This window comes from Hyalella azteca, unplaced genomic scaffold (genome assembly GCF_000764305.2).
Source record: "Hyalella azteca isolate HAZT.00-mixed unplaced genomic scaffold, Hazt_2.0.2 contig4664, whole genome shotgun sequence".
Taxonomy (NCBI): Eukaryota; Metazoa; Arthropoda; class Malacostraca; order Amphipoda; family Hyalellidae; genus Hyalella; species Hyalella azteca.
This window is the reverse complement of record NW_025934876.1, coordinates 364,478-425,425: the sequence shown is the minus strand read 5'-3', so window position 1 is coordinate 425,425 and position 60,948 is coordinate 364,478. Positions and strand designations below refer to the sequence as shown.

The window sequence follows — 60,948 nt, the reverse complement described above, 5'->3', positions numbered from 1 at the left end:
CTCTATGCTTAAGTAATTAATCCAATTTCCGAAAGGATCAAGCTTTACACCAAGTTCCTTGAAGCTCATTGTAAAGTTCCCTAGTCTAATTCAAAAGGTCTCTAGCCTCTTGTTGAAGTTACATAGCTTTGTGCATAAGTTACAACTAGTCCAGTGCCAGTGACAAGCTTGGTCAATGTTGTCTAGCCTCTTTCGAAGTTCTCTAGCCTCATGCTGATGTTTTCTAGCCTGGTTCAAAGTTCTCTAGCCTTGTGCCAAAGTTTACTAGCCGCTTTTAAAGTTCTCGATTCTCGTTTGGTGTTTTCTAGCCTCGTTTAACGCTTTCTAGCCTTGTTAGAAGTTTTATAGCGTTATTCGGTGTTCTCTAGCCTCGTTAATAGTACGTAGGTACTCTAGGCTTGTTCAGAATTCTCTAGCCCCACGCCGAAGTTCTCTAGCCTCATGTCAATGTTACCAAGCCTCATGGTCGAGCATCATGTCAAGTTTTCTAGCCATATTCCCTAGTTTCTAGCCTCAACCAAAGTTTTCTAGCTCCATACCCAAGTTTTACAACCACATACTGAAGTTTTCAAACCACATAGCGAAATTTTCAAGCCCTCTTACGAATTTGTGCAGCAAGTTGACAAAATTATCTAACCACCGGCCCGAAAGGTCAGCTCAATTCCGAAGTGTAAAAGCCCCTCGCCGAAATCATCAATAACTCCAGTCAAATTTTCAAAGCACCTTACCAAATTTCTTAATTCCCACACTGAAGTTATAGAGCCCGTGCCAAAGGTGAGGATTCCATGCTAAATTCGCCGAGCCCTGTGTCGATGTTGTCAAGCCCTGTGCCAAAGTTGTCTAGCCCAATACCCAAGTTTGCCAAACCCATTGCAGCAGTCCAAGTTGTCTGGTCAGGTATCGAAATTTTACAGCCCAGTGCCGAAGTTGTCAAGCCTTATGCCCAATTTGTCGAGCCTAGTGCCAAAGTTGTCAAGCCTCATGTCAAAGTTGTCAAGCCTCGTGCCGAAGTTGTCGAGCCTTATGCCGACGTTGGCAAGCCTTATGCCAAAGTTATCAAGCCTCGTGCCGAAGTTGTGAAGCCTCATGCCGAAGTTTTCAAGCATTATGCAAAAGTTGTCAAGCCTTATGCCGAAGTTGTCAAGCCTTATGCCGAAGTTGTCAAGCCTTATGCAAAAGTTGTCAAGCCTTATGCCGAAGCTGTCAAGCCTCTTGCCGAAGTTGTCGAGTATAGTGCCAAAGCTGTCAAGTCTCATTCCGAAGATCTCAAACCCCGTATAGAAATCATATCGTTTCATGGCAAAGCTGCCAAGCCTCATGCCGAAGTTGTCAAGCCCCGTACTGAAATCAGTTTCTTATGCAGAAGTTTTCGTGCCACATGGCGTTGTGATAGGCTTTAAGCCTTGTTCTAAAGTTACTTTAGCGAATATAATTTTCCTTCAAGTGACAAGTTGTGTCACTCCGAAATTGTGGGCATTAGCAAATGCTGTTATTTATTGTTGGTGCAATAAAATGTACGTTAAGTATGAATTGGTCCATCTCCGGTAGAAAACAAGTGCAAGTATTTACTATTAGGGAAATTTGTTTGTTCGTGAATGAGTGAATTGTGCATTATCGTGTTCTGAATTTTTTCATATTAAATGCAAAGTCTTAAGACTATGGAACAAATCTTCAATAGTAATGATACATTAATCCTAAATAATGTGTTATAAAATTTAATAGATTTTTCACATGACAGAGCTAATATTTTGAAGGTAAATTTTTCTTTCAACAACTGAATTCCTGTTTATGATTAATGTGGGATATTCCACTGCTCATTTTTACATTCGTGTCGTACGAAGTTTGGGTGCATTAGTATATCTATACATATATTAGTATAAGATAGCAGAATAAGCTTGTTTAAACACGAGTGGTTAATGACCAGAGAAATCATCGATTTAAATTTTCAGGATCGAACAATATTCTTCAGCTGACGTTGGTTGATAAAAATTCAGGTTCAAGGAAGTAAATTAATTTATTAACGACGTTTCGAATGTGACATCATTCATTTTCAAGTTATAGGAAGCATTGAATACTGAAATTTAGGTGGAAATAAGTACATGATACACGTAAATATGATACAACACGAAAATTTGGAACCGTATTTAAATCGATGATTTCTCTGGTCATTAACCACTCGTGTTTAAACTATACATATATATGCATATAGTATAGGTAAGTATATTTACAAAATAGGTATTTGAAGTGAACTACCACTGAACCACTTAAATAGGTAGGTATATTTACAAAGTATTTCAAGTGGACTACCAATGAACCACGTGTAACATTCAGCTTTTATATCTATTAATCATAATCAATAATCCAGTAGAGTGAGGTTTCTTAATTGGCTTTATAATGTTCTTCTATTTGATGCTGTGCCCAACAGTATCGGTGAGGCTGGCAGTGATGAGGTTGACCACAGTCTGCCGCCTCCAGACTCATCCTGCGCTCCCACACAACCAACACCCACAGCTCCGGTCTCTCTGCAGCATTTCTCTTTAAACTCTCAACTTCTGGCTGCTCTCTTGGCTAAGACGGATGGTTAGTTTGGCTTAGGAGTAATGATATACCATCTAACTTTCCCTCCGATATGATGTGTGTATGGGATAGATTGAAAATTTTGGTAATAAATTTTCGCCTAATGAACAATGTACACATGAAATCCATTTTTTGGCTTAAATTCATGTTCATGTATTCGTGTTTAGAAGAATTCTTTTAAAAGTGTTATCCTTGAAAGTATCGACTTGTTCGATGTTATTGAAGAATAGGTAAATGTATGCTGCATTTTCTTTTTACATATTCGAATTTTGTGGCTTCAACCTCCATGAAATTGTCATGATCTAATCATATGATTGTTCTCATAACGACAACCTACATGAAATTATCATGATCTAATAATAAGATTGTTCTCATAACGACAACCTCCATGAAATTGTCATGATCTAATAATAAGATTGTTCTCATAACGACAACCTACATGAAATTGTCATGATCTAATAATAAGACATATCTTGATCTTGTTCTCATATCGACGCATCGGCTTACTCAGGTGACGTTGCAGGGGACAAACTCATAGCCTTGCCTGCAGGATCAAGTGCAGGCAACCTCACGACCGCAGACTGCCCCTCTGCCGACCTCGAGCAAGACGGTAATGCAGGTCACGTTATGTGAGGGCACTTTGATCTGTACGTGACATTCTCAATATGAAGTATTTTGACTTGGATGGTAGAGGTCGATATTTCCCTGAGAGATAGATAACGTTATCGGAAGTTACAATAAGCATTTTTTGCGACAAAGTAGAGAATAGTGAATTTTCCGTGCTTCATTTTCTCCTGTTTTGACGTGTAGTTTTCGTCGTCTAGGAAACCAACAAATGTCACTGTAACAATAAATTGAATACATGCTGTAGGATGAAAACAACTTGCAATACGATCTAGTTAAAAAATGGCTAGAATTTACATTGTAATTAGCATTCAAACTGTCTAAATATTGTTAGAATTGAAAGTTTACCGGACGAGAGTGACATTCATTGAAAGGTTATTTAGCTTAAGAGGTTTAAATTATAAAGTAAAAGTGCGATAGTTGTGTGTTTTCGTGTTAAATCATGATGTGTGTTTCCATAATAAAACTCCGTCAAAGATCAAGCCTGCTGATATTCGCTCAAAAATCTTCAAACTTTTCAGATGCACCAGACGATGTTGCTCGAACGCAGCCGGACATCTCCACGACTACTGACTCCACAGACTTCCCGGCCCTGAGCAGTTCATGCCTCACACACTCTAGCAATGTTAATAGTACATGCGATGATGGTAAACGTAATGATATTAATACTTCGACAAGTGCGACTGATGATTCAGTCCCGTCAGTAACCTCCAACACCCAGACTTCGCGCCCGTCATCTTACGATCTGATACGCGATTTACAGCGCGAAAATGAGTCTCTGCGTCACAAGGTTTTCACTCAAGAGCTTCTTTTGCTCGAACAAATCCGTAAGAATGCGAGGCAAGATCATGAATTTCGCATGAGAAGAGACCGCGAGGAGCATGAGGCTCGCATCACGGCGCTGAGGCAGGATGCCGCGCTGCGCAAAATTATGTTCCGCGTACAGCTGTGTCAGTGGCAGGCCGATGCTTGATGTGGTCACCTCCATGCCAGCTACGCTTGATGTGATCACCTCCATGCCAGCGATGCTTGATGTGATCACCTCCATGCCAGCTCATGCCAGCAATGCTTGATGTGATCACCTCCATGCCAGCGATGCTTGATGTGATCACCCTCATGCCAGCAATGCTTGATGTGATCACCTCCATGACGCCAACACTTGATGTGATCGTCGTCAGCTTGGCAGTCGCGAGTTCGCAATATGCAGAGGACCGCGCGCTGTTCAGGCGTGACTCGCGTTATAATTATTGCCAGCTCTTCGATGATCTAGTGACCAGTACCAAAGTATTATGTTTTTGTTAAACGATAGAATTTTAACGCAGGAATGTTTGTATTCAGAATATTATTGTTGCTGAGATGTGCCAAAATCACAGCTATTCCCCGCAGCTATAGATTTTTTTGTTATAATTGATGTAGTGAAGAGCACGCAGTGTTTAGCTAGTCAGTTTGGAAGTCGTGGCAATAAAGCGTATACAGTAATTAGCTTATATCTGTGTGCATTATGTTACGTAGTCATAGCACGGAAGAATGTGTCTTGGGTTAATTTATAGAGTTTACTGCGATCAATGTTCCATTTGGTTAAGAATCTAGCAAAACAGTTTTTACTTGTGTATGTTCAATATATATTTCTCCTAGAATAGAGCATTTGTTTAGAATTAAATGAATTTTCAGTGGTTCCGTGGATCGATTCAGTTTATGCCTATGTCATGAAATCGTGAATTACGCAAGATATTTGGAAATTTACATTGAAGAATTTGTTGAATCTGATTATTACCCATTTCAGCCACAGATTATGGCATCAATTGAAATGAGATCAATTAAAAATGAGAATTTATTTATAAACTAAAAGTAACTCAGCTCTATTAATCTTAAGTTCTTAACTAAATTCAATCGCACTAACGCTGAAGAAGCGCGTGTAGGTACCACTAAAATCTTAACGTTTCCTGCGTCTCTTCTTGCCTTCTTCATGTGCTTTCTTGCTTATGTGCAACTCCTTGCCCGCAGGACGGGTAACATAATCAATGATTTGTTCCGACACTCATTTTGATTTGCTTACGATATCATCGGTTGGCGTCAGGCGAAGCCGCCTCTACGAAAATTCACGTAAGCGATTTCAGATGGTATGAAAAGTACTCTTTCCTATTTCTTGGGCAATTACGCAGATATTTCAAATATCCTTCAGAGGCCGCCGATTTTTATTGATAGATTTTCTCTGAAGGAGGTGACCGCTACCAACATATATCAGTTTATCTCGAACACAGACTGCTAGTCTTTGCTGTGATATATCATTTTAATCCGTTCATTTAACTGTTCTCCTATTATTATTGTGAGTAATGCATTATAATCCAATATGCTAACTTATATCAATCATTGAGGGTAAGGGATGCATTTGACTGGACAATATTCAAGCGATACACGCAAATGCGTAAGTCAACGGAAAACCACATCTTTTCATCTCTGTGGGAGATCCCTTCCTAAGCAGACGTGTTTTCCATCGGTGATCAATTCTGCAGTGTAGAGTTCCTTATTACCTAGTCTTATTATATATATATCTTATTATATATTAGAGTTCCTTTTAACCTAGTCGTTAGCTTAGTTTGGGCTACATTTTTAACCAAATCTTTATTCACATAACTTTGGAATTTGGATAAAAAATATTATAGTAAACCTGAATTTATTTATATATTCAGATATCTTTTTGTCTAGAATTAATTTTATTTCATTAAATTATGGCAGGTGAGTATTTTACGAGTATTGGTGGTATTGTACATTTTATTTCATGCTGATCCTCGAACTTGATGAAATTTAGATTTCTGGCGTGAATTATTGTATATAATTATTAATTCATGACCTGTCCATTTCTATAGGGAATGTAACGTAAAACATTCAATGTTTGTTGATGTTCTTATTTGTAATTAACGTAACTGTATATTGCTAAGACATTCAAGCATTGCTAAATGTTAAGCAAAGTTTCGATGCATGTCACAATGGCGTGGATGCCAAGACATCAGGGTTGGCAATGATTAAATCAAAATGATTAAATCACGTGATTAAATCACTTGATTTTTTTATAAAAAAATCATGATTTTTTTTATTTTTTCGATATCTTTAAATATGTGAATTTAAAACTAGAAACAAAACAATTACAATTATAAGACTATATATAAAATAAATAAATGCAGTGAATGGATATAAAATGTTTGAATTATGCACATGTTTATTTCAAACAGTATTAGATTTTCTCATAACTTGAGTCTTGCTTCAAGTCGTATGAGGTTTGTTTGGTTATCGTTCAGTTTACGTTTAGTATTGGTTTATTGGTCTGAATTAAATGGGAACAGTGCAGTCAGTCACTCAGTCACTACTAGTTGGAGTGTATAGAGGGTAGATTCTGGTAGATTTATAGGACATAAAACTAGTACGTAGATCTATTGATAGTGCTGTGCACTGTGCTACCATCTACAGTCACTACTAGTCGGTGTGTATAGAGGGTAGAGTCTGGTAGATTTTTAGGACATAAAAATAGTGGATCTATTGATAGCGCTGTGCACTGTGCTATCAGCTACCTATCTGTTACGTACTGTTATGTAACTCTTCAATGTTTAGAAGATCTGCATTCCTGGAGTGTTTTTGTATATTGAAGCCAGTTAAATGGTCAATATTTAGCTTATTACCTTGCTCCATACAAACTTTACAATGCTAATGAATAGACTTACCAATAATTGTTTACCCAAAAATCCCTAAGTGGTAAACACAACCTTGGCCTGTTGGCCATTATTGAAGGCAATAAGTGCCCTTTTTAGCCATCCATTATGATCAATATACTGTTATTGTTAGTAGGCTAATTGCAACATAAAAAATAACACATCAAAAAGACAAAAAAGTTGAAAAAATCAAAAAAATCAAATAAATCAAAAAAATCATGAAAAAATCAAAAAAATCATTGATTTTTGATTTTTTTGATTTTTTTAAAAAAATCAAAAAAATCACCAACCCTGCAAGACATGACTACAAATAAGATGGATTTGAGATGTCAAATGGATATTAACGCATGAAGAATGCAGCAATACCTTACGTTCCGGCCACAAGTTTATCAATAATAAACTACAGATTTCGGGACTTATGTATAAACCCACGGTCGACAGGGTTCGTCTTGGCTGACTTTTTCTGCTACAAAATCTCATTAATTTGTTGTATTCTGAGCACAATTTTTGTTGTATAGGATTTGAATTAAAATTCATTGCTTTTTCTTGCCATAGGTTTGGTAATTGAGAACTTTCATGAAAAGAATGGATATTTTTCAGCTTTTATTGCTCATGCCCACTCGAGATTTTTCATGGACTCGCTTCATGTGAAAAGTTGTTTCATTCGTTTGCATTCGTTCATTAATTGTTAGGATTTAGCTTCTGAATTAAGACTCTTTTGCTAAGCGATTTTCAATTATAAAAATAATTTTATTCGTGAATTTAGCCTGGAATTTCAGATCAAGAGGTGACCCTGCCGCTCTATACATTGAGACCAGCGAGCCTCATTCTCTGTTATTTTGTTTGCGCTACTGTAAGCGTCATGAATGTTTGGTGTGCATCGCTGTGATATTTGTGCTGCAGCAGGTCTTTTCGTCCATGTATTCCATTTCAACCTGGTCACGGTATCGTATTTATATTTATTACTTGATCTTAATTTTCCTCATTTGAAATTTATCACGTTTTGCTTATTAATTAAGATAGATATTTATTTCCAATTACTGTTAAAGCTTCTTATTACAAATATTTTGTACAAGTCAATTTCTAGTCTTAGAACTAAACCAGATTTAGGAAGCAGATTTTATTGTACAGGCAGCATATGGTCTGAAATGTCTCGATCTCAGCCGTCTTACATTTGATGTATTTGCAGGCTAGTAAATAACTATTCGTGGTTATAATTTTTTATTGTTTTAAGCCCATGTTGCCCATAACCTTGCGCGAGAGATCGTGTGCCTGAGGTTATGTTTATCGCGCACACACCTGATCACCTGGAAAATTTCTAGTTTATTTTTTATCTAGCTTATTTGTTATCTAATTTATATTCGTTGACCGAAGGTCAGCTTGTGTTGCGTCAACGCTCGTGCAAGTGCCAACAAATATCGCACGTCAAGTCTACGGTAAGTGCTCTGCTTATGAATACATTTTACTGCATTATTCGTCATAGAAATTTGCTGAACAAGGCAGTGTAAACGATGCATGAACTGTTTGCCGCAGGGTACACTGACAGCCATTATCTGGAGTTCATTTTGTAGTTTGTTTTCCTTGCCCAGATAAGTAATGAAAGTCGTGAACTTTTCTTGCCAAGGAAAATTACTTTCATTCAAGCAATGCTGACAATTTGTGAATTTCGATTCACTCATTTATTGTCAGTGTTAGGGGCATTAATGAGCCCCCGGTCCCTGAATTATTTCATGTCTGCGTGCTCTCCTATGTTATGAATTATACCGACCCTGTTTATAGATCTGAGCTTCTCAGCTCTGACAACGCGAGGCAAGCCTCGACGGCTAAGCGCCCAGCGCTGTGGAGTTGTCTTATTCTTTTTTTACTCTCTTATCCGTGGTTTGCTTACCTAACAAGATTCAGGTGCCGCCAATACTTCTGCCCAAAAGGCGCTACACTCGGCCTAAAGTTATTCTGGGTCTGCCTGGCCCAGCGAAATCAGCTTCTGGTTAGAATCTCATTACCTACGTAGTAGTCACTTGAGAGTTAGAGAAAAGTTGGTCGGGCCGAGTCATACCGAGCGTACAAGCTGCCTATAGGCTGCCCTTTAAACCTTGAGCCGAAGCGGACAAAGAGCGGCTGATTTGATTGCCCAAAGGGCCAGTTCTCAGGCCTCAAGGAGACAAGGTAAAGAAAATTGTAAGAATCTGTGACGGGCCAAACTTTGCCTATTCTTCAACGTCGATACTACTATAATCTACTGTACTGTATAGTATAGTATAGAAATTTATTAAAAACCACCCGTTAGTAGACGTTCTTCACGGCCTATCTAATATCGTTCGGCCTTTCTCCCACCATTTAATTGCAATTTTCTAACCCGTTGTCTACCAACAGAACTTTTATTAACAGGGCTTAATGCACGAATAGCATTGGCAACTGTTAATTAATATATAATATAAACTAAGGAATAATTTTTAGGGCGCTGCAGCGTCGAGTAAAGGATGCACCTAGAGGTGTCACTCCGCGTACTGCGCTGCCTGCTGCGGGCACCGCCCACGGCCACGCCTTCACACGTGACGTCACGAAGCCTCACCACCACATTCACCGGCCCCTGGAATTACGTCCGCGGTCAACGATGCAATCCAGCCACAGTCGACGGAAGAGTAATCAAGGTGAGCCTTGTTTTCGGTTAATTTAATACAGGATTTATTTTCGTTCTGTAATGGTTTCCAGAATTTCCCTTCCGGTGAATTCTCTGAACCGATGTCATTGAAAGTACTAGTCAAAATTCATTGTAATCATAAAGATTTAATAACTTGATAACATCATCCAATAGTATTATATCCAATTCAAGTTATAGTTCAAAATTACTTTAGTTACCAAAAACTTTTGTTTGGCTGAAAATAAGAATAAACTATTATCCAGATTCACTATAACTAATCCTAAATGTTATCGTTGGTAATTTATTAATATTTGAAGAAAAAAAACTATTGTCTCAAATTGGAAAAAAATGAACGTAAAATTATAGTGAATCCAATTTGTATCAAAATATAACATTTTTTTGTGCCACTGCCAATTCATGTCTCGCTCCATTCATGTCACGGCAATTTCAATATGCATCGATTACTGTTTTAGAGATGTATATTTGTATCCTCATAACCACGAAGAGAAACTGAAGTATGCAGTGGTGTTTTACAAGGCAATATTTTTATTAATATAGTTGGGTTTTACGTAGCCTAAACACGGTATATTTCAGACAGAGAATCGGTTCACTTCTTTCCAAGTATCCGACGATGTTGATAGTGTTACCACGAGATTATTATTATTCTACGAAGCAGTTGTCGTGGTGTTTGGTTCAAGTGAACTTAGAGGGCACGTTACATATAAGTTTAATAGCAAGCGAAAAATAAATAGACACGAGAAAGGATGAGAACAGATAAAAATGATGTAAGCACTAGATTCATGGGCTCTACGAAATAGTTCCGTCATTAGGTGTCGACGAAACACCTGCAACGAATGAGCCGATGTTACGGAAAGAGCATAAATTTATGTGTTGCCGGCCAACATATGTGGATTCCAACAATGTGAATCGATTATGTGCAATACGTCGACAGTATATAACAGCAAGAGGATCGGGCCGAGAACTGATCCATGTGGTACGCCGCAAGTGACCAACGATGGCGTAGAAGAAGGGTTTCCGCATCGAACGCATTGGAATCTATTGCTGAGATAGGACTCGAACCACAGCAGCATTGTGCCGCGCAGGCCTAAAAATACGTCAAGTCGACGCAATAAAGTGGCGTAGTCGACCGTGTCAAACGCGGACGACAGGTCGAGTAAAGCTTGTGCCGCAATGTCGCCGCGATCTACTGAACGCAGTATGTCTGAAAGCATCTTCAGCACAGCGGTTTCCGTCGAGTGGAGATGACGATATGCAGACTGCAGGCGAGGCATGAGACCGGACTTCTGAAGATGGTTGTTCAGCTGTCGGGCCACAACGCGTTCCAGGAGTTTCGACAAAATCGAAAGGTGTGAGATGGGTCGATATGATTTGGGATCCGATCGTCCAGGTCTGATTTTTTTCAATAGAGGCGTAATTTGAGCAGATTTAAATTTCATTGGAATATCGCCAGTGATGAAGCAGTTGAAAAGTTTGACCAGAAAAGTTGCTAGGGTTACAACATTCTCCAAAAGTAACGACGTCGGCAGCGGATCAGTGGCACACTGCTTGTTAGGGAGCGCACGCACTGTAGGCAACGTCAGCTGCGACGCGATTAAAGCCTCGCACAGCAGAAATTTTGTTTAAAAATACATGTAATATCTCCACGCTTACGACACCCGAAGCCCCTGTATGATCTCTTCATATGAGTTTATCTGTCGAACGCCAGAGCGCTCGTTGGTCGCTGTGTTGCCGCCGTAGCAACGGCCTATTGTCAGTGATGACGAACACACAGTTGTCGCGCACTGCTCGATAGGTGGCAGCAGGATGCCTATTTCGGCCAGCACGGCATTCGCAAGATCTCTCATCACGTCGCTAAACTAATTTGAGGAAACTCAAATAACACTTTCTGTGTTATTTGAGAAAAATGCAGAACTTTATAATGTCTCAAGGAATAATTTTTATAATTTGATTGCTTCCTCTATTAGCCTGACAGCAGTGTCTGCTGGACGTAGTTACAACCTAGTCGTGCCAATGGGACATTCGTGAGTTTTGACTAGTATATGATAAATGAATCGTAACTAAAACATAACAATAACTCGTAGATCGGTTTGGCTGCTAGCGCTATAAAGAATTTTAAATTGATCGATGGACACGGGAGGAGCAAGTGGGCACTGTTCTGTATGAAGTCTGACTGATGAATGAGGCGGCTGAGCCAGTGGACGCCCAGTACGGAAACTTCTTCCAGCATGTTCGGCAACTCTGGTGAAAGCAAGTTCTGGTAGTTGTGCACAATGTGCATCTAGCTACGTCGGTATGACCGCACGAGCACTTTTCACCAGAGTTGCCGAACATGCTGGAAGAAGTTTCCGTACTGGGCGTCCACTTGCTCAGCCGCCTCATTCATCAGTCAGACTTCATATAGAACAGTGCTCACTTGCTCCTCCCATAACAATAACTAAAGTGAATAGCTTTCCATGGCCATTCGCCCGCAGGTGCTGGAGCCAGCGACGGGCGGTGTGCTGTGCGAGGTGCCCACGTCTGACGCGGCCGCCGTGGACGACGCCGTGACGTGTGCGCACGCTGCCCTGCCCGCCTGGCGACAGGTGCGTACAGCACACCTGCACTGCGTACAGCACACACCTGCACTGCGTACAGCACACCTGCACTGCGTACAGCACACCTGCACTGCGTACAGCACACCTGTACTGCGTACAGCACATCTGTACTGCGTTCATTTCACCTACTGTCAGCAGACATTAACCTACGTAACAACTGTTCTCAGGGGAGGCTCAACGATTCCTTTGAAAGCGTTTCCATTCATTACTCTTGTGTATGATGCATTGCTAGCACGTGAATTCATTCAGAGAATAATTTAGCAAGATTAAGAGAGGGTTATGTGTGCTCTTGTGTCACATCAAATGTGCGATGCAATCTTACATGAAAAAAAATTTGTAAACAGTATTAATGAATTTCTCCTGAGACAGCTAAGTAAACTTGTCATTTGTAACGCTTTGGCTGTTCAATCAAACAAACTTTGTGTGCCCGAATCGCTCGATAGCGCTCACTCTTCCTCGTAGGTATATAGAGCGATCGAGATGATCAATTGCATTAGCCTTCATAATAATTAGCCCTATAACTTCTTTATCTTCAAATAATTACTTTTTACGGGCCCTTCATTTATCTTATTTTTCAATTATTTGCCGCTGATAAAGCCTGCGCAGCTTGGAAAGGCGCTATAAGGCTCTTACATTACGTAGAAATATTTTGGCATCAACCATGCACACGTTACAGGAACAAATTGCTGTCCGCGAAACGATTGCTAGTTTTACGTCTGACATGTGGTCATAGCAGAACTGCAATCAAAATTAAATTATTGGCTGCTACAATACCTCGTTATTTTATAAATACAAATTAAAAATGAGTGCCGAAAACTAACAAAATTTACCTCATATTCAATTATTTGTATTGAAAACCCTGACGTGAGATGCAGTGGAAATAAGTGGCGAACTAAGATGAGGTGATGTGAAGAGAAAACCTTTAGAGGGCTTTGGCCACACCAGGTTACCTTTGGGTAGCGAATTTTAGTTGCGAGTGTGGCGTGTAAAGCAAGCTTATGCTGCCGCTGTAAACTTATATAGTAGCCAGCTAGCGTTATGATGTCTCGAGGGATAGCATACTATTTCTTTTCACAAAATCTAAAATTATAAATGCTTGATTGAATCAAATTTTTCCAAAAATAACTTTGATACTATGAGTTGAGAATCATTAGTTCTCAAGTTAGTTAATATTAGTTCAATATGGATAATGAAAGTTGCATGCGTGTGTCAGTTGTCGCTGCGGGAGCGAGGCAGGCTGTTGATGCGGGCTGCCGCCGTCATCAGGGAGAACTTGCATGACATCGTCAACCTCGAGGTATGTTTTTCAACTAAATTTATCGTGATGTATTTTCAATTATGTAAATGCAATACTAAACTTTCAAATTGCGCTGCCAAATGTTATTTTTTTTTTTTACTGTCACTAAATGAATAAAGATTGAACTGCAAGGAATGGCTGTATAATTAGGACTTGACTGAAAAGAATGGTTATAATTAGGAGTAATGTGAAGGTATTGGTTATTATAATTTTGTGGATTACGAGTTCATTTCGATTATGGAATCTCATCTCCTTTATTTTGATGTTTATTTTATTTGAAGTTAATACTCGTATTTGCTACTGATGGTTATTTATCTTCTTCCAGTGACCATTTCAAAATCAGAGGGTAATGACATGAAATGTTCTATTTTATCTGTGCGCTTCTGACCTGACCTCAGGCTTAGCGAGCGTGTAATATAAAATATATCATAGGCAATATATAAACAATATTTTCATTCTTTATCATTGCAGGTTCGTGACACCGGCAAGAGCGAGCCTGTCATACTACACATATCATAATTAATATCTAAACATTAACTTCATTCTTTACCATCAGGTTCGCGACACCGGTAAGCCCATCTGGGAAGCTCGGCTCGACATCGAGTCTTGCGCTGACGCCTTCGAGTTCTACGGTGGCATAGCGCCCTCGGTGGCGGGTAAACAAATGTCAAGAAATACCTTTACTTTTGTTCCTATTTTAGGATTTATTTCAATTTGTTAATTTGGATCTCATGATGGTATGTGAATGCTTTTCTCTTTAATTGTAATGCATGAGTTTTATCAATTAATTAGTAATTTTTGATTACATGAATTCAGCTTCAATGCTGAAGAATGCAGAGGCCTAACCTGAGGTATCTGCCACTTGCAGCCATGGCAGTAATGGCGTGGTAATTTTAACTTCATCAGATCCATGCATTCTTCATGTGGGTATCATTTCCTGTGCAAATGTTTAGCAATTTCGTCTGCCAACTCCTTCTAGAATTTATTTCATAATGTTTATATATTCTCCGGTATGAGATGCAGCACTCCTCCGAAATATAGCACAGTAGTCAGTAAACTCATCATCATTTCTTTTGGATATTGTTTCATATGTTCGCGTCTATTCCTATTGCCATTTTTAATTGTTTGGGGTCCAGAAATCATAAGAAATATTTTATTAAAATTTTATATGATACGTATATAGGTCTTTGAATGGGTGGATTGTAGTTGTTCATATTCTAGACTCGAAAATAAGTCTATAGTAATAAATGAAGATAAATTACTCACGAAATTATTTCTATCTCATCAAAACTAAAAGAAAAAATATTTTTATTGGGCAAATTTTTTTTGATGTGTCTCATATTCCAAACCTTCCATGATTCTTTAGCTACAGTATATCTCTGTGACAGGAATTTATCTTGAATAGACACAATAGCGGGTATACCGAAAGCGATTATTAAGTAGGTATTAAAGAAAGGCGAGCCTGAGTTTACCACGAACTTATGTATTTTGTGTCTTGTTGTTGATATAGAGCTCTCTTCTCCTCTGAAGACTACCTCTTCAGAAATCCCTTCTGACTTATTTATCGAGTGTACTAAATAAATACTGTTTGCTTCAATAAATAATTGTTGCATGAGTGCTGTTCTGTGGATATCAATAAGAGCTTACGTGGAGAAGATCCGCATAACGAAGTTTTTACACACTAAATGTTGATATTAATGGAAAATAATTGACTATTTCATTCCAGCTAAACTTGTTAAGTTCTAATTATGGTCCGCTGCTTGAAACAAAAAAAGTCTCCTATGACTTTACGATCTTTGCTGTTAACAATTCAGCGTTTTGCGTGGAATGTTGTTTGTAATCCACTACAAGTAAACTTATAGCGTGAGAGTCGAGAGGTTGTCATGAGCATGACATATTGGGGGACATAAACTTATAGCGTGAGAGTCGAGAGGTTGTCATGAGCATTACGTATTGGGGACATAAACTTATAGCGTGAGAGTCGGGAGGTTGTCATGAGCATTACGTATTGTGGACATAAACTTATAGCGTGAGAGTCGGCAGGTTGTCATGAGCATTACGTATTGGGGACGTAAACTTATAGCGTGAGAGTCGGGAGGTTGTCATGAGCATTACGTATTGGGGACGTAAACTTATAGCGTGAGAGTCGGGAGGTTGTCATGAGTATTACGTATTGTGGACATAAACTTATTTCACGGGAGTCTGAAGGTTGTATAAGTAACACGTACTGCGCAGGGCAACACGTGCCGCTGGCTAACGGGAGCTTCGCGCTGGTGGTGCGCGAGCCGCTGGGGGTCGTGGCCGGCATTGGGGCCTGGAACTTCCCCATGCAGACCGCCGTCTGGAAGGTGGTCCTTGTCCTCCACGTGTGATCACAAGCCTTGCAGTGGCATTATCAGTTATTCAGACAGGGGTTTATCAGTGATCATTGAAATGAATATTGCCAGATATTGGTGTGAGGTCCCAACAAAATCGATCTATCTGAATTGTGAAACTTTTTCTATAAGCATTGAAGAAGGTATTACAGTGACGTATGTGACTTGCATAAGGCCTGTGACGTGAAGGATGCGTGTGACGTGAAGAACGCATGTGACGTGAAGAACTCGTGTGACGTGAAGAACTCGTGTGACGTGAAGGATGCATGCGACTTTTACAACGCACTTGCCATGCAGGACGAGTGTGGCGTGAAGAACGCGTCTGGCGTGTAAGCCGCGTAAAATTTCTAGGTCCCATGTGGCGTGTAAGTGTCATCGGCTAGAGTTACCACAAGCCGAACTGAATATTTTAGAAACTGCCATTCACTTAATTGTCAGGGGGTGAACCTTTGAAGCTCGGGACCGAGATCATGAATAAGTTGACTGTGGATTTTGTAAGCATACCGTCAAACGGTGTAAAAAGGGACGGGCGGGGTAAATCGGGACGCGCGTCCCATATTTCGTAGAAATGTTGAAGCAGCTAAACTAATCAAAATATTGCAAGACTAAAAATAGTGGCGTAAACTTCAACATTTTTACTATCTATTATGTATAAAGCTAGTCAAGAAATCAAATATTTACTATCTCTAAAAATCGCTGAAAAAAAGTGTGAAAAGAGCGATTTTGGAAAAGTACCTCTGCTAAGGTCTGGAGCAAAAAAATATTTGCCGTATTAAAAAAATTTTACTTACATAAAAGTTGCACCCAGGTGTCGGCTTGAAAACGTAATTGACGGTATTGTCCTATCTCATTCCAAGAAAAATATGGCAGCCATTTCCTCACGGCGGGGCTACTCGGGACATCCCCCCGGGGGTAATTAGGGACACCCTTAAAAATGTATTTACAGTAGAACCTCAGTTAGCAAAGGTTCCAGTTAACAAAAAAATTGATTAACAACAAAGAATTTTGATTACATTTACCTCGCTCAGCGAAAAAAATTCACTTATCAAAAAATTAGTGCATCATCGGTCGTCACAAAATTGTACATAGAATGCTATATGTAGAATTGTGCACCGGGCATCATAGAACGAAAAGTAATTGACCTAAACTATGATTTATTTCTCCAAAACATATGATGGTTGTCACTAAAACATTTTCTGTTTCAGGTATGTTTTTCACGATCTTTTTTGTTATAGTGAAATCACTAGACTCTATTAAAATTGTGCGAAATTACAAACCATCTTGTAAGCTTACAGATACAGAAGAAACGCTACATGGCTGCTGATGTGAAGCTTGCAGTGGACAAGGTTGTTGTCAATGCTCAATGGCATGTCCATGGATACAGTAATATCACATTAATAATATGGTAATTAGTGAATATGGTAATATCATATCAATAAAGGAAAAACAAGTAAAAATCACAGAAAATGTCATTTATTTTACATCTACATCATCTACAATGAAAGAGGAGGACTTCAAAGTACTGCTAGTAATGGATGAGTACACTCTGCATGCTTCTGACGTATTAAAAATCAACTTTTATTGCAAGTATATCAATAAAGAAAAAACAAGTAAAAATCACAGAAAATGTCATTTATTTTACATCTACATCATCTACAATGAAAGAGGAGGACTTCAGAGTACTGTTAGTAATGGATGAGTACACTGCATGTTTCAAACGTTTTAAAATTAACTTTTATTGCAAGTGTCCTGGATTACCCCATTCCCAGGGGTAAATCGGGACGGTATTATTTTGCGTCTGGCATCTTACGAATAGCATATGGAATTTTATAAAGATGCCATTGGATAGCCCTCTCAAAGAGCTATAAAATGAGCCTAAACTTGTTTCTGAAATGTTTCATGGTAAGAAGTTATTAACAAAAAACGCTCAAAACCGTCCATTTTTACCCCGTTTGACGGTGCAGGTTCAATAGAGCCTGTATGCCTATAAAATACTAATTATAAAATAAAATACTCAAATTCTTGATAAAATCACTTCAGAACCACCAAAAAAATACGAGAATCACAACTGTCGTATTGCAGAGCAATAAAGTTCGTAAATAATAAAAAAAGACGCGATATTTTATCTGCACTTAACATCAGCAGGGTGACGGCAGAAGAAACAGTTATACCCTGCACTCTTAGTAGATACGGCAAACCGAAGCGGTTAGCAACATCACTAGACAGAGGCAATCAGCTACCAGTTAGCACTCAATTGATTGCTCAGGTTCACTATCAACAGAGCGGCGGTCAGATTTCAATCTCTGCTGGAAGGATCCTTTTTCCGTGGCATGAGCTTGGTTATTTAACTTCCTGCCTATGAAGCTAGGAGGGAGGGAATTCATCCTTGAGACCTTCATGTTCTCCTGGGCACAATTTCTGATCGTCCGCCCTCGCACGCTGCTGAAGAAGCACTCAGCACACTTGTGACGTGAAGAACGCGCCACAGTATCATGCATAAGCTGGCCCAAAGCTGGCCCCAACATAAGCTGGCCCAACTGAGGGCAGCTACTCGGCAGTCTAGGACTGGCCCATGAGAGTAGGCAGCGAGGACGACTTGCTTGCCGGGACTGAAGGCAGCGCTCTAGCGTGATCTGGGACTGCTACGTCTGAATCATATACTACTAAGGATGCTAAGGAACGGATTGACAGCACTGCAGTGACTGCTGATCGCGGGTATTGTGTATAAAAAAATAGTACCTGTAGCGTGCCGTCTCGTACATATTTGTGAACGAAGAATTTCTCCTAAAATCCTAGAACATCATGATAATAGCATGAAAAATGCGTGTCTCCTGAAGTGTGCACATGACGTGAAGGGAGCGTTTGGACTTGTGGACGCGCCTGCGACGTTGAGGGCGCTTGTGAAATGAAGGGCGCGTATGGCATGAAGAACGTGTGTGAAGTGAAGAACGTGTGTGAAGTGAAGAACGTGTGTGAAGTGAAGAACGTGTGTGAAGTGAAGAACGTGTGTGAAGTGATGGGCGCGTGTGAAGTGATGGGCGCGTGTGAAGTGAGGGCGCGTGTGAAGTGAGGGCGCGTGTGAAGTTGGCGCATGCGTCATAAGACAGCCGTGACATGGCATGTGGCGCATGTTGACGCGTGTGTCATAAGACTGCCATGACATGGCATGTGGCGCAGGCCATGACATGGCATGTGGCGCAGGCCATGACATGGCATGTGGCGCGGGCCATGACATGACATGTTGCGCAGGTGGCGCCGGCGCTGGTGTGCGGCAACACGTTCGTGTACAAGCCTTCGCAGTTCACGCCCGTCACCGCCGTCACGCTCGCCGAGGTGCTGCGTGATGCCGGCGTCCCCGACGGCGTCTACAACGTCGTGCAGGTGACACTCGTCCCTTGCCTTGTGTTGCCTTGTCTCGAGGTATGTTGCCTTGTCTCGAGGTGTGTTGCCTTGTCTCGAGGTATGTTGCCTTGTCTCGAGGTGTGTTGCCTTGTCTCGAGGTGTGTTGCATCGTCTCGAGGTTTTTTGCCATCACTCAGCCATTTGCTGAGCACTCATGACAATATCAAGTTGGGGGTTGTAATCCAATTTTTTTTTGTAAATTATTCACTACGATTAATTTTTTAAATATCTTATTTTTTGTTCCATGCGAAAGTTTAAGTACAAAATCTATGCAATAAAAGCCAGCACATATCATCCTATAACTTATATCGCATCGTAGTCACATATGGCAGTGTAATTCCCCCGGGTATATTAGCCATAGTGGAGTGCTGATGTCGTGACGTGCGCAGGGCGAGGGCGAGACCGGGGGCCTCCTCGCCCGCCACCCGCTCGTTGCTAAGGTCTCCTTCACGGGGTCTGTGCCTACAGGCGTACAGGTATTACGGGATGTTAACTTAGTTACTTACAGTATTTACCTTCATTATTACGTGATGTCCTTAACTTAATTGCTTATAGTATTTACCGTCATTATTACGTGATGTCCTTAACTTAATTGCTTATAGTATTTACCGTCATTTTTACGTGATGTCTTTAAATTAATTGCTTACATTATTTACCGTCATTATTATGTGATATCCTTAACTTGATTGCTTACACTATTTACCCCCATAATTACTTATTATCTTTAATCCAGGTTTTGTGGTATTTGCACGAAAAATGACTAGTTAATAGTTATCTTCCTCTTAGTTTCTTGTTACGTGGCTGTGTTGGCATGCTCCAATGAGTAACATATTTATATGCATGCATCACGCATGCTTCCTCTTGCTGCAATTATTGCTGAGTGAGAACGTCCGAGGCTTATGGAATAAATATACATGGATGTATACCGGGGCTACCCATGAGCTGAGGTGTTGTGTGTTCCGGGCACTCACGGCGGCGGGGGTGAGGGTAGGGCGGCTGATGAGGGCCTATAGCGCCAGGCATCCCGCAGGTTATGAGGGATGCGGCGGCGGGGGTGAGGGTAGGACGGCGGATGAGGGCCTATAGCGCCAAGCATCCCGCAGGTTATGAGGGATGCGGCGGCGGGGGTGAAGGCCGTGACGCTGGAGCTGGGAGGGAAGGGTCCCCTCATCGTCTTCCCCGACGCCTGCCTCGTCAACGCCGTCAAGGCTGCGTTGATGGCCAACTTTCTGTCACAAGGACAAGTGAGTTATCGCTGGACTAGATGTGGCCATCATGTCTTGCATTGGAGGTATTTAATAAAATCGGCTAATTTATCGTAATTCATCTATTATGTCGGAAAAAAATGTACGTTAGGGTTTCAGTCCATGGAAGCTCAGAATATTCATTTCGACACATGTGTATTCCTAGTGTGAAATTTCTTATCATGGAGCAAGAAGATCTCATGACTAATTTATTTGATTCTGGAATCGAACTGAGAAAGGTAGCCCAAAAATAATATTAGAGTTCTGATTGCTAGCTTGATACGTATACATCATCGTTTACTATTTGCTCGAAAGAAAATCTAGTTTTCCTGACGTAAATGTCTTGCTCTAGGTTTGTTCTAACGGCACTCGCGTGTTCGTCCACCGCTCCATCCTCGGCGAGTTTACAGACAAGTTGGTGACCGCGACACGGAAGCTAAAGATCGGTAACCCTTTCGACGACGACACCACTGCAAGTACACTACTTATGATCTATTAAGACTAAGTACTTACGTGATATTCTATCTAACTATACTTATTCCTTCTACTTTGCTATTCTTATAGAGCCGTTGGCTGACATGGATCCGTCGGCATTCCCTTACCTATTTTCCTGCTTTAGGCATCACAAAATTTCCAATATAGTTGCGATAACAATTGGAGGGCAAGTTATCTATTTTCAGGATCTTTTGCCTATATTCTATTTAAAATTTTTGGTGTAATGTGGAGAAGTTCTCAGGTTTGGCCAATGCTCTCACCCGCGTTGTGAGAACTTATTGGCTGGAAACTGTGTGCTCATGCTATTTGCTGTGAATGTCTCAATTATTAATTGTCACTAAATATTTCATGCTACTTTTACTTGCTCATTGCATTATTTCTTTGTTCAGGTTGGTGCCACAATTCACGAAGAACACGCTAGGAAAGTACTCTCCTACATTGACTCTGCCAAGAGAGAGGTGCTTATTACCTTTGATTTTTTGCTTCATTCTTCATCAATGTGTTACATGGTTCTACTCTGTTCATTATGATACCTTTCGCGAGTGCAGTGTAGTTGGAATATATGTTAATGTCAGTTATTTAGTATTGGACTCGTATGAATCGATTCATATGAATAGTTTGAAGGCGAGACTTGAGAGTTACCCAAAGTTTGCGCCCGCCATTAAACAACAGAGCTGAAATGTTCTTTGTGTTTTGAGATTGAAATTCCCCCTGTGTTATGAAACGCCTGAAGGCTAAACATTGCTAACCTTTAGTCAAGTTATTCGTTTTTCAAGATTTTAAATAAAGAGATAATCAGAGAGACCCTAATTTTATGTATTTCAATGGGCGTTTGAATCTCAAATAAAATAACATTAAACAGGCAACCTGAAAAGCCGGCCACATGCTGTTAATCCCTGTCTTTTGGTCTGATTTTCCTCGTATGTACGATGGATTTATTGTAGAAATTAAGGACCTTTCATGCATTTCCGTCTGTTTCACTATCTCTATTTAGTCTTATATTTTGTATCAGCTTATAATCCTTATCGCGAGTACGCAAATACGTTGCCTTGCAGGGCTGCCGCGTGCTGTGTGGCGGCGAGCGTGAACTGCTGACCGGTCCTCTGGCAGGAGGCTGGTACCTGCAGCCTACCGTCCTGGCAGACTGCACTGACAGCATGAAGGTCTGGCACACACACTCTGGCCACGTACCACTGCTTATACAGCATGAAGGCCTGGCTTACACACACTGACCACGTACCACTGCTTATACAGCATGAAGGTCTGGCACACACACACACTGACCACGTACCACTGCTTATACAGCATGAAGGTCTGGCACACACACACTGACCACGTACCACTGCTTATATCAGGTTACCTGCAGTCATTTTGAGGTTTTTCAAATGTTCAAGTTGCATCACCAGACTGAGGCTCTCGCCGTTAAATAGGACTATTGAGTCGCACCGTAAGAGGTGTTGGGGTGAAAGTATTGTGGGTAGCTTTCTTATAACCGACGAAGAAGAGAAACTGCAATGGGGTTAAAGGTAGATTCATGGGCTGCATTTTAATATCCGACAAAAGTCCACGTCAATTGAGGACTAAATTCATTGCGTACGCATCTGAAGAGCGTGAATAATTTATTTTCAATTTTACCTAATAAATTACCTTGTGTTCCTATCACTGACGAAACTTATTTTGCATTCGTAGTCCTAGCAAATTAGTGATTTTTGACATTATTAGATGTAATTATCCCTGCATAACATAATATAATTTTAGAAATAAATAAAAAGGAAACATTTCCTGCATCAATTTTCAGTAACACCTTTGGCTCCAAATTACGTCAAGTGTTACAATGCCGCAGAGGTTGCAGAAGAGAACTTGTTCAGGTGTTGGGAGTTCAGCGTTTGAAATGTGCAGGTTTCCTGCCTCACGTGGCACAGAATACTGGTAATTTTGAATTAATCAACTTTGTTTTCACCTTAAACTTTAAATTTTTGAATCCTCGGTTTGCAGGTGGTGCAGGAAGAAGTGTTCGGGTCAGTCGTGGCGCTGCTGGTATTCGACGATGAAGAAGAAGTCGTCGCGCGCGCCAACAACACCGACTACGGCTTGGCCGGTGCCGTCTTCACCAAGTAAAACTCATATTCCTTTGCAATATATTGTGTATGAAATTTATATCTACATTTACATGGTCCTTTACTTGTATTTGTTCATTACTCAGCTTAAATCGCTATTTCAGGTAGAATTTTGAAGTAAGAAATACTCCGAATGCGTTCACCATATCTTCGTTTAAAACGTAGTAAAAATGTCATCTCAACACAGCTCCACTCACATAACACATATCACGCGTCACTCTGAGTTACATGTAACATATCACGCGTAACTCTGAGTTACATGTAACATATCACGCGTCACCCTGAGTTACATGTAACATATCACGCGTAACTCTGAGTTACATGTAACATATCACGCGTCACCCTGAGTTACATGTAACATATCACACCCCGTGCTGTGCAGAGACCTGCAGCGAGGTCACCGTGTGTCGGCAGCGCTGCAGTGCGGTACTGTGTGGGTGAACACGTACAACCTGTACCCGACTGAGGTGCCCTTTGGGGGGTACAAGCACAGCGGTGTGGGACGCGAGTGTGGGACCGCAGTTATAGACGCCTACACCCACACCAAGACCACATATGTGGAGATGGGCGATGTGGACTGTGGCCCTTTGTATCAGGACTGAGACTTGAAGAGGTCTTAGCTTGTAGGCTGTGAGATGGCGCTCTGTAGAAGATGAAGACTAGACTGTCTCTTCTGCCCAGACTGTGAAGCGTGAACGAAGTGCCTTTGAACGAAGTGCCATTTGGAGCCTTTTCTTACCTTGTGTTTCTTGAATAATTTCCGTGTGAATAATTTCTGTGTATTTTGCCTGCGGGAATTTTATTTAATCAAGAGATTTAGAAAATATTTTGCTTCGTTGGTTCTTATGTTCCCATTTAAAGATGAAGGGACTGCGAGGCCCAACATAACGAGTAACTTTATATTTGCGAGAATCTTGGACCCCAACTTTCTACAACTCGCGATTAAAATCAAAGTCGATAGGTAAGTGAAAGTTCCCTTCGTATTACGGAGGACTTAACTAAATTTGAATGAAGTTTCGTCAGGCCTTTAATATTTTTTTCAAAGTGTTATTTTCAAATCATGTTTTAGGTTTATATTGAATCGATTGCCTACCGACATTCTATTGCAATCACAAGCAAATCCTTCGTGCTCTCCTTGCAAAAGCCTGCCTTTTACTCGTTAAAATGAAGTTGAAGGCTACTCATCTTTATTCTTAACCAAACCTCCGGGAAGTATCTATGTGTCACAAATCATAATTATCGATTTATTAATCGGTATTTGTGGGGTATTGTTAACGTGTCTCCGTTTTTACGTGCCGTCATGTATACGACCGGCTTCTTTAAGGAGTTCATTTCGTTTAGGGTTTTCTCCATTTGGTGATTTGAGTCTTTGGGAAATGTTTTAATGTCTGTTGCCGACCAACGGACCTGTAATTTTGGAATTGATTTAATAATTTCATGGAATTCATTTCTCCAATTATGAACTGTTTGACATAAGGTACGATGAGATGAATCAAAATATTTGTTTACATATCTTGGCAAGTTGGCAATTTGTTTCCAATTCAGAATGTTCGATAGATTTCTCCGTCTTTACTGTATGAATGTTTTGTTACACATATTTACATATATATTTTTATTCATAGTTGTTTCGGTTATGATGCCTACGGCGTTGAAGTGCATGCTAGCGTGGGCTGACTCATGGTTGAAATAATACAACCATGGGCTGACTACTCTACTGTTGCGTCGGCTTACTCTATAAACTTATTCCAGTTGTGAGGTATTATCGTCGTGTTTTGCCTGTGGGAACTTTAGTATTTTCTCAAATTCTAATTTTCTTTATAAATTCTTTATTTCTAAACTTGTTTTCATTGCAGCAGGGATCAAAAAATAAGCTTCTGTGCAAAATAACAACTTCGTTGAGTTCTACTTGCATTGTTATCTATACTCGGTTCATTAGATAAAAGCTGTGTTTGAGGCGTTCGGTTACTGCATGTTGGAAGAACCCGGTGGAAGTATAGGTAGTAGCTATTTCAAACTATCGTCAGTCCTGAAAAGATCCGGTCAAATGACAAGATTTTAGATCTTTTGTGAACAAGGCACGAAAAGTTCAAGAATCGTTGACAGGCCACATCAGGCCTACGCTCTAGCGCCGACATCACTATGTTATGTTATGTTATGCATACGCTTCTTATGTCGCAGCCCTGGCATGCCGTGTGCAGGGAGGCTAGGGCTTCACACCTCACCTTCTGTACTCCAGAACAATTGAGAAAGCAGACAAAGACGAGATAAAACTATGTTATTATATAATTACTCGCGTCAGATGAAATTTAAAACTCAAATTCTAGGTCATCTTTAAGCATATGAACTTTGGTCTCTTCTCCGAGTTTCTCAAAATTTAGCTCATCGTCGTTAGCTTTACGGTGATGGCCATTCAGGATCGCCCTACTCTTTGAAAAGTCGCTCACAGATGAGAAAAATGACTGGCAAAGGAAAGTAGGATGAAAAACGGATACAAAAGGAAGGAATTAAGTCATTCGATCGATATCTCAGGTCATGACTCGCCGCAAAGGAGCTTTGTGTGTGGAGCGCATAAGGCTTGGGGATAACTGACTGCCCTCCGGACCTTGAGTCGTAAATTGTTCAAATTTTACCCAAACTGTCGTTTAAGTACTGGACCAATTCATAATATACAGCTTCTCGATCGCGTCAAAACTACACGATTTCGACCAAGGCAATGACTCAACAAAGGCTAATTCGTTGGCACCGTGAAAAATCGCTCATTGCTATTGTAAAATAAATTTAAGCGGAATTTTACTATGAAATTGCCTAAACTATGCTATACTACTACTCAACCAAGCCATAATTTCAACTATGGCAAAATTGGAATTATCGTTGTAAGAATTCTCAAGAGGTCAAGTTCTTGACATATCTGAAGGCAAATTCCTGAAATGAATGACCAATTTAAAATTTTGCCACGATTGGCGGTTAAATAACTTCCCCCATCCAGTCTAAGTTTATAATTTCGTCAGCTGCTTCTGAGGAAATAAGAATCTAGAACGACGCACAAATTAAACACCGAGTCTTATGACCTGAGCACGTTGACCTAAGAACAGCAGTTTATTTATTCGTACCGTCATCACTGAACACATGGCGGGCGCTGGGAGAGCGGTAACATTTAGCGCGGCGTGTCGCAACGCGGCGCCCATAGCACAAGTTCTGGAAGCTGTCATCAAAGATTACCTTACGGACACCCCATCGCCGGTGAAGGTAAGGCGCCTGCCACGGATACTTGAGCTCTTTGGAAGGGCGCTATTCGATTTGTTGATGTTATATTTCTTCAAAAAACTCTTAGATATAGATGAAATATTCTGAGAATCCGGACATACACAGATCACACAGATGACGGAATGAATCGTTAGCTAAATGATTGAAACGTTGCTAGAATGCGAGAAGGAACCTTAATTCGCACCTTGACTATCATGTTTCAGTAACCTTGATAATGAAATTAACTGTTGATGTTCCTGCTAGCAACTGAATGCTCGATTCCTTTATTTTAATCAGGAGCTTATCGAGACTTTAAATACATTCTCGAAATAAGAACTAGTTAATATCGAATGTATTTTAATAATTCAATCACTATTGGCTATTATTTATAACAATTGTTTAAGGGTCTTTGAGCTTCAGCAACTTTTTTACTTAATAATATAAGAGTATCTCCATCATTAAATATGTGGAAAAACAATCATATTCATGGAACACTCCCGAAAAATTTTCCGCAACGAATTTTTGTGCTAGGATCTTTAATATTGACAGTCATTATTTCTGACAGATTTTAGAAATCGCATCGGGCACGGGGCAGCACGCCGCACATTTTGCTAATCAAATGCAAAACGTCGTCATTCAACCGACGGAGTTTGATAAGCGATATTTGCCCAGCATCGCGACCTATGCCAGCGACCACACGACGTTCAATAACGTCCTCCCACCCCTGCACGTCGACATCACCAAGGTTTTAATTCGAATATCTTAAGTTTCGGGACCTATACATTAGTGCGTTTACCTTGGAAGTTTATTTGTGGTTCTACTTGGTCAGTGATTACTAGAAATTTATCAAACAGTGAGAGTTTCTTTTTTTAAAGATTCGCCATCTGCTTTTTCAAAAATTAATTTTTTAATATAGGATCCCGATGAGTGGCCTCGCGGTCCACTGAGCGGCAGCTCATACGACCTGCTGCTGTGTGTGAACATGATCCACATCTCGCCCTATAGCTGCACTGAAGGCCTCTTCAGAGCTGCTGGGAAGGTGCTCAGGCCTGGAGGCCTTCTTGTCACTTATGGCCCATACTCCGTAGACGGCGTCATCGAGCCTGAGAGCAACGTTCGCTTCGACCAGAACCTTAGGGTAAGTCGTCAACCAGTGCTTGAATAATGCCTTCAGTAATATTTGCTGACAGAAGGAGTTTAGTTTATCATTTTCTAAAAATTTGAAAGACCGTATCCTTATTATTTTAGTTACACCTATACAAATTGCTGTTGTGTAACAGCAAGAGAGCATCTACTCTATTAGTGATACCTACCTGGTAAAGTGCAGGTAATTTCTTTTCAAAATTTTTTTTTTCAGCCGTAAAATTTCTCTTCGAAACAAACAAATCGATTGAATTAGTGTCCTATTCAGTGAAATTTTACAAGTGTTTTGGTCATTTCCTTTAAATTTTTACGCATAACGTTGATGATTCGTCATTTGTCAATTGCTTTTAATTTTCAAGAGCACTTAGTTCTGATTGTAGTTCTTTTTGTCAGTCCCAAGACCCAAGCTGGGGACTGAGAGACACGCAGGTGCTGAAGCAAGAGGCCCTCAAGAACGGCCTCCTGTACTGCAGGATGTTCGACATGCCCGCTAACAACAAGACGCTCGTCTTCCGCAAGCAATAGTCTTGGTGGTCAAAACTCGTGTACTACAACGGATCAACATTGATGCAGGAAATTCTCCTTAGATTTTCGACAAACACTTGATCGGACTTGCGTTCCTTGTATAACATAACATATTATAGTGATGTCGGCGCTGAAGGCTAGGCCTGATGTGGCCTGTCGCCTATTCTTTTCCTTTTCGTGCCTTGTTCACAGAAGATCTAAAATCGCGTCATTTGACCGGAACTTTTAATATATAATAATAATAATTTAATATATAATATAATAAGCTTTTTGTTCGAAAAATTCTATTATATCAACTGTTATTTTTGGGGAAACTTGAGAGCTTGCAATATTAATTTTCAATCAAAATCCTATTTATCATAACGTAATAGTAACCGCGAAATGCCGAGTTGTCTTCACAACTACGTCTATGAGGCGTGACAGAGGGAAATAATTTCAAAGTTTATTGACTGCAGTGAAAAATTTCTTGCTTATCATATGCTTTTGTCTTCAGCAGCCATGGGCTCAATTGAGGCTACCTATAAACAACGACAATTAGCGGTCTGGCACTCGGCGAACATGTAGTAGAAGCGCAAGTTGCCAGATGGGCCTTTTCCTGGACACATTCAGAGATTAGGGCAGTTTTTAATTTGAGTTGTATGGCCAAAATGCACGTGACAAGTTGGCAATTTCGTGCGTCTATGTAAAGAATAAACATTTTAGCTATTCTGTAGAAATTTGTGATTCAGGACTCCAAATTTTAGCTTTTTCTCAATATTTAGTTGTAATTCCAGCGGCGACAGGCCACACCAGGCATATTAATTGTAGACATATTCTAGGCATATTCTAGTGCTGAGTTCCAGCGAAAGTCACAAATTTCACCTACGGTTTCATATTTTAAACTGTTTTTTGGCTCAAGATGCATACAATTCCCGGTGACTATTCCTTCTATTAGTGGTCAATTCAATTTGCATTACGGATTTGTAAAGTAAACAATGTATTCATGTTTAATACTTACAAACATGGTTTCATTATATTATTTCTAGTATATTCTGTGTTCTGTTGTCGTTTCTAATACACATTGAGTTTATTTTTGATAAGCTCAGCCATTCTGGTCATAAGTGAACCATTTGTGGTATTTGAAAGATATTTTCATGGTGCCCGGTCAAGTGGCTTACCAATGTTTCCTTGTTTCCTCTGTCATTGGGATAACCGTAAAAGTAAACAACACTATGTAGAGCAGACGAGGCTAATTACAAAGGCTCCTATTCCAAGGGTCGAAAATTTTTAAAAACAAAGTTTAGTCGGTCCAAAAAAAATCTTACTTCTACCACAACTCCATATAAAATTGGGGTTTCTGAAACAGTTTGTGAAAGCAATAAGCAAAGAAAGCGAGTTTAAAGTATCTTTGTGAAAAGTTTTCTTGTCTATCTGATGCTAATCTGAATATTGGGCCTGACATTAGAAAAATTTTTGAAGATGAAACCTTCGTCGTAAAAATGGAAATGGAAGAAATAAATGCCTGCAATGCATTTAATTAAGTTGTAACAGGCTTATTTGCAAACAAAAAAGACCAAAACCCTGGTTGTTTAATTGTTACACAACTACTAAATTTTGTTATGCAACTTGAGTGTCAAAGTCCATTTCCTTCACTCACATGTGAACTACTTCCAGAAAATCTTGAAGCCGTAAGTGAGGAACATAACATGGAAAACGTTCCCGTAAAATTATTAAAGAAATGGAGCGCATATAACAAGGTCGATGGAATTTCAACATGATGGCAGACAACTACTGAATGTTAAAAATGGAAAAACAGAAAATGGCCCAAAAAACGCCAAATGTAGCTTTTATGGAAATAGAAAGCGTTTCTGTAAAGGCTTAAAATAACTTGGGAATATAGATGTATCTCAACTGTCCATATTTTAGTTAAATATTGTTTGTGTGTTTTGCTTTAACTTAATGTGAAAATAATAAAAACCAATCCAAAATCGTGATATTCAATATTATTTTGCAGGTAATTCTTACCTGTAAGAAATGGAAACAAGTGTTGGTCACAGCTAAAGAAGTGGGTTCCACAGCTAATATAAAGGATCACGCGCGTACCAAGAAGTTGAAGTTTAAATTATTAATAATTTGAGGTAATGAAGTAATTGATCAATTAATTTGTATGGTGTATCCCACAATAATTAATTACATTGCGTGAATAAGTTAAGGAATAATTAGCAAAATTTACACAAACCAAAGAGAAGTGAAATAGCGAACAGGAGACCAGAAAGAAGTATCGGGACTTGAGAAACTCCTGCAGCCCAGTTGATTGAAGATGAAAATTAAGCTGATAAAGTTGCCAGTGTTGCTCGTATTAAGGCAGAATATTTATTGATTGCGAATTAAGAGAGAAGACTGGCAATGCGACGCGATTTAATTCTACTTGAAAAATGATCAAACCCTGGCTGTAAAAGGATCGAATCCTGGCTATAACCAGAATACAAGATGAACGACACGGCCATGCAAACCCATTCAAGTTACAATAGAACAAAAAAAAATCGTGATGATATGAAAAATTTCCCACACCACTTGACTACCTGATGTTAGCATATATAAAGCAAAGTTGTGTTACCACGAGTTCACTATTTCATCATTGATATTAACATCGTAGCTTTAGAACATCCTGCCTTTCTTTTGGCTGAGCTCTGCTCGGCAAGCTGCACATATTGTACTTCTTGCAACGCGTCGGGCACCAGTGAAGTATGCAGTCGGGGAACCGGATTGCTGATCAGTTACCAAGAGCCCCATAAAACAGGTTTACTTGCACAGCTTCAATCGTTCTACTTACTATGCACTTATTCTGTACTTGTGAATTGCGTTGTTTTCGAACATTCGAAAAACAATTAGACTTCGAAGTCAATACGGTTTCCGAGGAATGGCTTCAGAGAAATCTCATTGATTTAATTGACTAAGGCTACCTACGCGATCTTTTCTTGTACGCATAACTAATTAAATCATAAATGGTTTTATAATAATCGCTATTTTGGTAGGGAAAGTAACCTGAACAACTAAATTTAAATTGACCTAACCTAACCAAACTTAACCTTACCTTCCTTCTTTGAGGACTTGTTCGTGCCTTGAACCTAAACCCAGACCAGCAGTCCGCATGAGTTACTTGATGCATGTATGTTGATAAGCTCGGTCACTAGTTTAGTACCCGGCCCTGTCAATTGGTGGCAATAATTGAAGCATGCAACCTGGAAAATTCCCGAAAAATTTTCAATTTGAAAAAATTAAGTGGTATATAAATTATTCCCAGAGAGTGTGATCTAAATTTCGACCTTTTGCGAAAAATTCGGAGAATTTTCGGTCTGGAGTCGAAATTTCTTACAAATTTATTAGATGCCAAACTGATCAGCCGAATGTGAAAAGTTCGATGGTATAGTCGACACTTTACAAAATTTGTACAATCATTTGGACTACACTGATGAATAATTTCGTAGTGTAGCAATTATGAGTGCATATTATATCAGTTCGTATTGGAAGAGTTGATAATTACACAGACGTATGATTAGGGAAAGTTTTATCAACTTTTCATGTGCAACTAGTAGTGAAATCAACGGATGTCTTCCCTACATAGTTATTACCCCAATTTAACCAGGTGGCCCCTGGCAAACCTTGGAAAAAATCGAAAAAGTCAATTTATTCATCTGAAATCTCCTTATAAAATGTAATATATATAATTCGTTAACTCTTTATCCTCCGCATTAAAAAGCTGCCAACATTTGCACTGTTGATTTTTAATTGTGATGACTCCACTCTAATATCAAAAGATTATGGTGCTTTTAATTTCAAATGGAAGTATTGTAATCAAACTATGAATGCCATGGTGGTGATAATACTCTATATACTGCCTGTTGCAAAATAGAATCTGTTTAGATAAAAGTCTCATCGTTCCCGTGGAGTGTATAGTAATGATCCTAGCGCAATATTTTTCTAACAAAGTCTTTTCACTTAAGAAAAACATTCTATAGAATTAACATACATTATAGCACACCATTTTCGTAATGAATGCTGTTTCTATAAAATGGGTTTAGGGAATTTTTTTTATTTTACTTTTAGTACATAGGTGAAAATGGCCCCGAGTCTTCTATGAGCAAGTTTAGAGCATTTTATACCGAAGAATCAATGTGAATTATGCGTCAAATTTCGGTATATACGATAGTATTTATGTGAGTAATGATTGCACAAGAATCAATGAGAATTCAAAATTTTCTTGTGATAGCAAAAGCAATAAACTTTTTTATGTTTTCCCAAATTTTGGCAAAGATTACCCTTCTACACAGAAAATTTCAACAACAAATAATTGGAACTAATTTGTTTAGGAACGTCATATTAATTCTAGTGACACATTTATTTTTAAGGTATTAGCTAACATAGATTGTAAATATTGCGCCGTGCTTTATGAGACATTTTGAGGACTCCTATAATAATCTCAGTCGTTTTCATATTTTGAGATAAAAGTTCATTTGAGGCATTAACCATCTTTGTGTGTAAAATTTCATCATAATTGAAAGATGGGCCTCCTGGTACAATTGACGTGTAATTATGTAATACCAGCATGTGCCCGTTATACTATTTTATTTTTGTGAACTAGGTACAAAAAATACTTTCCCAGGGTTTTGAATTTGAACACAGTATGTCTTTATTTTCAAACTGACAAGTAATTTGGGAGAAAATGAAATTATCGTAGTTACAAATAATAGTGAAGAGTTTGAATGCTGAAAATAGGCTATTGCAAAATTCGTCATGCACAGCATTTCACAAGCCGGCAGCTCACAGATTATGCACAGTAAAGAATAGGCCTCCGACATCTGAGTGCCGATGAGAAATGAGAACGTATTTTTGGGGCGTTGAGAGTTATCCGAAAATAAATAAAATCATTCATGCCCGGAAACAACCAGTGGCAAGAACATTAGAAAAATTCATTTATTCTCATCTAATGCACGACTAATGCCCAGCACCCACTAGAGAACGTCTGTACTTAAAGAATCTTAGCATTATGCTTGCCGAGACCAATATTAAGAAACGGTATTACCGTTTCTTAAAATTCGGGTCTTTTCAGTATTCAATTACCTTTACATGCTGGTGATGTAGCGGGAAACTACTACATCTAAACACTTTTAGGCCTCTGCAAGCGGGCCCTACGGTTCGTGATAGATTGAAAAGACTAAGGATGAAGTTCAGGATAATATTTACTCAAGAGGTTCGCAGAAATTACTTGAAAACGTAAAATACAATTCCACCTAACATGTCAAGATGACCTAGAACGATAACTCAGCAATGATGTGCACAACAAAGGTAATGATGAAGTCGCTCTACTGGATCCGACTACATCCGAAGACAGTTCGGCTAGCACATTTTTCTCTGCAGTCGTCTTTCGGCGGCTTGAAGTCGACGCGGCTTGAAACTAAGTACACAAAACGAGGCCAATATCTGGCCGGCTACAGTGATATTTGTAGAGTATTCAATTACCTTTACATACTGGTGATAGTTGTAGAGTATTCAGTTACCTTTAAATGCTGGTCATGGTTGTAGAGTATTTAATTGCCCTAACACAGCCAGAGGTCTCCTCCGCAATGCGCTCACTTCCCACAACTCATAGGTCTCGTCTGAGTATTCATTCACCCGAATGAATACTTTCTTTAAAATATTCAATTGCTTTATTATACAAGACTTGTCTTTAAAATGTTCACTTACCTTTGTTTACAATTCTCTTCTACAAAATATTTAATCTCGCCAACCCGCAGGTATGCTCTGCGAAGTATTCAACTACTTCAACACATACTTACGTATATATACGTAGGTCATCTCTGTACCGTATTTGATTAACCATGCAAGCATAAAGGTTTCTCTGTGAAGTATTCAAATATCCAAAAATAGGTAATATATGCGAACATTTCAGAGACCTTCAGAGATTGGTCTCTTCAAAGTATTCAATTACCTTAACATTTAGGTCTCATATATGTATGTAGAGTATTGAATTACCTAATATACAGGTTACCTCCGTAGAGTATTCAGTGATTTCGACGTATAGTTCTTATCTGTAAATTATTTAATGACCCTAAACAACAGCTAGGTCCCTAAACAATATTATGGTCTGTTTTTCAAAGTATTTAATCGTCCTGTCTTATGCATGTCTTCAGCGTAGAATTCTGAACAGTTCTATAACATGGAGCCTCCCTTGTAAATAGCAACGCTTAAAATAGTTAATATATTTTGGTAAGGGGTTTTTAACTGAATTTTCTAATAAGCGAAGACTTTATAACGGAGCTCGTTAGCTGTCTGTGAAATTGTTTGCTTCAATTTTTTTGTCCCCCAGCTGGCAATGTAAAAAATTTATTTTCAGCACGTAAAACCACTTTTTTGAAAGGTTTAATTTGAGTATCAATATTTCTAAAGAAATGATGAAATACTGTTGAGTAGAACCAGTATCCAAATCTGTTGTGCCGCATTTATTTCTGGATCGATGTTCCTGTTGGTCTGCGAAGCAACTTGAAGACTGATAAATATGTATTGAAACAATGTTCAAAGAAAAGCTTGATCGCGAAAAATAAAAAAAAAAGTGACAAAAACTATCAGAATTTGTCATTTCGGAAAATGAAGTTATTAAAAATCCGATGCTTCCGTCACCAGAAAGATCCCCTCAAATTAAAAATGGGACGTAATGATTTAAAAATGTATTGCCATCATATAGTCCATGAACAGGTGTGAATATATTAAGCTAAGTTACTGCTCTAGAAAAACTTGCTGGGGTGCAGCATTGCTTCTCGTACTTTATGCTGTAGGACGAGTTTGTGCAGAGGCAGGTAGGTTGCCGGGCAGGCTGCGACGCGCGTGTGACGTCCAGAACTCCTGCGAAGTTCCCTTGGAGACAACAGGAGGGGGCAGGCGTTAGAATAGAATAGAATAGAATAGAAGTGTCGGCACTGAAGAAATAGGCCCATGGCCTGTTGCCGATTCTTGAATTTTTCGTGACTTGATTCACAAGGCATCCGGCCTTTGGAACCCGATCTTTCCATAACGCCATCTCTGTCTTTATATTATTGACGGAGGAGACAACTTTTTATTTTATTTATATTAAAAAGTATCTTGCCTTCACCTAGAGTCAATAAATTGCGTGTAAATGTCGTTTTAATGAGGCGATGGCATGCTCGATCCCTTGTACGCTGTTATCTGGTCTGCTGAAAAAAAAACTGAAACTTTTTGTTTATATTAAATTATCTCATCTGAATTTCTCTCAACAATTCAAAATATATTGTTTGGCGGGGGAACATAATTTTATCTCATAATGCTGTATGGTAATTCAGACGAAGTGCGTCATCGCAAGCCTCGTTGATTGTTTCGCATTTTTACTGCGCGAGTCGCTAAATACCGACACTAATGAGTGAAAACATTCATACGCACATTAAATCAATTATAATAACGTGGCTAAAGATGAATGTATTGGGCGGCCGAGGTCTCTTCCAGTTAATCTATTAGGGCTGAAAGCCCGCTGATGTACTGCCAAATATTTAAATTAATCCCATCAATAAGAAGCAGAATTTCTTCCACCAGCTCTGTGCAAGAAAAATTACTGAAGGTCAATAATTTGTCTGCCGATTTATGATTTATTCAATAGATATGTAAGAAAATAATGAGCTAATGATAGTAAAATTTAGATATAATATGTCTCAAACTCGCACTGAGAAAGATTGAAACCAAAAAGCGGCTGAATCTAATTACATGATGTGTAAGAAAATAATGAGCTAATGCATGAGAGTAAAATTTAGATATAATATGTCTCAAACTCGCATTGAGAAAGATTGAAACCTAGAAGCGGCTGAATCGAATGACTGCACTTACTTATAAAATTAATACAAATAATGGACCGTCTCCCTCGCGCCGTGCAGGTTTTTATTGCTTTACTGCGCACGTCTGCCGGCGCTGAGTCCGCACTAGATAGTCACCCACCGCTAGGCTGTGAATAACCTTGACTGTGCGCCGACACGTGGAACTTGCCTGGCTGCCTTCCATCACAATCTTCACTCCAAACAAACTTTGAACAAATTCTAATCTAAGCAAACAAACCGTAATATTTCAACAATATTTGCTTTAATTAATACAGTTGAAATTCAATTAGTACGATTCTGTTCATACTCTCGGTAGGCAATACATCTTGAACTGCATAGTCAAATTAAGTCACTAATACCAGACGTGTTTTTACAGTAGGTACCGTCTTCAAATTACGCCGACGCAGCGCTGCGGCCATCGTTTAACGCATGTGCATCGTGTAGCTACATTTTATAGAAGGCCACAGACGTCATTACGGAACCATCCTATCGAGTAAACATCTGTTTGCGTTATTTTATATGCCTCCGCTTGTGAGAATACCACCAAATGCAATGTGCGTGCGTTTCTTTGTAATCAAGGTTTCAAATCAGTTGAGACACGTTGCTAACTCAGTGAAGTGTATGTTGAAAGCATTATGAGTTATGGAATGGGGCGGGAATGGGTTAAGGCCTTTGAAGATGACCGCACAAACATTCACGAGTAGGAAAGAAGTGGGAGACTTTCAGTCATTTTAAATCAGATTATCTGATTGACAAATTGGTCAGTAAAGTGTAAGAAATCTGACTATAACTTACACAATTTCGTCCTTGGCTGAAAAATTTTCTGCTGTCTCAAGATTTGTTCATGGAGATATTGTCCTATCAGGCGACAAGCTTCTTTTGTCATCTAAATGCTTGTCCCAGAATACAATAAAGGCTTCAATATTATTGGGAATAATTTAGAAAAGTACAATAAGGTCTGGCCTTCCAAGTGAATAAATTATTTTTGGAAAAATTCGACTTTTTATATCAAAACGCCACTTACTGTAAAAACACACCTCGTATATTGTACTATTAAATTAACAGCTGACATTGATTATGTGCTTTTTGATTCAAAAACATTTCATTTCAATTTAGTTTTTGCTCCATTTCATGACATTGAATCCCACTTCCGCATTTTTAAATTTAATCTTCTGCTGTTCAGTTGGCCTGATGCTCGATTCAATCTTCAAATAATAATAAAATCTTGCCAGCAGTATTTTCTGATTTAAAAAAGTAATAAAATATATTTTATGAGGCGACAAGTTCTGTTAACTTTATTCATAGCGTAACGGTTTGAACGACAAAGTTCAGGAAAGTTTCTGAATCTATAGGAGGAATCGCGAGGAAAGTTTCTGAATCTAATGGTTTCGTAACTTCCACGCAACTCACAAGTAAACCATTGGCTTATCTGTAAAAATCTGGCTTGTATTTTAGTTACAATCAATGGCTCAGAATAAAATAAAAAATACTCAGAATAAATTACTCAGATTCTTTATCCCTTAGGTTATGTAGCACACACGGACATTTGATTGAAATCTTCCCATCGCAAATCCGACCGATTTGTAACTTGAGAACATTTACTTATCTCCTGTTCATCTAAAATCCCTAATCCAAATGTCTGGTATCGGCCACATATAAAAGTAGTTAACTTAAAGATGTCTCATATTTCCACCCAACATATTTCACGGTGGGTTTGTGATACTCAAGGGCAGCGAGTGCCTCGCAGCGACGCGTACCCGGTAGCAACAAGTGGACTGTACGTAACAAGGGAGGCCTGCAGCAGCAGTGGACGGAGACGCCGCCAGAGTCACCAGTTATTTGCCAGGACTCTCTTGACCTGACAGGTGGTCTGACAACTGCTCCTGAGTGTTGGCTTGCGGCTTGTCAGGCGCTTGCAGAATATCCGGTGCCCATAACATATATTTCTTTGCCGTTTATATATCATCTATTTGTGGCTCAGAATAAATATTACCTGATAATGATGATTGCTTTGATTGGAGATTATAGAAAATTATTCAGTTTCTAATTAAAAGCGTCTGTACAAATGCATATGCGAGAACCTGATGCGAATCGCCATTGACATTTTAAGGCAAAACACGAGTCTATCATGCATGTCTTCTTTATAATATACCACAAAGTTGAAATTTTGCTTTACGAAATTAATTACTACAATTTAAATGTGACAGATTTTAAAAAGAACTTTTCAGACATCGTCATAATTATTATCTTGTCATCTTGATGTTTAAACAGCAAGTGGTTTGTTAAAAGGATTCTCCATTAAAACCAGAGTTTACAAACTCGATTATATCGGTTTGAGATTATATGGAGCGCTAAACTCGCTCGATTTCTTATCTCGTAGAAACTCATATTTGAGCAAGATGTCCTGCTTAATTCAATGTTGCTAAATGATATTTATTATTTCAAATTCGTTCGCAGACAGAATTCTCCCCTCGACTTCTGCTTCTAAACTTGTGAAGAATTTCGTACAAGTTTCGCTTCTCTCGAAACTAGTAAATTGCCGAAAGTGCACAAAAATCACAAAATATTCTTTAAAAGTTATATCTCTAATCCTTGCGCTGCCGAGAATCTCACTCTGATCGCCAATTATTCGTAAAACTAAGTAAAATGCGTATCTTATTATAAGTATTTTAGGCTGTATTTTGCCGGATTTTGCCCCGGAATGAGGATCTCATTATGCGTATTTTTAAGTCGTATTTAGCCCAGTATTTATCCCGGAATGAAGATCTTAATATGCGTATTTATAGGCCTTATTTTGCCGACTGTTTGCCCCGGAATGAAGATCTCATTATGCGTATTTTTAAGTCGTATTTAGCCCAGTATTTACCCCGGAATGAGGATCTTAATTATTATGCGTATTTATAGGGCGTATTTTGCCGGGTGTTTACACCGAAATGAGGATCTAAGTATGAGTGGTTTTAAGTCGCATCCTGCCAAGTGTTTGCCTCTAAATCAAACTAATGAATAATTTAGCCGTAAACACCTGTCTGGGATGCCTATTCCAGCGGTCATTTTAATTGCTGGTCATCCGTAATGATTTTGTTTTCCCGATTTAGTAACCTAAACAAAATGAATCATTTATTGTAACAATTAAATAGACAGTTGAATTATTTAACAAGTTTGTTCAAGTACATCTGAGCTAATTGTGTGAAAAAGACAAAAGCTTTAATAATTTTTATGAATATTTTAACAGCTATGTTAATATCCCGGTTGGTGCATTCATGTGAGGCAGATTCAGTGTCAAGGAAATCATTCATTTACTCCCAGTTTGCAATAATGCGAAAATCAGCATGTCTATAATTTTGTTCAATTATTCTAAACTCAAATAAAACTAAAAGCGCTTATGCGATTTGGAACTTTAAGAGACTCCATAATATCCGTGGAATGACTTAATTAATTGACTAGATGCTATCAATATGGGGGATGTCGAGGACGCTTCGATTACTTGAGTATCAGGCGCTAGGCGGACGCAGCGCAATAATATGAAAAAATATAACTCAGTACTCACTGCAGTGAGTGACAGAGAGCGCATTTTCTCGTCGACGAAAATGTGGTCACGGACGGACGGACAGACAGACAGACGGACAGACAGACAGACGGACAGACAGACAGGCGGACATGGCGAGCACAATAGTGCATTTTTTCCATAAATGAGAAAATGCGCCAAAAATTGCTATCCTGTTTTCTGACTTTCCGCCTGTGGTCCTGCATGAGGACCTCAGAGTATGGAGTGCAGCCTGGCATCCTGCACAACAACCAATAATAATATAATATATAATATAATAATACAACCAATAATAATAATAATAATAATAATCAACTTTTTGCCACAAACCACTGAAACGATAATGAATAATCCCCGAATTTATTCCACTGATTCTATTTTCAGTAAATCATTTTTCAACTAAATTCTTACGAAGTAACATAATAGATTTAGCAATATTATTTTACTATCTGAAATCCTCGTATTAGCTCGCTTTTTCGGTTCTTCTAATACAATATGCGTGTAGGCTTGTATACTTGTAAATATTCGCTGCCGCGGAATAAAAAATTCACAGAACAGGTTTGCTAAAAGCGAAGCAAGTGATGCCCTTGATTCCTTATTAGAACTTGTCCCGGCCCTACTCGTTGTCTTAACCTTGTAGCCTGATTATTAATTACACATCAGGGAATTTTATGCAATGAACTTTTGTACAACGCACGCGGATATATGAATTTATTTCTTGATGTGTTCAATTGCTACGCATACTCACATATACTTATATTGTTATTATTACATCAATGATAATCATTAAATATTTGCATTAACTGAAAATAAATAGCACAAAAAGCTTTATAGGCAAGAGACGGCAAATTTTATAGCGATGCCTATTTATAAACGCCGCTCACGTCTTAGATTTGGTACAATACGATTGAATCCTAGGTGCTTTAAGAAGTGTACTGATTAGCCTCCAGAACCTGTATCAGTCCATTTTAATTTACAATTTAGTTAAATAATGGTTAGCATTTTCGGAGTGGATTGAAATTTCTTTTTTTTTCTTTTTAACACGTTATTCGTATATTTTTCGTTGCAGGTGTGCCTTTGTTTGTTTACATTTTCATAAGTGAAATTTGCTAATCTGGTGTGAAATCTTAACGGAACCTACCTCGCTTCAGAAGTCGACAATCTTTGAAATCGATTCCATTTTCCGAACATACGCTTCCAAGAAATAAAACTTCTTCCAGACAAAGATACAACACAGGTGAGAACATTTTCAGTTCATAGGTACGAATTTCAATAAGTTTTTTTTTTTTTTGGACTAGTCTCGTTCAAGTCAGAAACTTGTTTTAGCCTATTGTAAACTGTTGTGCAAAAAGGTTTACAGGTACAAAGCGAGTGGCTTCTAGAGTCTAGCTAGACTTTGACCAGGGCAATTTATCATCATAAAGCTGATCACTACAAAAAGCTAATCTTCCAGCATGAAACAATTTATTTTTATGGATGTACAACGATTAAAAACGCGCATCAAATGAAAAGGTGCGCTTATACCTAGTCAAGTGATGGTCTTTTTGCGGCAGCAGGCAGCCCAGGCTTTTAAGTCAGCACGAGAAACACTTGCAGGTCTCGAACACGAATATTTGCTAGTAATTTAGAGCGGCCGTAAATGGCAACGCGCCTCCTAGCATCGATAGAAAATAGTAGGCCTCTTTATAGTACGGGTAGAAAGAAGTAGGTTTCCTAGCACGGGTAGATGGTAGCAGGCCTCCTCCTAGCACGGGTAGAAGGTAGCAGGCCTCCTCCTGGCACGGGTAGAAGGTAGCAGGCCTCCTCCTGGCACGGGTAGAAGGTAGCAGGCCTCCTCCTGGCACGGGTAGAAGGTAGCAGGCCTCCTCCTGGCACGGGTAGAAGGCAGCAGGCCTCCTCCTGGCACGAGTAGAAGGTAGCAGGCCTTCTCCTGGCACGGGTAGAAGGTAGTAGGCCTCCTCCTAGCACGGGTAGAAGGTAGCAGGCCTCCTCCTAGCACGGGTAGATTACATGCACTTTCTACCAAGTCTGCTGCGCACTGACCATAGGCCCGCAGGAGGTCTACCTGCGCGTGTTGAAGTGTGAGGAAAAATTCACGATAAGAGTGGATCAAAAGGCTTAATCAGATGAATTCTTTACTGATTGAAGTAATCCAACAGATGATAACAAATTGTATTTGAAAGTACCTTAAGTACGTCATAATTTCAGGAGCAACTTATAGTTCTTCAGCGAATATAAAAGTGGTATTGAATATTGCATTTTAATCAGTTTGAAATAGTCTTCTCACCTACATTCTACTCTATTTATGTTTAAAATTAATTAACGATAATCGCAAATTTGCAAACATTAAGACAGAATTTCTTCGAAACTGTTGCTATGTACACTGTATGACACAACTCCTGTAACGATAGTCGATAGCACAGTTCAAAAAACAAAATTTTCGCCCTGTTTCCCCAATATTTCGAATTGCTGCAAATGAATGCAAGAGTAACATTTTTGATTGCAAGAATCTGTCTGAATTAGTAAGGAAAAAATTTCAATAGTAAACTTGGTAATATAATAGAATTAATTTAGATTTACGTACCATCAAGGACACTGGAAACGGACTTTCAACCTATGTAAATCAATCTGAATCGCAAATGAAACATAGACCCAGAAATTTCCATTGCGTTAACTATTCTGAGACTCAAAATAACAAATTTATTGCAGCGTATGCAAATAAATAGAATGAAAAATTAAGGTAAATTATTACACTTTGAAGTATTAGTTCGTTTTTTTTTTCACATAAAGGTATTGAAAATCTTCAGTAAAGAATTAGGCAAACGTTTTTAGCGCAAATAACAATGCCAATCTTTAACGTAAACACTTAATTATTAATTGACCTGATTGTATTACAGAGACTAGTCATCCATCATAGGATACAGGTATCCTTGAGGAATTGAGACCTTCTAATTTGTAATTTTCTAACAAAATCCATGTACGATTTTTGCTTTTAGAATTGTAGTTATATCGATCGATTCAAATTATATGGAATGACACTTTGGTTAGTGGAGTGTCACAGAACTCTCGCTCTATTTAGTACGCTTTAAAGCATACGTTTGTATTCCTATGCTGAGGCAGTGTAATATAAATAAGAGAATCCCAAACGACAAATGGGAGTATATTTATGACTTTTTATGATACAAAAAATTATATTCCAAATAAAAGAAAGCATTTTTTATCGGCCGATATCCATATTTAAAAATGTTTACCCTAAATGTTTTCTATGGCATCGTAAAAAAATTATTCCGTGGTTAACTTAAAATTTACGAATAAACCTCCAAAATTTTTATCAGCTTAAAAAAATATCCTATAAATAAATTATATGTTTATCAGAATTGGCGTGTTTAATGCATAGTGCTCGTGATATGCAGGAAAAAGCATCCACTATACTTTTATCCACGGAATATTTTATTGGAGCCAGAATTTTTTTAGCGGTTGAATATGGAATATAGGAAAAGGCAGGAATGTTTTATTTTAAAAATCGAAATTTTTCTCATGCATGGGAAAGTACAAATTATTTTTCAAATAAACAATTAAAGCTCCTTTCAAAATTAAAAAAAAGAATTCAACATATGTACTGCGCTAAATGCGGTTTGAACGCATTTTCATTTTTTATAGTTTATTTACGTACTTTGGCTTCAAAATTATTAACTGGATGCTGAATGACGGGATGCGGCATGACGGAATACGGGACGATAGGGGTTTGGGATGACGGTGTTCGAGAAGACATGATTCGGATTGATGGGATTCGGGATGACGGGATTTAAGATTTCTCATACTACAGGAATAATCTATCCCAGTCTATGCTGGGCTAACCTGCTAGTTAGATATGTTAGAAAAAATGTATTGGTTACTATTACATTTACTCGAAAGCAAAGCTGTTCGTGAGTTGGAAACACTCCAGCTGACTGATGACAGCATGTCGTCTGTACAGTTCAGCCGACCGCATGTTCTGTTCTGGCATGCGGACGAGGAATTTCTTTCTCGAGGGATTTCTTTTAATTTTCACTTCGATAATTTGCTTAGTTATCATTTATTTCCTTTTTTTCTCACTCGTATTTTTGGGGTGAACACGTTTTCAGAATTTGCCCTGAAGCCCTTAGTCCGCTAACAAATTTATTCTGAAGAAGCATAAAGTAGTATAATTCGACAGCTGATATGAGGGAAGATAAAATACATATATGGGCGCAAAAGTACCAATAACAATAACGAACAGCCTAGGATTATAAATATATATTACTGGGCATAGAACCGCAAGATCGTTTAATTCTGAGCGTTTATCGTGAGTTTGAAGCAACGCAAACATAAACGGCAACTCTGCGTTAATGCTGCCAGCATCACGAAGCAGATGTCTGCATGAACGGGAGTAACCGAACAGGGGGCGCCAGTCGTCACCGAACAGGCGTTACCAAACAGGCGTCACCGAACAGGCGTCACCGAACAGGCGTCACCGAACAGGAGTAATCGAACAGGCGTCACCAAACAGGCGTCACCAAACAAGGGTCACCAAACAGGCGTCACCAAACAGGCGTCACCGAACAAGCGTCACCAAATAGGCGTCACCGAACAGGCGCCACCGAACAGACGTCACCGAACAAGCGTCACCAAACAGGCGTCACCGACCAGGCGTCACCGAACAGACGTCACACAATAGGCATCGCCTAATTTCGTGAGCCAATACTCCGGCTTCGGAACTAAGTTGCGTCAACAAGTATTCGTTTCACCGTATAGATTAATATCCAAGACCCAATGCTCGGCAAGGATTCGGCCCGTGGCATGAAATACACTGAAAAAAAAAAGAATAGATTGGCTAATGCTACACCGAGTCAGCGCTTTAAACTGGGTGTGATTTTTTCATCGCATGAAATTTGTAATCAATTTTTAAATGTACTACATAAAAATTTCAATTTTTAAAAATTTTGATTAACGATTTAGAATAAAACATCAGAAGTCAACTGTCAGTAATCAACATAAAAAAGTGTAAAGAATAAGCTTTCACTGGGTTGCAGGAAAACCAAGCACTTTAATAGATAGTGCTTGGATCACAAGTGTTGTCAAATCCACCAGCAAGCTTATTTGCAGTTTTTTTTACTCTGAATGTTGTGATTGATACACACAACAGTCTGTTTTTTTACTCTGGTTGTTATATGAGCAAACCAATCTACATTTTTGAATGATAGTAGACGTCTTTTTGAATTAATACACTGTTTATGCTGATTATCTTGAGCGATTACTGTACCACTCATCGATGAAGCTTGGACTTGCTCGGTGCAGCCTCTGGCTGTGATTTGACCGCTCACGCAGCCAGCGAGGCAGCTTGGGTATAAAAACTGTCATGACCCTCTACAAAATGATCGAAAAAGCCAAGTTAAAAGTAATTTCAAGTTATAAGAGTCAGGTCTACCCGTACCTTACAGTGGTAATTTAACGTAGGGAGTGTTTATGGAGGTCTTCAGTTGATAGATAAGTCGTAATTTTGTACGATGGATTTGAGTCGTAAAACTTCAAGCTCGAGTAAGTTGACAGCGACTCAACGTTCCTCTATAATTTCATCATCCATGAAACGTAATTTATTAACAATATTCGAGGAGTTTTTCCCGCCGGCAACATATATTGAATATTTTGCATGAATATTTTGTTACGGCATAGAAAAAATTGATTAAGCCAAATGAATGCAGTAATGAAACTTGGTTAGTTTTAGAGAATGCATTTTATTTCTTCAATATTATTCTCAGTGTGATTGACAAGGCTTTTACTATAAAAAAATCAAAATAATTATTATTCGGAACAATACCCGTAATTCCGAATAATCCGTGGATGTTGCCAATAAATTTTATTTCATTGAATTTTGAACTCAAACTATGGAATGTATCTTCCAACCTTAATATCTATTTGTATAATATCGCCTTTTTAAGTAAATTCAATTATAACAGCAGAGTCAAAAACTTTTACTGTTAATAAGAACTGAAATAATTCATAATTCTGGCTGCTCCATTCCTTAATCCAACGTGCAGTGGGTAGCCGGCTGCTGCCCGCGGGCCAGTAAAAGCGTAGAGTAATTAAGAGAAGGATTATATATAATGCGTCATGTTCGGGGTTATTTTTGACGATATCACGTACACATGAGGACAGTATAATTAACAATAATAATATACCATTTATTAAATTGATACCATTTATTTAAATAGCTACCATTTATTAAATTGATGATTCACCTAATGAGTCGGCTATTATTTATAACAATAAATTGATCATTCACCTAATGAGTCGGCTATTATTTATAACAATAAATTGATCATTCACCTAATGAGTCGGCTATTATTTATAACAATAAATTGATCATTCACCTAATGAGTCGGCTAATATTTCCTCATTCATCGGCCAACCTCAACGTACAATCAGTGAAGGACCACACATAAATTAACTTCTAGGGAGCATTAATATCAGAAGATTCTGATGGAAAATAGTCGTTTATGGCATTTTTTGATTATATAACTGGTTAGCGTAACTGTTCATCTCTTAATCAAACATATACGAGTTTAGATTTAAGCAATCATCACTTCTGATAGAAGCTGGTATGGGCGATAATATAGAGATTTCAAATGGTCCAGAAATGGAAAAACATGAAAGAAACGATGGTAATTCTAAGTCGAGCTGCGTTTACAACCGTGCAATATACGTTAGTAAGATCCATGGCTATGGCTTAAAACATAGTTGTGCGATCTGAGGCTGCCATAAATATCTGATCAGAGGCCGAACATTTGTTGAGAGTGAATAATAATTCAGGCGCAGGGTAGTGATCACCGCTCACCTCGGCTACGATGTAAGTGTACTATCCTCATTATAGGTCAATTTCACCTTTTTGCTGCTTCCAGAATAGTTTTTTTTTGGTACCAATGTGCATGTCTTCTCCAATAAGATTGCAATTGTGGAACACTTTAAAATAGTCCCTATGTATTTAAAGCTAGCTAAATAACTCACTGAATGATGTCTAAAAATGAAAGAATGAAAACAAGCTAATGGAAGTCGAAGAACAGTTTGTAAGAAACGTCATAAATATAGTGGAGATAAATCAAATGTACATCGTGCTTCCGTAAAAATGTGTTTATATTCAGCATTGTGTTTATTTAATTATTGTGTGATGAACAATTGTATTTCTAACCCAATTCCGAGGAAAGATTCCAATTTAGCCCCCAGTTCGAATTGTTAATTTCCAACTTTAAGAGAAACTGTGTGAAATTTTCTGTTTCAGCCTCGTGTTTAAAATTCAACACGATGAGATGGGTGTCTAAAATAATGAAGAAACTATATGCAAAATGCATTGAAAATCTTATTAATATAATATCAATACATGCTTCAAAAAATCATTAGGCACCTGTTGGCTTAAAATAATAGATTGATCTTATTTATATACAAAACATGCCGCTTAGTGAACTACTCAATAAAAACGCCCCAAAAATACATTTATTCACATTCCCAGTTTTTATTAAATTATCCAAAGTTACTAAAATAATTTATAATAGACATTCATGACCTTATCCTTTTTACATCGACATAAAAGGAGAAATTATGCGGGTAGGTAAATCTTCGTAAACTCCGTCTCAAACTAATTGAATCTTAAATCATTCAATCTAAAAAGTTCAATCCAAAAAAATAATACGGCAACTTCAGAATTTTTCACGTCCTAATTAAGGACCTGAACAAAGAGTTGCCTGTTTTTAGCGTCATGGCCTGCTCTGTTGCAGTCAAGGATAACCGAAGAAAGTTGACCGCGCCAGACAGGATAATGTAGTCTTGCTGGTCCCTGGTGCAAGGCGCCCTGTTACCCTTTCCAGTTAAAGGGTATAAGCAGTGAGTTGGTTGAAAGTAGAGGGAAAAAGTTATCTGGCAGCTCGCTGTCCTGCTTAATCCTCACACCCATTTAAAACTCACCACCACATCCATTATATTATCGGAAAAAATAAATAAACTTCACTGTCGAACTATGAAAAAAACAAAAGTTGTTGTTCCATCTTCCTTCACAAGGATATACTCTGCCTATTCTAGTATAGGTACGCCTGAACCAGTTTCTGTGTATAACAAGAGAAATGATCACAAGTCAAGAAGGTTTGTATCGATTATTAAGTATTTTTTTTTACAAGGAAATCGAAAAAGAATGATGGGATGCTTCAGTGAAACAAGTAATAAAATTAACCTATTCATGTAAGAATATTCTCGGTGTATTTATTTTCTAATTTGAAATACAAATTTAGAGCATTAAACCAAGTTGTATAAATTATAACGTTAATTTCATCGTTTTCAGGCACGGCGGCCGTTGACAGCACGTCGCTGAGAGGTGAGTGAACCATGCAGCGTGAGTATACGTAGAAATACAAGCTCTTCCTCCACTTCCTATCGAACTCTTCTCCTTTGCTTCTATTTTATCACTCACCTCCTCATGAAACTCACTAATTTGAGTCACCGTTTTTTTTCAGCCTAAATTACTGGAGAATTTCAGCACTTATTAAGTATATTTTTTGCGCGTTTTCTTGCAGTGTACAGCTCAGCAGGCGCTGCTTGGTGTGATGTACAGGACCATGGAAGAGTTGACTTTCCGGCATCACTTGCTTCTGGTTTAATCTAATTTTGTGAAAAATAATCAACCTTTCCAGATAATTGCTGGCTACATCGATGAAATGTGTTTGGTGTTATCAATTCATTTTATGTTACGTGTCAATGTTTTGTACGCATATGTTTTAACCTTCTCATTCCCGCAAGCATATTTTATGACGCCAGATTTCTAATTTTTCTTTTCAACTTCTAGACCAACGCGAGATGAGAGCTTAAGCAAATAAGTTATCAGATGCCTACAAATTCCAGGTACAAGTAAATGTGGAGTTCCGCTTCATCGATACACTTGTTGCACTAAATGCAGATTGTTATGACGGAAGAAAATGTTTTAATTTTTTTTCATATTTGAATTTGAATTTATCACAAAAACCTCTACAGGAAACGAAGCAAAGCGTGGAAAATGATGTTTAGTGTATTTGAGTTTTAAGGTTAACAACCTTGAAGAAACCTTACCTAAATCTCATTGATAAATGCTCCGTTACTCCAATAATGAAAGACTAAGGACAAAGAATATATGAGCAATCTACAGAGATCACTGACCTGCAACATCTCTTGGAATTAGTCAACATTAATTAAGGGACCGCAGAGCGGTCACGTCTACACGCTGCTCTGCACCAGCTCCCAATTATGAGAGGTGAGGAAACTTTGTTGTAGCGCTCATTTGTTTCTTACATGGTAGTGACGGGAAGACGTAGCCTTTTTGAGCGGGCCTGAGTCTTGATTGCATGATAATAATTTTTAGTCAAATTATATCATCCAATTATGTCGACAAGATGTCAAGGACAAGGTATACTTTATTCGACAACACATACAAACACACATTTGAATTCCTATACTGAGTTCAGGATCTTACCAGTTGATTGAGAGATCCAACTTAGCCTCATACTTTTTCATTAAAGTTTTCCTTCATATTTTTATCGCAATCAGTCTATCAAATTCAACTATTTGTTATAAATGATTGTTTGTTTAATATTTGTTTTTAAAGCTAAAGCAAACTTTGGGAAGCTTTAGCTTGAAATACTATCTTCAGCGGACTGAATGAGCGGTATAAGAGAGTAATGCGCACTCCGCTTCCGCATTCTTACCGAAGACCATGAAAGTTCTTGAAGTGAAAGTTTGTGCTTACACAGCTGGTGCAAGGCGGCGACCAGTTCATCGTATTTATGCTGCAATGTTTGAACGCCGGGCATTCTTGATGCTGCATGCATTTATAATATTTACAGCGCAGATATAATTTACATGAGCTTATATTCACATACTGGACAGAAACTTTGGTATCGATATGATTCTACTTCATAATTTACATTTAGTTGTCGGAAGTTAGTAAAATGGAAAATTTACAGCTTAAATAAGAAACGAGTAGTAATTAAAAATATAAATTATTATAATAATAGATAATACTAAGTAAAGAAACTATTTAATTTCTGGGTTTCGTTAAAGCTTATTGTTTGTTATTCCGGTTGCCTAACATTGAATTCTTTCAATAAGCTATCTTCTGCTTCTCACCATTGGATTGAAAGATAAGTTATGCATTTATCTAGTTTTCAGTCTTTTTATTTGTACGAGAATAATTAGTTTGACCTCAAACCATTCTTATTTGAGTACTTCAGAGAATATGATAGCGAATGATGAAGCCACTTCATAAGGTGATAATATTATTGCGAATAAACTCGGCTCCAATAAATCAGCAAAATTATTTTAATTTAACAGGTTGGAATTTCGTAGATAGCTATTGACTTCGCCATGAACGGCACTCGTTGCCTAGTCGGACCTGACCTTCACAGACAATGAAAGTTCTTGGGCTCTTGTTCTCCCAATCCAGACGACGCTTCTCATATCTCTATCTTAAAATGGATATGAGTTTCAACCTTAAGACGATAAAATCGCACGATATCAAAAACAACCAACAGATATTTCATTTTTGTAGGTCTTGCTGCCAACGCACTAACGCAAATCGTAGGACCTATTCACTACCTACCCCAGATTTTTCTTTTGGTGATTTTGTATACAGCAACAATATAAGTGGTGTCATTCAAGTTTATTTACTCCCACCAATTTTGTTCGCATCGACATCATACAGCTATGAATCCATTTTTTGGAATGCTCGAATGCTTTTTCCCATAGCACATAAACCGTGTGCTTCTTAAAAAGCATTTAGATTTTAACATCTTCCCAATTGAATTTTTGCATACTTAAAAATTGTATTTTATTCATCTGGTCAAGCTAGCACAAAATGAACACTAACTACTTCTTTGCTCAGATATATTTCCCAAGATAGCTAAAATAAAACTTGCTGAGCAATAGAGATGGTAATTTTCAAATCTCCTACATGAAGGCACGCTCTCTGGGTGCGTCTTATAAAGATTAAAGAAGACTGATCCTGACATAGAAACTTGGACGATGTGCACGTCTTATGCATGCACAGCGACCTCATGCCAGTCAGTACACGTCGAACTGTGGTACAGATACAGCGTGTCTTAGTGCTTGCCGTCTGATACGTTGCTCTGTTGCTTCCGAAGTTGTCTAGCTGCAAACAGGCTTGGGGTATTTAAGAAATTCGTTATCTTCGGATGGTATGATTGGCGCTCTCTAATTTGCTAGAACTTACTGGCAGACATTCAATATGCATTGCTTGACTTCATTTTTATACGATTTACTTGTGATGCTGCAAGAAATTTGACTCAAATAAGTTTTTAATCAAAGCCATGAACTGTACACACATGCCTTCCAATTAAAGAAATGATGTTTTATGACGCTGGATCGGCAGAGTTTATTCAAATAACCAATTAATGGCCTCTAAAAATCGTCTGGAATAACTTGGAGCTTACTGTGCGCAATCTGAATAAATGTGATCATTTTATCTTATTTGACATAATTTTCAAAATATAAATAAAATCAAGTGCACTTAAAATTTTGAACTATGAGTATAATGTAAATTTTTCCAAGCAAATCTCTTGTTTAATACGCTACAACCTTCTGCTCCTATCATTCATTAGGTAAAACAACATCAATCATTTATAAGAAAAAACATTGATCATTCATATGGTATTCTCCAAAAAAATAATGTAAGTCGGTTACCACTGCAACAAAATTATTTTAATACGAAGATTTTTTTCTGGACGTATATGCTCTAATTTAACGAAATTAGTTACTGAATCAATTTGGAATAGTTTTTGCATATATAAAGCATATACAAATTTTGGCTTCTACGCAAAAATTTTCATGAGAGATGAGCACAATATATTTTTATCGAGACTGAAGAACACTGCATGGTCATGTTGACATAATTTAAGTATAGTTGCTTGAAAAATACCAACAGTTTGAATTTATTTTGGGCGTTTGAGTCTCTTAATGCTAGTTTCTACATTTTGTGCGTTCAGAATTGATAATTAATCCAGTGCTGTAACATTAAGGTGTGTAGAATACATAATGCCACAGCAGCTTCATCTGCTTCACCTTCTATGCTTACCAAGACATGTTAATCAGAGAAGCAGCATTCAGGTATACCAAATTCAGGTCCGTCACGCCGCATTCAGCTTGTTACCGAATTAGTATAAAGGAATAATGTTATGAAAATGAAAAACCTGAAAACCTGAACCTGATGAACCTGATGAAATCTGAACCTGAACCTGAAAATGAACCTGATGAACCTTGATTGCATTTTACTAATGCAATCAAGATTGCGGCATCACGAACTCCTGTCGATCAAGTATGTTACCTAAGATTCAGGTCAATTTGGCTTCAAAATTGATGTCATGAGAAGCACGTATAGAACCTGTTAGAAGGAGTGCATGCGTGACTAGAAGGGTATGGCTGTATCAAAGAGGGGATATCCATGCTGTTGAAATGCTGATTCACCGATATTTGACTACTGATAAAGATTAACATAGCTACCTCATGCAGGGCTCTGAGCACATGCGTAAAACTTGACTGATGTTCATTTCTCGTATGTAAATCGAACCTTTAATGAGTGAATAATTAAATGATATACAGTAATTAATGGAACTTGTATTCACAAAAAATTCCTATTGCACTATGTACAGTTATATTCAATTATTCCATAGCTACTATTTTGGATGAATATTTAAATTTTCGGAATAAAGATGATCGTGATAATTACAGAAAATTAAATTTCTTATTCGTTTCATTGCAGGCAGAGAATAAAAAAAATAACTTCCTTAGGCCATTGCAGACTAACCGGGGCCTTCATTGGCTGAGGGAAAAAGCCTAAATTGCAAGGTAATTATGAATAAATAATTGAGGGTAATTCGTTTCGTATTTTTACAAGAGACTTGAAAATTTGATGAACTGCGTGCCATTCCGAGTTGCTCTTTTCCGTACAAACCTAAAAAATATAACTCGATCAGTACTCACTGCAATGAGTAACAGAGAGCGCATTTTTTCGTCGACGAAAACGTGAAGTCACGGACGGACAGACAGACAGACAGAAGGACGGACGCACAGACAGACGGACGGATATGGCGAGCACAAAAGTACATTTTTTCCATAAATGAAAAAATGCGCTAAAAATCAGAAAACAACGTCTTTCGGTTTAAGTTGGACTCGCGTTTGGGGATGTATTGTTAATTTATCAGAGATGGTATGCACTATAGAAGGTTTCATTTCATATGCTCCATAATATCATATGTTTGCTGGGGGAACAGTGGGAGTGTAACCGCCAAGACGAAGCCTGTACATTTGTGCTGACATCAGCAAACTTTGCAGGCGTTGCCTAAGACTTCCTCAGTCGCTCAAGTCTTCACGTTCAGTTGAGCGTCGTGAACGTGCGCTTAGCATCGCTCACTCGAGATCTCCACATTCACTCAATTAACGAGAGGATATTAGTTTTCCAAAACTTTTAGAGACAAAGAAAAAAAATTTCAATCGATAATTATCTGAGGCTTCAAACCTTGCCATATTACTATACAATTTTCATTTTAAGTATTAATGATTTCCATACACAACCAACGAATAACTGTGCATTCGTTTTGTCGGTGAAGAAATGTACGTTCGTGTAGCGTTGTGTTTTAGAAAAAGGAGATCAAATAAATTCAAAGTCATTTAATATTTGAGCGAATTTGCCCGAGAAAAACTCCACGCACATCACGTTCTCTTAGTTTATAAATACGTTCTCCGTTTCGGTTTTCCAGTGTTCTGAACAATATTTATTCTTGAGCCTCGTACTGTGAACAAATGCACGATCCTACCATTAAATTCACGTTCGTTAACCTGCCCGTTTTTATATTTGTGTTTTAATTACTTAAAAGATTTTTATTAATGTCCCATCAATCATCAAGCAATACTAAAAACTTTCAGATATTTCCAGTATAATCTTTCTCATATTAATTTCAGAGGAATACCTTATGATTTACTTGGCATTATTCAAGTGTGTTATAGTTGCAACAGCGTCATTGTTAGGGTCAAAACAATGGCCTTGTATGCTATTGATGTTCCAACATCAATGCGGACGCGAGCCCCGTATACACTGCGCTCCACATATCCCATGCGCTGTGTCATGTTCCTTCAACCGCTTTCTCTTGAATTACGTGTCGTATATATTTACATTGTAACGGGCACTTTTCATCTCACATTTACCCTTACTTTCTCAATGTTCCGGGATGACGAAAGCAAATACATGTTACATATTTCCTGAATTCAATGTTTTTGTGCATCAACCGTTCTGTTAACTATCCAGGTGAGTCATAAATTCCTCCCATAATTTATACATCAAGTTTTTAAAATCCTTTGTTGAGTGTTAAAAAATTGTATTGTTTTGATATTTTTAATTTGGTCAAAAGCTTTTACCAACCTTGATTATGAATAGAACTGAAACCTTTGTTATTTTTCATTTCATTCTCGACCAATGACCTAACCTTGGTCCTAGCGACGTTACAGGCGAGCATTATTATTCGGGCATTATTATTTTTATTCGGGCATGACCAAATCTTGATCCTCACAATATTATACATATGAGCTCTAGAATGTCTGAACTTAGTAACCCTGGCTCTTGTGTCGTTAAGCCCGAGCTCTATAATTCGTTTATTACCTACCCATGATCCTATAGCGATGTTACAGCTCACCTTGTCAACCTTAGGTTGAAAGGTTCACTTCCCAACAGGCAAGCTTCACTCTTAATTCATTTTCACCCGAGTAAACTTCGCTTCCCAACAGGCAAGCTTCACTCTTAATTCATTTTCACCCAAATAAACTTCGCTTCCCAACAGGCAAGCTTCACTCTTAATTCATTTTCACCCAAATAAACTTCGCTTCCCAACAGGCAAGCTTCACTCTTAATTCAATTTCACCCGAGTAAACTTCGCTTCTCAGCAGGCAAGCTTCACTCTTAATTCATTTTCACCCGAGTAAACTTCGCTTCCCAACAGGCAAGCTTCACTCTTAATTCATTTTCACCCGAGTAAACTTCGTTCAACAACGTACGAGACGAGGTCAATGGCTGCTACCCTGAAGAATTTTCTCTTCCCCCTTCCCTCAATTAAAAGAGGAATTTACTTCTTCATTAGGAAAATTTTGACACGCAAAGCCGAATAAAAAGTGTTATTCTCATCTGAGATTTGATGTTCACGATTTTACCAGGTTATTGTTAATATTTCACTGCCAACCTTACAAGCTGAGAAAGGCTTTATTCTCGATCTATCTCACGCTTATGGGATTTCTCATAGTGATTTACTTCATCTTACTAATATCGACTTTCACATGCCATCCCTAATACTTTCTTGCGTAGGAACTCTTCTACACTAAATTATTCCAGGACGACCGCCGTAGAAACGTACCATGAAGGCCGCTTCGGCAGTGAAAGCAATCGATGCGCGGCTGCCTGATCCATACAGGAGCTGGCAAGTTAGGTCGTCGTGGTCAGGACAGTCGTACATATACAATCGGGATAACAACACTACGGAATCACAGTATGAATATAATGACAATTTCCAAATTTAACGTACATAAATGCGCATGAAAGTGACTAGTTTTCGATGTAGGTAATAATTTTGAAGTAAAGTGTCAGGTCAAGTATTTGAACCGAATCTGATAGTATTCAAAGTGAAAAACTGCGCTTCATAGAATATTAATCTTCAGCTTTGATTTATGATCATACGGTTGAATTTTTTATATTACACCAGTTGTCATCGAACACGAGTATTAAAAAAAAGCCCCTTTGATATGATTTTCTGCTATATGTTCTACCAAAAAAATTCCGGCTTAAATGAATTTCAGATTGAGCACAGCCTCCTGAACTAGCCAGGAGGCTTTAATTCTTCCATCTTTGTGAAGACAAACTCCTTAGTTCAACTTGGCGCTCTCAGTAGATTTAGTACTCGACCAATAGTTACCAGGTCAAACATCTTTACTAAACACGGAGTTAAATGAGCCACTGCCACAGGTGTTATGTAAAATTCAACACGTGTACGTTATTCAACTTTCTCTGATAGATCCTCCCATATGTTAATAAACAAAGTATTAAACTCCCCGGAGAGGCTAATTATTGCAAATTAACAATTGAAAATTTAAACTTGTAACAATGGAGATTAAAACGTTCTCTCTCTGAATTTTTTTCATATACATGATTCAAATTCATTTGTTAATGGAATATTTCATTCAGGCCGCCAGGGAATCGTCATGTTATAAAGTGTACACAAGCCGCACAATTTATCAACATGAAGTTATTCACTGTTAGAGTCGAGCAACAGGAAGCATGAGCTAGTGAATAGAATTGGGTACACCAGTGAACATCTCGAGGTTCTGGGGCGAGCAATGGCCCACGTGTTCTCACAACGAGTGGTTGTAATATCACAAGCCATGCATTCATAAGGGCGCGTGTATAATATTCCGTTTGAATTTAACCCCTGCTTCTTTGTTTCTTGAAGTGTTGAGTCTTTGATGCAAGAAGTCAGATGTGACAGCCGGCCATGATGTGTGGGATCAGCTGAGAAGGTTTCTTTGAGCTATAGCAGATCTCGCAGCTCTAAATACGCTCCTGTTACAGATCTTTCTATTGGCATTCAGGAGAGAAAGAGTTTGTTGTTGGAAGCCACGAGGGCTCAAACTAACATTTTCCAGAATAAACTGCTTCTGTGAATGGCAAGAGTCTCGTGGCAATTGTTTGCCTTTCATTTTTATGCGTCTATGGGTACTATAAATTGTGTAACTTCCGAATTTAGATGCCAATTTATATGTTGATGAACTCGTCGTCATTCAGAACGCGTCCAATAAATACACCCATTCTGGGAAATCATAGCCTATTGATGAGCCCGTTTTTCTATTTATATGAAATTGTTACTACACCAAAAATTTGGAAACGGCTAAAAAAATCTTCTAACATCTTTCACTAACAAAGAAATTTGCCTCAACATTCATGAAATTTCAGCCCTGAAGTTTATGAAACCCTATGATTAAGAGTTTAATTAATTTAACCGTAAAGCTTACCAGTAATTAAGAATAAAGTCTCATTAATATGCTTATACTACAAATTGAAAAATAATACTCCTGCTAACAATTAAAATTTAAAGCTCTCATGGACATTAAATTTCACGATGCTGGAATTTTGTTGCCATATTGAAGCATTGTTTGAAATATTGCCTGCACTTAACTAATTCTGGGCCTCAAGGTTTCAGAATATAATAATTGAAATTTCATTGAGGAATTCGTGCAATTACAGTAGGTTAACCGCCGAATTAATGCCAGATTAATGCCAGGTTATGCACCAAATTCAAAGCCATTTTGCTACCATGCACGTTTGTCGCCAGAAACGGAGACCGGATAACATTTTTCTATTCAATACTTCAATTCTCAGGCAAACACTCGATATAAATAAATTTATGTTATTCACATAGGCGAGAACTTGAAAAAAATGAACCCTGCTGTTCTTTACGTACTGTTCAATTTGCCTGTTCGTTCACACTATGAAAACTGAGTGAGTTTTCGTCCAAAAAGTGATGCAATTTTTGTCCTCGTGGAGGTCGTCCTATACGACCCAGACTGACCCGGTGATGGGGCATATGAGCGCAACGTCGGTTCTTTGCTCATACTTTTGGTAAGAGAGTGTGTCACTATTTAGACAATATGGCACCTTCATTTTTCTAATTGCTGCAGCATTGATTGCGTAACTATAAATATTAAAGGAACAGATATATTGAGTCCAGCCTCATTCATCATTCAAATTAAAAACCTCTTGATGAAATAGTGAATTATTATTCCGGCTTATGAAGCTTCCGGCGCAAGTTTTTTTCATGAATTGAGTCGGATGGATATCTCCCATCATCAACTCATACAAGTATAATGATCAGGCTGGTGTAATAAGCTAAGAGGAAGAGAAAGATTGTCGCAGTAAAAAATAAAAATTCAATAAATTTCATTACCTCGATGCCATGGTCCGTATAAATTACGCATTCGGAATTATATTTCCATATTTCTTAATCTCGTGAAGATAGATTGTCATGAAATTTTCGAATTTGCCATTTTTCGTCGTTGTGGATAGTTTCCGAAAATCGAAGCGTTCTAGGACAGAATTATGTAATTTAGCAAATCAGGGTCAAAAGCTTATATCAAGATACATTTTGAGTGATGTCTCTTTAGATACATTTTTTCTCTTTACTTCGTATCTTAATTACGAAAATGTATAAATTGTTACTAATACATAACAAGGAATAATTTGTGAAATTTATTCACTTAAATTCATCGATATAATTAATAAGGAGCAACTGATGAGTTTGAGTCGAAAGGTGATTGCATAAACAAGTTTTACGTAAATGAGAATCTGTTACGCCACACCGACGCTGGTCGTGCGACGACTGCTAAAGCGGCCGGAAATGCATTACAGTCAAGATGCCGGCCAAGCCGCGGCCTTGTAGGTGCGTCGAGGAACCTTCTCCTTGAGGTCAGTTATTGTCCTGCTCTCCTCAGGTCAACAGTGCTAGTTTGTCCTACTCCCGACGGTGAAACTATCAGAGCTGTAACTCTGTTAATGAAGTGACTGCTTATGGCAGTAGTGCTAGCATTATACGCTATTAATGATTAGTTTTGAGAGTATCTATTGGTGTATTTGTGGTCATTTTTATATTGTGGTTCTTCGCTTATCCTTTGTTTTGCTAGTCATGCAGAACGCCGTTTGCGGTCACCTGCGCCGGTTGTGTGTCTGTGCAGTTCTGTTTATAAAATAGCTGGCCTGAATATACGCTATGCGATAACTTTTGCCCAATGTACTGACCTGTTCACAATCATGTATCTATAACATCTAAATTGTTTAATGCGCATTTTAATTTAGTTATCAAAAATCGTCTTATAACATCATGCATTACTTGCAGAGCCATTATTCAGTCTCTCGAAAGTATATAATGTGCGCCTGTCTTTGTAGCGAGATTTTTCTATCGTATAAGTAGTCATCTGATTTACTCCGATGTTGTATTTTGATGAAGTTTGTTCGAATAAAATACGATGCCGATTTCGGGAATTTGCGACTCATTCTTCGGTGTGGGGAAATTTGCATGTATAATATCGGGAAATATAACGAGGAAATATATAATATACATATTCATCGGGAATATATTCATCGTTATATTCATCGGGAATATAACGAGGAAATTATATAAACGTAATTCAGCGCAGGCTGGAGTTAATCAAAAATGCAAATGATGTACGCAACACTTGTGTTAGGTGAGACCACAAGGAGTGAATCGTGAGGTAGCTAACTATGGACGAGTAGCTCAAGCTTGTGTTATAAAGTATGACGCCGCACAATTTTAGGTTCGTTTTTTCGTGTCTTCATGGAATCAGGGAGCTCATACTTCAAGCCATATTAAACATTCATTTCTTGACTCAATTATCGCGACTCATATTTCTCCTGCAACGAATCCGTGACATATGGCAACTTATAATTTCCCGAATGTTATACAGAGTTTTCCGCTTTTTAATTCCCTGCATAAAATTTTCCTGCATTAGAATATGTCAAGACTTGTATTATGCCGAAGACATTTTTTATTCTACGATGCATATGATCTGATTCGCATTAAAAAAAATCAACGAAAATATCTGATGAATTCAAAATTTTCAGTAATAATTTGAATTTAGATCATAAGTGGCGTTCAGTTTGTACTAATATTTATCGTGCAAAAAATGTGGATTGTACTCTTCTGATCAGAGGGCTCTTTGGTTTGTCCGGCTTTCAAAATGCGATCCGCCCATATCTCAGGCGAAGAGAAAAAATATAACTCAGTACTCACTGCAGTGTGTGACAGAGAGCGCATTTTCTCGTCGGCGAAAACTTGAGGTCACGGACGGACGGACAAACGCGCAGACGGACGGACGGACAGACAGACGGACTTGGCGAGCACAATAGTGCATTTTTTCCATAAATGAGAAAATGCGCTAAAAACGACGAATTTCAAAATTTCTTTATAAAAATTTTGAATATACATATGAATATCATTGAGAATATCCAGAACACAGGACTAGTGAGATACTTTAGGTTGTTTCCTCAACCCTTCTGGTCTGAGGTTCACCCGATGTGTCCGTAGGGAAAAACTGAAGCCGGTGTCTTTTCTAAAGGAGCCTTCTTGCTGTCAACAAATATCAGCATTTTTTTATCTGTAGAACTTGGCTATAGTTGGTTGAAGTAGATTGGTTGAAGTAAAAGTTTCGGGAAGGACGCCTCGACACAGCCCGTCGACTCTCGTACCTTCCAAAGCAGCGAGATCGAGAGCGACATCGACGGCTTTATAGCCATCACTTTTATTCTGCCGTTGGTATGGTGCTTACTACCCTGAGCATAAGGCGCAAATACCATGCTTGATATAATTGATGCCCTTGCGTGGTTAATCTTCTCATCGCTATGATCAGTTGCCTTGCAAGATGACCGCTCTCCTGGCAAAATCTTCCTGGAATTCCTCCCACGAATTATACAGCTTGACCCTAAAATCGCCGCGGGGAAAGCCAGATGTTGATTTTTTATAGCGACGAAAATTAGGAGTCTAAATCGCTTGCCAAAACTGTGACGCGCGCAGTAAAAGTATATTTCTGTTTCGAAACAAATGAAATATTATGTTAAGGTTCTAAACAAATTCTGGCGAGTGAAGCATTGGTTGTTATATACACGTCAACATTGAGAAGTTGTGTAAAATCTAAAGAATTATTAGTAACCGATATGATTTTTAACTTGTAAGGAGCGTAAGCGGGATTTTTATGTTAGCTAATGTTTTTAAGCATTCCATTTTCTGCGATCTCGATAAATTTTCAACGCGTTAATACGCGCACTTTTTATTTAACAAATTACGAAAACTGTGTTTTGTGATTGAAATTTAACTTTTATATATTCTATGAATCATCATTTCCAAGGTGATTCAAAGGAGTCTTATAGATAAGCTTACGTGTGTCATAAAAAATTTTGCTGCAATCATCCTGAACTTGGCAATACGTTGTGTTTTGGTACAAATTGAGGACATAAAATTTATTTGCTCAATATTTCGATAATTTTTACGTAAACATTAAGGCTTTGGCCCCTTGGGGTTTTTAGTTGTATTTAATTGAATTACATATTCCATGAATACTGTGTACGAATTTTGACATATCTTATTATATTAAAAGTAATATGTATAGAAAAATTTATAATCTCCTTTGTGAGGAGGTAAGTATAAATTACATGTTATTTGCTATTCTATGTTCAAATGAATGCAGTGGGGTTTCAATCCGCCGACTTTGAATTTTAGGCGGAACTATAAGCGTGATCTTTACCCTCATATATAATATAATTGACAAGCTCATGGTCAAGGAGTTGTCAGATGATCTTTACCCTCATATATAATATAATTGACAAGCTGCTCGTCAAGGAGTTGTCAAATGATCTTTACCCTCGTATATAATATAATTGACAAGCTGATCGTCAAGGAG

General features: G+C 38.3%; 2 protein-coding genes across 3 annotated transcripts; both read left to right on the top strand.

The window, feature by feature from the left end:
- Nucleotides 1–9,030: 9,030 nt before the first annotated feature.
- On the top strand, nucleotides 9,031–24,996 carry LOC108664939 (4-trimethylaminobutyraldehyde dehydrogenase A). 2 transcript variants are annotated; one of them, XM_018151636.2, is made up of 14 exons: nucleotides 9,031–9,071; nucleotides 9,363–9,556; nucleotides 12,039–12,149; nucleotides 13,375–13,458; nucleotides 14,015–14,114; nucleotides 15,694–15,806; nucleotides 19,083–19,214; nucleotides 19,625–19,711; nucleotides 20,339–20,479; nucleotides 20,832–20,951; nucleotides 21,364–21,432; nucleotides 22,030–22,137; nucleotides 22,970–23,088; nucleotides 23,474–24,996. In XM_018151636.2, the coding sequence occupies exons 2-14, from the start codon at nucleotides 9,386–9,388 to the stop codon at nucleotides 23,691–23,693; spliced, it is 1,575 nt and encodes a 524-aa protein (XP_018007125.1). In that variant the 5' UTR covers nucleotides 9,031–9,071; nucleotides 9,363–9,385; the 3' UTR covers nucleotides 23,694–24,996. The 2 variants fall into 2 exon arrangements, with proteins under 2 accessions (XP_018007125.1, XP_047736068.1); XM_047880112.1 differs by lacking the exon at nucleotides 9,031–9,071 and having other exon boundaries at nucleotides 9,215–9,556.
- Nucleotides 24,997–25,419: 423 nt separating this feature from the next.
- Nucleotides 25,420–28,150, top strand: LOC108664924 (methyltransferase-like 26). The gene is made up of 4 exons (XM_018151622.2): nucleotides 25,420–26,337; nucleotides 26,900–27,079; nucleotides 27,251–27,472; nucleotides 27,871–28,150. Exons 1-4 carry the CDS (start codon nucleotides 26,218–26,220, stop codon nucleotides 28,000–28,002), a joined length of 654 nt encoding a protein of 217 aa, XP_018007111.1. The 5' UTR covers nucleotides 25,420–26,217; the 3' UTR covers nucleotides 28,003–28,150.
- The last annotated feature ends 32,798 nt before the right edge of the window (nucleotides 28,151–60,948 follow it).

What these genes read in the sequence shown, in the direction of transcription:
- LOC108664939 (XM_018151636.2), top strand. Translation starts at nt 9,386, where the DNA reads ATGCACCTAGAGGTGTCACTCCGCGTACTGCGCTGCCTGCTGCGGGCA. An exon ending in ACTGCACTGACAGCATGAAG is followed by an intron (nt 22,138 to 22,969) that starts GTCTGGCACACA and finishes CTCGGTTTGCAG; the next exon opens with GTGGTGCAGGAAGAAGTGTT. An exon ending in GCCGGTGCCGTCTTCACCAA is followed by an intron (nt 23,089 to 23,473) that starts GTAAAACTCATA and finishes CGTGCTGTGCAG; the next exon opens with AGACCTGCAGCGAGGTCACC.
- LOC108664924 (XM_018151622.2), top strand. Translation starts at nt 26,218, where the DNA reads ATGGCGGGCGCTGGGAGAGCGGTAACATTTAGCGCGGCGTGTCGCAAC. An exon ending in TGCACGTCGACATCACCAAG is followed by an intron (nt 27,080 to 27,250) that starts GTTTTAATTCGA and finishes TTTTTAATATAG; the next exon opens with GATCCCGATGAGTGGCCTCG. An exon ending in GCTTCGACCAGAACCTTAGG is followed by an intron (nt 27,473 to 27,870) that starts GTAAGTCGTCAA and finishes TCTTTTTGTCAG; the next exon opens with TCCCAAGACCCAAGCTGGGG.